General features: G+C 44.5%; 1 non-coding gene and 1 pseudogene across 1 annotated transcript; one reads left to right on the forward strand and one right to left on the reverse strand.

Annotated features, from left to right (window-relative positions):
- Positions 1 to 23271: 23271 nt before the first annotated feature.
- Positions 23272 to 48346, forward strand: LOC119923610 (annotated as a pseudogene).
- On the reverse strand, positions 25282 to 25419 carry LOC119923611. The gene has a single exon (XR_005448908.1). It is a non-coding gene; the product is annotated as a small nucleolar RNA SNORA7 (small nucleolar RNA).
- Positions 48347 to 72089: the final 23743 nt, after the last annotated feature.

A 72089-nucleotide genomic window follows, 5' to 3' on the forward strand; every position in this document is an offset into this window, starting at 1 on the left:
CAGATACGAGGAAGGAGAACGTTCCAGGTCAGAGGCAGGACGTGGGCAAGAGGTCGGCGGCGATAGAGACGAGATCGAGTCACGGTGAAAAGGGTAGCTCCGGAGGAGCGAAGAGTGTGGGCTGGGTTGTCATGGGAGTGTGGCAAGGTGAGTAGGAGACTAGCGAGGTAGAGGGGGAAACGTGTCTATCGACTCTGTTTTATTGTCAAGCACTTTGTACAGCGCTCTGCATGCATTAAGCACTCAATAAATACCATTGATTGATGGATCAATTGATGTTTTCAGAAGATGATCTGGGCACGAGAATGCAGGATGAGCTGAGACGATAAGAGGACAGGGGCCGGGAGACCGGCAGGGAGACTCATCCAAGAGTCCAGGTGGGAGGTGATGAGAGTCTGAAACCCTGGGCGTGGATAAAGGGTAGGGAGGAAAGGGGCAGATCCAAGAAACACCATGGAGGGAAAACCGGCCGCAGGATGGAGGGACGGATGCATAAAATAAGTCAGAGGCCACTGCGGTAGGATTGAAAGAGGCCAGCAGAGGTAGGTATGCCCCTCCCTGTCAGGAATCCCCTCCCTTTCCTGGAACAGTCTAGGAAGTTAAGAATTCCTACAAGAGCTCGTTGTCTCTAGACTGTAAGGTCATTGTGGGCAGGGAACATATCTGTTTATTGTTCTTTCTTACTCTCCCAAGCGTTTAGTACAGTACTCTGCACAAAGTAAACGTTCAATGAATACAATTGAATGAATGAATGAAAGAAAAAGATCCCTTTAACATAGCATGAAGTGATAAACAACAAAGGAGTAGTGGTGGATAAGGGGTCTTCCTACAGAAAGGAAGGGCCTGCTTCAGTGAACCAATTCAGAATTTTAATTTTTTTTTTTAGCATTTGTTAAGCACTTACTATGTGCCAGGCACTGTACTTGGCATTTGGGGTAGATACCCGCTAATCAGATTGGACACAGTCCCTGTCCCATCTAGGGCTCACGGTCTCAACCCCTATTTTACAGATGAGGGAACTGAGGCACAGAAAAGTGAAGTGACTTGCCCAAGGTCACACAGTAGGCAAGTGGCAGAGCTGGGATTAGAGCCCAGGTCCTTCTGACTTCCAGGCCCTGGCTCTATCCATTAGGCCATGCTGCTTCTGTAATACTACTTATATTGGCATTTTCCATATACTATAAAATGCCAGGGCTTGACCTCTGTGGTGTTTGATTCAATCTGTCCTTGTCCTAAAGGTTTCCCGGGTTATCGAAAGGCGTGGTCTCAGCTCTCACTTGTTATAACTGTCTTTGATCTGTAATTCTACTCAAGTGCCTAGTATCTGAGCCCCTTGGTGGGTCCAAGTAGATTTTTTAGTGGGAGATTCCTCCCACATTTAGGGGGTCTTTGAAATCTTCCAGCTTGTCCATTTCAAAAATAAGTATAACTGGAGTTTCAAACCTATAGATTTATTCTTGCCATATTTTCTGACAAGGTAACCATGAAGGTGATGATGATGATGATAATAATAACTGTAGTATCTCTTGACCATTTACAATGTGCCAAGCACTGTTCTAAACACTGGGGTAGATACAGGCTTATGGGGTAAGACAGAGACCGTGTCCCAAATAGGGCTCACAGCCCTAATGCCCATTTTACATATGAGGGAACTGAGTCACAGAGAAGTGAAGTGACTTGCTCAAGGTCTCACAGTAGACATGTGGCGGAGCCAGGATTGGAACCCATGACCTTTTGACTCCCAGGCCTGGGCTCTATCCACTATCCTATACTCTGGATGTCCAGCCCAAACAGCTCTAGGGGAACCAGTGCTCTCCTGCCACCTCCCCTCCCCCCTACCCCAAAACATGGCCCAGGACCCACGGGTGGCATGCTCCCTGTGGTCTGTGGGAAGCCTGTCGGGCTCTGAGACCATTTCATTCATTTAATCGTATTTATTGAGCGCTTACTGTGTGCAGAGCACTGCACTAAGCGCTTGGGAAGTACAAGTTGACAACATATAGAGATGGTCCCTACCTAACAACGGGCTCACAGTCTAGGAGGGGGAGACAGACAACAAAACAAAACATATTAACAAAATAAAATAAATAGAATAGTAAATATGTACAAGTAAATTAGAGGAATAAATCTGTACAAACATATATACAGGTGCTGTGGGGAGGGGAAGGAGGTAGGTGTCTCGAGGTGACCCTCGGGTACCGGCCATCTCAAGGTCAAAGGCTATCTCGTGACCACCTGAGCCAGCATGCGGAACTCAGAAGTGAGGGTGGGATACCGCCCCCACGACCATATCTGCTAGATTGACAGCCCAAGCTGGGAATACAGAAGGTGTCCCTCACCCCCGTGCCAATCAAATTAGGTATGGAGGAGGCAGGGAGGGCAGCGATTGGATAGACTGAGGCCAGAAGCTGGAATGGCCTAGGGGCACAGGCAATAAATACCTGTCGCCTCTGACCTTCCGGGTCAGAACACCAGGACACGCAGCAGCAGGAGCAGCTGCCGCTGCAGCAGCAGCACCCACGTGTCTCTGCCTGCCAAGAAGGCCAGACGCCCGCTCTACAACCAGAACCAACACACTGAGGCAAGGGCCACGGGATGGGTGAGTGTCTCGTGGGTGGGACCCAGGTATCCCGCTGCTGATGGGAATTATGAGTGGATTCCTCCCATGTAGGGAGCACATTGTGAGAGCTAGCCGCCCACCACGTGCGCGGGTAATGTAATGAATTCTTCCCATGTGGGAAAGTAAGTGTATTCTTCCCGAGTGGGAAGTGCACATGGGTGAGAGTTAACCAACTCACCCACGTGCGATTAACGGATGATTGTGTTCCTCCCGTGTAGGGAAGCTCTAATATTGCTAATTGATTATATTCCTCCCGAAAGGGAAGCTCAATCCATTGCGCCTAAACAATTACATAAATTCAATTCACCTCGCGGAATAAATTTTATATAAAATTTAGGCTTTCCGTCCCCGGCCTCTCTCTCTCTCGCCTCGCCGATCACTGAACGAACCCGTCCCCGGACGATGGGTGACAGTAGGGCGGGGGGATGGGGAGGGGGAGAGGAAGGAGGGGGCTCAGTCTGGGAAGGCCTCCTGGAGGAGGTGAGCTCTCAGTAGGGCTTTGAAGGGAGGAAGAGAGCTAGCTTGGCAGATGTGCGGAGGGAGGGCATTCCAGGCCAGGGGGAGGATGTGGGCCAGGGTTCGACAGCGGGACGGGTGAGAACGAGGCACAGTGAGGAGGTTAGCAGCAGAGGAGCGGAGGGTGCGGGCTGGGCTGGAGAAGGAGAGAAGGGAGGTGAGGTAGGAGGGGGCGAGGCGATGGAGAGCCTTGAAGCTGAGAGTGAGGAGTTTTTGCTTGATGCCTAGGTTGACTGATAGCCACTGGAGATTTTTGATTGGGGGAGTAACGTGCCTAGAGCGTTTCTGCACAGAGATGATCCAGGCAGCGGCGTGAAGTATAGACTGAAGTGGGGAGAGACAGGAGGATGGGAGATCAGAGAGGAGGCTGATGCAATAATCCAGTCGGGATAGGATGAGAGATTGAACCGGCAGGGTAGCGGTTTGGATGGAGAGGAAAGGGTGGGACTTGGTGGTGTTGCAGAGGTGAGACCAGCAGGTTTCGGTGACGGACTGGATGTGAGGGCTGAACGAGAGAGCGGAGTCGAGGATGTCGCCAAGTTTGAGGGCTGGTGAGATGGGAAGGATGGTAGTGCCATCTACAGTGATGGGAAAGTCAGGGAGAGGGCAGGGTTTGAGACCAGGGTTGGGCCAAGCAGCCCAGAACCGCTTGGCTTAAACAAAGAGGAATTTCCATTTCCTCTTGTCGGGCAATCATTGAGCACTTATTATGTGGAGAGCACTGTACTAAGGCCCCTCGCAGGGTCATGCCTGGAGAGTTTCCAGTACTCTACCCGTCTCGATTACCAGAGGGAGATCAAGCAGAGGCCTACCCATTCCATTCCTAGCTTGGGCCATGGCTAGCGAGTGGAAGGGAATCTGTTACAAGTCAAAACTCGCCTGTGCTGGGCACCAGCAGCAAGCGAGAAAGTTGAGGACGGAGACTCAAATTTACTGTGCTAAAGGTGGCAGTGGTAAACCACTTCCAGATTTTTACCAAGAAAACAATCTGTATACACTACCAGAACGATGGCAGATGCAAGTGGGACGTTCTGGGAGAGATGCGTCCATGGTGTCGCTATGGGTCAGAGAGGACTCGACAGCACAAGACAGCAACTGTACTAGGGGTTTGGGAGAGTACCTGGAGCCCTGCCCTGGTTCTTTCCCTCTGCTATGAGTGGGGCTGGGCCCCGCTGCCTCCCTGACTCACAACCCTGTGGAACACTCTCTCCGTCTATCTCTGGCTCTGTTTCCCTCTCTTCTCTCCATATCTCTGTCTTTCTCTCTTACTCTTCTTTCTGTCTCTCCATTCTCTCTGTGTCTATCTCTCTCCTCTCTCTCTTTCTCTCTCCCCTGGGGAGGGGGCCGCCTTTGGTGACATCTCCATTGGTCAGGGGCTCTAACTTGGGGGGATAACGGGACCTGCCTACCAATACAACTGCTCTCTTCACATTCCAGGCCAATGACTTGACTTCCTCCTCCTCCTCCTTCTCTCTTGGCTTTAACTGGCTCCCCTTTCCTGCCGGCTCTCTGGCCAAGCTCCAGGTGGGGTAAAGGTGGGTTCCTCATGAGCCAACCAGTTCGGGCACAGGCTGGGCAGCCCACCCTGACCCCTTCCTGCCCCCACCCCAGCCTCTGCCCTCCCCAGCTCCCCAAGGTCTTCCAGGGGTCCAGACAGACAGAGCCTGGGCCAGGGAATCAGAAGGACCTGGGTTCTAATGCCGATTCTGCCACGTATCTGCTGTGAGGCCTTGGGCAAGTCGCTTTACTTCTCTGGGCTTCAGTTCTCTCATCTGGAAAATGGAGATTAAGAGAGTGAGCCCAAGCTTCTTAACTTGTATCTACTGTGGCACTTTGAACAGTGCTTGGCACCTAGTGAGCGCTTAACAAATACCATTATTGTTATTAATAACAATAAGAATAACTATTAAGAATCATAATAGTAGTAGTAGTAATAGTAATGCTAACTTTGTTAAGTGCTTAGTACATGCTAAGCAGTGAGTGTAATAAACACTGGGGTACATACAACACCATCAGATCGGACACAGTCCCCATCCCACATGGGCCTCACAGTCCATGAGGGAGGGAGAAAAGGAATTTACTCCCCTTTTTGCCGATGAGGACATTGAGGCCCAGAAAAGTTAAGTGGCTTGTCCGAGGTCATGCAGCAGGCAAGGTTCGGTGGTCAACATTCTAAAGTTCCCCTGTCATTTTACATAATTCATTACATTAAACGTGACACAAAAACACCCTTGTTCAGTTGAAAATCACTTTGGCAACAAAGCCCAGGTAGGATTTAGTCCTACAAATTAGTCTATCTCCCGGCCTTACTACATGCACGACCTCTCCAAGAGGCCTTCCCTGACTAAACCCTCATTTCCTCTTCTCCCACTCCCTTCTGCATCACCCTCACACTTGGATTTGCTCCCTTTATTCACCTCTCAGCCCCGGATCAATTACTGTAATTTATTTCTGTCATGTTTGTCTCCCCCCTCTAGACTCTGAGCTCACTGTGGGCTGGGACTGTGTCTCCTGACTCTGTTGTATTGGGTTCTCCCAAGCGCTTAGTATGGTGCACTGCACACAAAAATATCACTGATTAATTGATAGACAATTGGCTTAAGGAAAAGTCATCAGAAGTCATCTCCTGTCTTGGCACCCTTGTGACAGGAAGAGAGTTTGGGAGAGTAAACTACTACAGAGTAGGCAGACACGACTCCTGCCCACAAGGATTTTAAAGATTAGAGGGAATAATGATAATAATAATAATAATGATGATGATAGTAGAAGCACCATGGCATAGTGTATAGAGCACAGTCCTGGAAGTCAGAAGGTCATGGGTTCTAATGCCAGCTCCACCACTTGTCACCTGTCTAGTGGCCTAGTAGCTAGAGTTTGGACCTGGGAGCCAGAAAGGATCTGGGTTCTAATCGCTACTCCACCATTTGTCTGCTGTATGACCTGAGGCAAGTCACTTGACTTCTCTGGGCCTCAGTTACCTTCTCTGTAAAATGGGGATTGAGACTGGGAACTCCATGTGGGGCAGGGTCTGTGTTCAACCTGATTTGTTTATATCTACCCCAGCGCTTAGTAGTGTGTGGAGCACACAGTGAGTGCTTAAATACCATTATTATTATCATTAATATAATTATTAATAATTGTACTATTTACTAAGCCCTTACTTTATATCATGCACTGTTCTAAGCGCTGGGGTGGATACAAGCAAATCAAGTTGGACACTGTCCATTTCCCACATGGGGTTCACATTCTAAGTAGAAGGGAGAACATGTACACTAACTTGGGTTATTAGACTCTAGACTGTAAGCTCGCTGTGGGCATGGAACGTTTCGGTTCTATTGTTAGTCTCTGCAAGCAGTACGCACTCAAGTGCGATCGACTGATCGGTATTTGTTAAAGAGAATAATAATGATAATAATTGTGTTATTTGTTAAGCACTTACTATGCCAGGCACTGGGGTAGATCCAAGCTAATCAGGTTGGACACAGTCCCTGTCCCACGTGGGTGGGGCTCATAGTCTTAATACCCATTTTCCAGATGAGGGACCTGAGGTCACACAGCAGACAAGTGGTGGAGTGGTGATTAGAACCCAGATCCTTCTGACTCCCAGGCCCAGACTCTCTCCACTAGGCCATACTGCTTCTCGACAAAAGCAGGTGGAGCTTCAGGCACCCCCGGGATTAGACTCTAGACTGTAAGCTCATTGTGGGCAGAGACTATGTCGGTTATATTGTTCTGTCATCCTCTCCCAAGCGCTTAGTGCAGTGCTCTGCATACAGTAAGCTCTCAATAGGTACTCTCGATCGACTGTAGAATCGATCGATTATACTAAGGCTTAAGAATTTGTTAAGCGCTTGGGGTAGGGGGCCCTTGCCCCACCCTTGAATTCTCCCCCTCTCAGATAGAACCCCCGTGGCCCTGAGACTCACAGAGACCTACACCCTTCCCAGCAGCCAGGGTTTCAGGCTCCAGGGAGACCCCGCCCCCGCCTCCCCAGCAGGCAGCAGGACCCCAGAAAACTGCTGTGGTCTGGGATGGGGAAGAGGAGGGGTGGAGGAAGCAAATGGAGGCCTCTAGTTTCCCTGACCATTTTTGCTGCTCAGGGAGGTGGTGGGTGGCAGGTTTCAGAATTTGGCTTGCTGGCAGGGCCCCTTTGAGTGCCCTATTTAATGATAATAATAATAATAATAATATTGTGGTATTTGTGAAGTGCTTACTAGATGCCAAGTACTGTAGTAAGCGCTGGGGTGGATACAAGCAAATTGAGATGGATGCTATCCCGGTCCCACGTGGAACTCACAGTCTCCATCCCCATTTTACAAATGGGATAACTAAGGCACAGAGAAGTGCAGTGATTCACCCAAGGTCACAGAGTATACACGTGGCGGAGCCGAGATTGGAACCCATGACCTTCGGACTCCCAGTCTGCTACTGACCCAAAGTCTCTCTTTGTCAGATGAAGCGGGTGTTTCCTTTTCTGGCACTCCTGAGAGGGATGGGGGTAGGTGCCTTGCCCGGTTGGCTGGGAGTGACCAGCTCAAGATGAGTTTCCCAGCCAAATGTGGACCTTGCTGAGCTGAAATTGGATGATCTCAAGGATGTGGGAAAGGATGGTTTCTGTGCAGGCCCCCGGGGATTCTCGGAGGAACAGGAGAAATTCCCAGACAGCAGAGTGCCCTTCCCTGAACTTCTCTCAAGATAATAATAATAATAATAACAATAATTACGGTACTTGTTAAGCACTTAACTATGTGCAGAGCACAGAGCAGAGCAGACAGGCGGTGGAGGCGGGATCAGAACCCACGTGCTCTGACTCCCAAGCCCATGCTCTTTCTACTAAGCCATGTTGCTTCTTTATTATTATTACTACACTTGAAATGCAAGTCTCTGTCAGGTACCTGCAACTCGCCGAGATGTCAGAACCTGGAGCTAGGACTGGAACTGGGAAACCCCGGTGCCCGGATTTCTGAGCTGTCGGGGAGACTGGTGCCCTCCGGGACTCCCTGCCGGTGAGTCCTGCACGGTACTGTGGGCCAGGCAGTGTACGAAGCATTTGGGAGAGCACAGTGCATTAATATGACAGACACATTCCCTGCCCACAACAAGTTTCCAGTCCAGAGGCTAGAACTGATTCCTGCCATCCTGAGGTGCTAGCCCCACCTAGGTCCAGCCTGTGTCCCCCTGGGAGAAAGAGGGAGCAGTGTGGCCTGGCCGCTAGCCACTAGGCGCTAGCCAGTGCCCCCGGCCTTGGTGGGCTCGGTTAACCTTACCCAGAACGGTGAGCAGCAGCCGCCACAGGCATTTGCCCCCAGCCTTTCAATTCTGCTGCTGGTCGAACATCATCACCTCCAGCTTCTTCCAGGCTAATTACAGCTCCAATGTCTTCTGCTGTTAGAAGACGTCTCGCCCGGACCCCTGCGGGGCTCCGGGGTGGTGTCAACAAGTTTGGCGACGATAGGTTCGGCTCACCTGCGATCCTGGAAAGTGAAATGCCTAAAGGGCATTTACAATCGAATCCGGTGATGAGCGAAGAGCCAACTGCACACTGCAGAGAGGCAGGCCTCACTCTCCGTGGCTGAGAAGCCAGAAGCTGGATGGTGCAGTTACTTTCACCGGTTCTCTGCCCTTTTCCTTTTTGTTTTTCGTTTTCACTGATATTTGTTAAGCACTTGCTCTGAGCCAGGCAATGTACTAGGCACTGAGGTAGATACAAAGTTGGTCATGTACTATTCCAGGCACTGTGGGATAGATCCAAGCCAATCAGGGTGGATACAGTTCCCATCCCACAGGGGGCTCACAGTCTTCATTCCCATTTTCCATGTGAGGAAACTGAGGCCCAGAGAAGTGAAGTGACTCACCCAAGGTCAGCTGGCCACAGACAAGTGGCAGTGCCGGGATTAGAACCCACGTCCTTCTGACTCCCGGGCCCGGGCTGTATCTGGGCATTTCCAAACCGGCATCACCCTGGCAAGGCGGACTGTTCGATTCCCAAAACCCCATCGGAGGAGGAGGGGTGGAGAGAGAAGCAGCATGGCTCAGTGGAAAGGCCACGGGCTTTGGAGTCAGAGGTCATGGGTTCAAATCCTGGCTCCGCCAATTGTCAGCTGTGTGACTTTGGGCAAGTCACTGCACCTCTCTGGGCCTCAGTTCCCTTATCTGTAAAATTGTGAGCCCCCTGTGGGACAACCTGATCACCTTGTAACCTCCCCAGCACTTAGAATAGTGCTTTGCACATAGTAAGCGCTTAACAAATGCCATCATTATTACTGTTATTTGCCATTCCCCGGTCTCTAACTCCTTGAGCCTTGACTCATCATTTGGAAGGGCCGTGTTGAAATTCAGGCAAAACGGCGATTCAAACATTCACGACCCAGTTTACAGTCTAGAGGACTTTATTCGTCCCCACCCTCAGTCCCACAGCATTTAAAAAAATTGAGTATTCTAAGTTGTTTCTATATATTGCTGTCTGTCTCCCCCTCTAGATTGTGGGCTCGTTTTGGGCAGGGAACGTGTCTGCTAATTCTGTTGTATGGTCCTCTCTGGAGGGCTTAGTGTGGTGTTAAGCACACGGTAAGTGCTCAGTGAATTCCATTGATGGACTGATTGGTTACGTGTATATCCGTAATATCTGTCTCCACCTCTATCAACTCGGTTACATTGTCCTCTCCTAAGAGCGTAGTGCAGTGTTCTGCACAGTAAATGCTCAATAAATACCATTGACTGACTGACTCCCTCTCTTGACTATAAGCTCAATGTGGGCCGGGAACGTGTTTACCAACTCTGTTGTATTGTACCTCTCGCAAGCACTTAGCACAGTGCTCTGCACACTGGAAGCGTTCAATGAACCGTGAGCCCGTTGTTGGGCAGGGACCGTCTCTATATGTTGCCAACTTGTACTTCCCAAGCGCTTAGTACAGTGCTCTGCACACAGTCAGCGCTCAATAAATACGATTGAATGAATGAATGAATACACCTGATTGATCGATCGATCGATCCATCGATCGATCGATCCTTGTTGGCTTCTGGAGGAACTGACCAAGACTGAGCCTTGCCGGCCCTTCCCAAGCCTCGGGCGCCACCTACCGGTAGGTCCTGGTTCTCCCGCGTGAATCTCAATCCGGCGCCCGGGGAAAAGAACTGTTCCCAGGGGCTTGGGCCAACCCAAACCCAACCCAAGCCAGAGGGGTCTCCTGGATAAGTTTATTCTATGCAGAATCCTCCCCTCCAAGGTCGTGGGGGAGGTATCTAGATCGTATTGTCAATCCATCAGTGGTAGTTATTAAGCACTTCCTATGTACAGAGCACTGTACTGAGCACTTGGGAAAGTACAATCCAACAGAATTAGCAGACAGGGTTTCCTGCTTATAACGAGCTCACAGTCTAGTGAATGAGTTTACAGTCTAGAATCAGAGCTGGCATTAATAATAACTAATATTATCCACCCAACTAACAATGGAGAAGCTGAATGGCCTAGTGGAAGAGCAGCTTGACTCAGTGGAAAGAGCATGGGCTTTGGAGTCAGAGGTAATGGGTTTGAATCCCTGCTCCGCCGCATGTCTGCTGTGTGACCTTGGGCAAGTTACTTAACTTCTCTGAGCCTCAGTTCCCTCATCTGTAAAATGGGGATTAAGACTGTGAGCCCCACGTGGGACAACCTGATCACCTTGTATCCACCCCCCAGCGCTTAGAACAGTGCTTTGCACATAGTAAGCACTTAACAAATGCCATCATCATTATTACTATTATTATTATTATTATGGAGCAGGGGCCTGGGAGTCAGAAGGATCTGGGTTCTAGTCATAGCTCTGCCACTGGTCTGCTGTGGGACCTTGGGAAAGTCACTTACCTTCTCTGTGCCTCAGTTACCTTATCTGTAATTAGGGAATTAAGACTGTGAGCCCCATGTGGGACATGTACTGTATCCAACCTGCTAGCTTGTATCTACCCCAGTGCCTAGTACAGGGCCAGGTCCTTCTGATTCCCACACCTGTGCTCTTAACCACTAGACTATGCTGCTTCTCTTCCCTCTAGGCCACGCTGCTACCATTGGAGAGATTTTACTGGTTCTCAGGAGCACAGCAGTGCACGGGGTGGGACTATAGAGATCTCATCTCCTGTGACCTTGGGGCATTTTTTTGCACATAGAGACGGGGCAAAAAAATCTCCTTCTTGACAAACCAATCTTCCCAAAGTCGCTGCCCAAATACAGTTATCCACTTTCTGATTGCTGCCTGCCAAGCTGACCTGTCTCCCAGCCATCCGATGCCCTACCCTCAAAAGTCTCCTTGTTGCTGTGGCCAATGAAGCCCCCGACTCTGTCATGGGCACCTCCTCCCTTCATCCTCACCCTGTCCCCTGCCCCCTCCTGCCTCCTCATCATCTCATGTCATCCCTATTTTATAGATGAGGGAACTGAGGCCCAGAGTAGTGAAATGACTTGCCCAAGGTCACACAGCAGACAAGTGGATAGCGCCTGGGCCTGGAAGTCAGAAGGACCTGGGTTCTAATCCCAGCTTCGCCACTTGTTGGCTGTGTGACCTTGGGCAAGTCCCTTCACTACCCTGAGCCTCAATTCCCTCATCTGTAAAATGGGGATTAAGAGTGGGAGCCCCACGTGGGACAGGTACCGTGTCCAACTCGATTTGTCTGTATCCACCCCAGCATTCAGTGCAGTACCTGGACCATGGTAAGCGCTTAACAGATAGCACAATTATTATTATTATTATTTGTTATCAGGATTAAGACCGTGAGCCCCATGTGGGATGGGGACCGTGTCCTACCGTCCGTCTACCCCAGTGCTTAGTACAGTAGCTGGCACATAGTAAGCACTTAACAAATACCACAGTTATCATTAGTATTCTCACCAAGACTTGGCACCTCCAGACGACACTGACTGCCCTGCTGCCCTCCCCCAAGGGGGCCTCATCTCTTTCCAGTGCTCTTGTCTCCCGGGAAAATTGAGAGGTCAGCGGGCTCCTCCCCTCCCAGTTCCTTCTCGTCTTTGAAATCCCACAATGTCCATCTCTCCTGCCATCCGACAGCCAACTGTCCCTGTTGTCTTCCGGCCTCCTGGTCTACCCTCGCTCTCCTTACCAGTAGTAGTAATAATATTGTTTGAGTCCTTACTGTGTGCCAGGTGCTGGGAGGCAGTGTGACCCAGTGGATAGAGCATGGGCCTGGGTTCTAATCCCTGCTCCATCGCTTGCCTGCTGTGTGATCTTGGACAAGTCACTGAGCCTCATTTTCCTCAACTGCAAAATAATAATAATAATAATAATCATAATAATTGTGGTATTTGTTAAGTGCTTACTCTGTGCCAGGCACTGTACTAAGCACTGGGGTAGATAGAAGGTTGGACACGGTCCCTGTTCCATGTGGGGCTCATAAATTTCAATTCCCATTTTACAGGTGAGGGAACTGAGGCCCAGAGAAGTGAAGTGACTTGCCCAAGGTCACCCGTTAGACAAGTGGAACCCAGGTCCTTCCGACTCCCGGGCCTGGGCTCTAGCCACTAGGCTTTGATGCTTCTCAGTAGTAGCAGTAGAACTGATTGAGCCCTTACTATGTGCCAAGAACTGTGAGGCTGTGTGACCCAATGGATAAAGCATGGGCCTGGGTTCTAATCCCAGTTCCACCGTTAGCCTGCTGTGTGACCTGGAGCAAGTAACTAAGTCTCAGTTTCCTCAACTGCAAAATAATAATAATGACCACAATAATTGTGGCATTTGTGAAGTGCTTACTACGTGTCAGGCCCTCTAAGCGCTGGAGCAGATGTCCCTGTATCTGTTCCAGGCAAATTGGGTTGGACATAGTCCCTATCCCATTTATGGGGCTCACAGTCTTAATCCCCATTTTACGGATGAGGGAACTAAGGCCAAGAGAAGTGAAGTGACTTGCTCGGGGTCACCCAACAGACAAGTGGCGGAGCTAGGATTCGAATCCAGTCAGAAATACACCCAGGCCTCCCAGGCCCATGCTCTGTCCCTTAGTCCAGGCTGCGAAATGGGGATTCAGTACTTGTTCTCCCTCCTACTTGCCTGTGAGCCCCATGTGGGACTGAGACAGTATCTGGACTGACTAACTTGTATCTCCCCCAGGGCCTAGAACGGTACTTAATACATAGAAAGCGCTTAATGAATAATGTCATAAAGGCACTGTGTCAAGCACTGATAATAAATAACTGAATGAGATGACAGTCCTTGATGCCCTGGGGGCGCCGGTGACAGACAGATGGGCGCCTATGAAAAATAAAAACCCAGGGACCAGAGAAGAGAGGGCAGTGATTACTGCAACCAGAATAACAGGGTGTGTGGCTTCAGGAGAAGCTTTTCAGGTTCCCCCCAGATCAGAGTCCACAGTCACTATGCCCACAGCAGCCACCCTGGCAGCCTCCACAACGGCTGGAGTAAATTCGTCCACGGGAGCAACTCCACTTGAAAGATTCCAAGCATTCTTCCCACACTTTCTTTCCTCGAAGAAAATGATCTGCTAGAGAATGTCCTGGGACCATCTTCCATCCTACTTGCTACTTATCTACCATCCTATCTCACCTCACTGCTCTCCTACTACAACTCAGCATGCACACTTGGCTCCTCTAATGCCAACCTTCTCACTGTACCTCGCTCTCGTCTACCTCACCGCTGACCACTCGCCCATGTCCCGCGTCTGGCCTGGAACACCCTCCCTCTTTCAGAAGCAGCATGGTTTAGTGGAAAAAGCACGGGCTTGGGAGTCAGAGGTCGTGGGTTTGAATCCCGGCTCTACCATTCATTCAGTGCGTTCAGTCATATTTATTGAGCGCTTATTGTGTGCAGACCACTTGTCAGCTGGTTGACTTTGGACAAGTTATGTAACTTCTCTGTGGCTCAGTTCCCTCATCTGTAAAATGGGGACTAAGACTGTGAGCCCCCCGTGGGACAACCTGATAATCTTGTATCTACCCCAGTGCTTGGCACATAGTAAGCGCTTACCACATACCATCATTATGATTGTTATTATCATTATATCATCTATCAGTATATCTGATAGATGATCACTCCCCTCTTCGGCAAAGCCTTACTGAAGACACATCTTGTCCAAGAAGCCTTCCCCAACTGAGCCCTTGTTTCCTCATTTCCACTCCCTTCTGGCCACCCTGATCGACTCCCTTTATTCACTCCTCCCTTGGCCCCAGGGCACTTGAGTCCATACCTGTAATTTATTCATTTATATTAGTGTCTGTCTCCCCCTCTAGACTGTAAGCTCCCTGTGGGCAGGAAACGTGTCTACCAACTCTGTTCTACTGTATTCGTTCATTCAATTGTATTTATCATGCGCTTACCGTGTGCAGAGCACTGTACCAAGTGCTTGGAAAGGTACACAGCAGTACAATAAAGAGTGACAATCCCGACCCACAGTGAGCTCACAGCTAACCCAGGTGCTCTGCCCACAGTAAGAGGCATGGCGTAATGGATAGAGCACAGTGCTGGGAGCCAGAAGGTCATGGGTTCTAATCCCGGCTCGGCCACTTGTCTGCCGGGTGCCCTTAGGCAAGTCACTTCATTTCTCTGTGCCTCAGTTACCTCATCTGTAAAATGGGGACCAAGACTGTGAGCCCTATGCGGGACAGGGACTGTCCAACCTGATTTGCTTATATCCATTCCAGCCCTTAGCACAGTGCCTGGCACATAGTAAGTGCTTAACAAATACCACAGGTATTATGATCATTACCACTATTAATAATAATAATAATAATAATAATAATAATAATGTGATTCATTGATAATGCAGGATTTTGTAGCCCTCCCTAGATCCCTTCCCTCACTCTATATTGTCACCCATCTAGCAGGTCTCGATCACTGCCATCACTGACGAAATAAGCCGCAGTCTTTGAGACTGTGCTTCTTCATTCATTCATTCATTTAATCATATTTATTGAGCGCTCGTCACTTGAAGCTGTTCTACTTTCCTTGCTCAGATCACAGATGAAATCATTCGAGTCAGAGGTGGTGTTGGGGCGAATCCAGGTCCCTCAGCCATGCTGAAGCTTGGGGCCCACAGTCCTCCTGAACTTCAGTTCCATCAGAAGTCTGAAGTCAGATTCTTTTTCTTGCTCTATGTGGGTTCGATTTCTACCTCTGGTTGTACTTGGATTTGCTCCCTTTTTTCACCCCACCCTCAGCCCCACAGCATGAATGGCCATATCCATCATTTATTGATTTGTATTCACGTCTGTCTCCCCCTTCTAGACTATGAGCCCGTTGTTGGGTAGGGACCGTCTCTATATGTGGCCGATTTGTACTTCCCAAGCGCTTAGTACAGTGCTCTGCACACAGTAAGCACTCAATACATACGATTGAATGAATGAATGAATAAATTCGTTGCGGGCGGTGAATGGATCTACTCATACTGTTGTACTATACTCTCCCAAATGCTTAGTACAGTGCTCTCCACACAGTGAGTGTTCCATAAATACAATTGATTGATTGATTACTCTATATTTATTGTTAGCCAAAGGTCTAGGAAGATAAACCTAGGTTCCCTTTAGGCATTTTGATAATATTAATGATGGTATTTGTTAAGTGCTTACTGTATGCCAAGCACTGTTCTAAGTGCCGATACTCACCCCACCCCAGCCATTATGGGCATATGCTTTACTCTGCCATTCCCCCCCACCCCCTGCCACCCCCCGCCTTTTTTTTATAGAATTTGTTAAGCTCTTAATGTGGGCCAGGCATCGTTCTAAGTGCTGGCGTGGGCACAAGCCAATCAGTTTGGACATAGACCTCGTCTCACATGGGGCCCCCGGACTTAATTGCCATTTTCCAGTTGAGTTAACTGAGGCAGAGAGAAGTGAAGTGGCTAGCCCAAGGTCCCCCAGCAGACAAATGGTGATTAGAACCCAGATCCTTCTGACTCCCAGGCCCGGGCTCTGTCCACTAGGCCACAGCTCTATCTGTGATTTATTTCAATGTGCGTCTCCCCCTATAAATTGCAAGCACATTGTAGGCCGGGATCGTTTCTACCAACTCTGCTACATTGTACTTTCTCAAGCGCTCAGAACAGTGCTCCGCACACAGTAGGCTCTCAATAAATATCATTCATCGATTGATGGTGATCACCCTCAGTTCCATATTGCAGATAAAAATCTTAGATTGTCTGCAGGGAGCCCTGGTTGCAGACAGAAATATTAACCCCCTAGAGCAAAGGTCACTCCAATCCTTTCTAATAAAAGAACGTACTCGCTCTTCAACTCCCAGCATGTGATGACTGGCCTGCTGCCCATATAGATCTGAAGATGAGAGGAAAAGATCACATCCTATTTGACGCCACACGGTGTCATTTTGGATTTAATTAGTCATGTGATAAATCGGGACATTTTCCTGTTTTATGAAAGACTTGTATAGGAAATTTACAAGAAAAAGTGCAGAGTACAAGCATCACGTATGCCATTTTATGATTTCTAATTAGGCTGTCAATTACACCAATTTTGTCAGGTCCTTGTAAGATGTAATATGTGAAAATGAACATTTTGGGGGTGGGTGAGGAAGGATGAATGGAGAAGTACGCACAGTTTCTCCAAATATGTGCTAACCTATTTAATGATATACTTACCTTCAGAAAAATAAGTTGGTAAATCAGACACGGTCGTTGGTATAATCCAGTAGTCTGATTTGATATTGTCAGAGAATCAAAAAATGTGGCCTTTTTTCCCAGTGGTATTTGTTAGTCAGTCAATCGTATTTATTGGGCACTTACTGTATGAAGAGCACTGTACTAAGCGCTTGGGAGAGTAAAATATAGAAAAAAATAGACACATTCCCTTCCCCCAGTGAGCTTGTAGTCTAGTTAAGGGCTTCCTATGTGTCAGGAACTGAACTCAGTGCTGGGGTAGATACAAGCTAGCCAGTTTGGACAAGGTTCGTACCACAGGGGGCTCACGGTCTTAATCCCCATTTTACAGAGGAGGGAACTGAGGGCCAGAGAAGTGAAGTGAAATTCTGACTGGATCGTAAACATGTTCATCATTTCCGGTGAAGCAAGTATGTGTTTGAGACTCATCAATATTAATCCTCATGACTACTGAATCTTGGTGTTAGAGTTCTATTGGGTACTCTAAAAAATATATTTGAAACTGTTATCATTCAAGGAAAATTCATTTAGGAAAGCATCATCACTAGTTTGATCAGAGACCTTGCTGGTAACGTTAAGCTAAAAAACTCTTTAATATAAACTCCCAATAAAGCTACAAAACAACCCAGTAGTTGTGATGAATCGAGGGAGATTACTTCTCAGGTGCTTAAAAGTAACAAATAGTAATCATTTGTTAATAATAATAATAATAATGATGATGATGATATTTATTAAGTCATTACTCAATGCCAGCAAGGTGCTAAGTGCTAGGTATATACAAGCTTATCAAAGCACACCTGATTTGGCTCCCCCATAGGGCTCACAAGCATTTTATCCCCATTTTATTGATGAGCAAACTGAGGCACAGAGAAATTAAGCAACGTGGCTAAAACCATACAGCAGACAAATGGCAGAGCCAGAGCTAAAATACAGATGTGATTACTAGTCTCATGCTTTTAACTCTAGCCCCTGCTGTTTAGTATTAAGATTGTGTAAAGGAGCCTCAGGAGCTAAGAAAAAGTCTTCAAATGCTCTTAGCATTTGGTTCATTTCAAAATGGCATTTGGAGGGCTTAATCTCTTTGATTTAGGTTTGCTACAGTTTGCTACGTTGACTCAGGATCGGGATGCAAGCGACGAGAGATTATTGTCTGAAGTAATTCTCTTCCCTGAAATTAGAAAAGATATCTTCAGCTGACTCAAAACCATCCAGTCATTGGAGAATTACTCCTTCCTCTGGTGCCACAATTATTTTTCTTTAGGCTGAGTCTGGCCCCACCCCTGGTCAGAAATCCTTTTCTCAGATCCAAGATGGAATCCAGTGGAACCTGGCTACGATAAAGCCAAATGGATGACCAGCCACCCAGTGTTGGTGAAGCTGGGGTCTGGCTTTTCCACTCTCCCAGCTCCTGGGTAGTCACTGGACCCAGTAACTACCCAGACTGAGCTGGGAGTCAGAGCAGTCAGAGATGTGGATCCAGATGGGGAAGAGAGAGTTATTTATTCACTAGTCCAGAGCAGCGTGGCCTAGTGGATAGAACATGGGCCTGGGAGTTCTGCCACTTGTCTGCTGTGTGACCTTGGGCAAGTCACTTAACTTCTCTGGGCCTCGGTTTTCTCACCTGTAAAATAGGGATTGTGACTGTGAGCCCCATGTGTGATAGCGACTGTATCCAGCCCGATGTGTTTGTTTCCACCCCAGTGCTCAGTTCAGTGCCTGGCAAATAGTAACAAATACCATAATTAATATTATTAGCATTCTTATTATGTGCGACCCTGGCGCTCTCATCTTCCCAAACCCCTCTTGGCCTAGACCCACATGTGGCTCCTAACCTAATCCTCCCATGCCCTGAGAAATACGTTCAGACACCTAGCCCCCTCCTGTTTCCTCCCTGTTTCATGCTTCTTGTTCCCCAAGAGCCATTTTTGAAGTTGAACTGGCAAGGTGTTATTCCCAGTGCTGAAAAAAAGCCAGAACCCACTGAAACTTGACTCGAGTTTAAGAAAAAGTGCAGGAATAGATGTTCAATGTAAGCTTGTTGTGGGCAGTGAATGTGTCTGTTTATTGTAATAATGTATTCTCCCATGCACTCAGGACTCTGCACACAGTAAGCGCCCAATAAATACAATCGAATGAATGAATGAATAATAACTGTGGCAGTTCCTATGTACCAAGCATTGTTTTAAGCACTGGGGGAGATACAAAGACAGTTAGGTCCCACATGGGGTTCACAGTCAAAGTAGGAGAGAGAACAGTTATTGAATCACCGTTTTACAGTTGAGGAAACTGAGGAACAGAGAAGTTAAGTGACTTGATCAAGGCCACACAGAGGGCAAGTGACAGAGCTGGAATTAGAACACAGCTATTTCCCCCAGGCCACAGGGTTACAGGATTATGAAGAGAAGGGGAGGGAAGGAGTGCACTGCCCTAACCCACAATAAGCAGATGTGAAAGGGGCTGGATTGCCCCCAGCCCAGCCCCAAGTCATTACTGTCTGCTGTCCTTCTCTTTGGTCACCAGAAGCTACCACCCCACCTCTCCCATTTTACTCCCCACCGTGGCTCTGGCTGCATGCCCAATGTTGTCTGGCTAGCTGGACCTCCTCCCTCCTCTCCTGGAAACCCAGTGAAGGTGGCAGTGGCCAGTGCCATTCCAGTTGGATAAGCACTTTGCACCCTGTAAGCACTCAGTGAATCCATTGAATGAATTATTTTTTTACACCTCAGCACTGGTTGAATGGGTACAAAAATACATTGAGTCCTATGGATCAGTGAGCGAGTGTTGTTATAGCCAAACTATTCTTTTAAGAGTCCATGTAACCAAATCCTGTTGCACCTCTGAGCACTGTGCTAAGTGCTTGGCAGAGTACAGTACGGTGTATTCCGTAGGCATGATCCCTCCCCACAAGTAGTTTACCATCTAGAGGGGGAGACAGATATTAAAATAAATTACACATAGGGGAAATCCCAGTGTATAAGGATATGCACCTTAAGTGCTGTGGGTCTGGGGTTGGGGTGATGAATGAGTACAGGCCCATGCGCATAGGCGAAGCAAAGGGGAAGAAGAATAATGTGAGAAAATTGGGGATTAGTCAGGGGGCTTTCCTATCTTGGAGGGGAGAGGAGATCTCAGACGGGCCTAAAAAGAGCCCAGAGTCCACAGAAAATAAAGCTTAGTCCTTTCCTAGAAGCCTTGCCCTTACGATCATAAGCTTTCTGATTCACATAACATGTCCCACTATTTATATTGTTTTCACCCCTAGCCAAATTCCAAAAACGTTTATTAGTCGTGGATTCATAAGGTCTTTTGCAGATGGGGGAGCTATGGTTGGCTCAAATTCATTCAGCCAGTCAGTAGGGAGGGGAGAATGAAATTAACTTTCCTCTGCCCAGTTGAGGCCAGAGAAAGGTGAGATGGCGGGCAGGGCCCAGGTACTTTGCCAAGAGGTCCATGAATAGGTTGGCTGAAAAGTCGGGGGACCCGAGTTTTAATTCTGCCTCTGCCTCTTGCCTGCTGCCTTGGGAAAGTCACAAATTCTCCATGCCTCAGTTTCCTCATGTGTACAGTGGAGATTAAATACCTATTCTCCCTCTGTCTTAGACTGAGCACTGTGTGGGACAGGGACCGTGTCCAACCTTATTATAATAATAATATCAATTCTGGTATTTGTTAAGTGCTTACTGTGTGCAAGGCAGTGTACTAAGTGCTGGATTATAATAATAATAATAATGGCATTTATTAGGCACTTACTATGTGCAAAGCACTGTTCTAAGCACTGGGGAGGTTACAAGTTGATCAGGTTGTCCCATGGGGGGCTCACAGTCTTCATCCCCATTTTACAGATAAGGGAACTGAGGCACAGAGAAGTTAAGTGACTTGCCCAAAGTCACACAGCTGACAGTTGGCGTAGCCGGGATTTGAACCCATGACCTCTGACTCCAAAGCCCGTGCTCTTTCCATTGAGCCACTCTGCTTCTCAATATCTTATATCTTATCTTATATCTACCCCATACTTAATGTTTGGCACATTATAAACTCTGAACAAATACTACAATTACTATGATTATTTTTTATTATTACTATCATTACCAACACTCTGTCATCACCCCTGCAATCTGCCACTTTGGACAGTAGCTTCTTCTAGAAGCCTGAGAAGCAGCAGTGGCCTAATGGATAGGGCCTGAGAGTCAGAAGGACCTGTGTTCTAATCCCCATTCTGCCACTTGTGTGACCTTTGTGGGCAAGTCACTTAACTTCTCTGTTCTGCAGTTCCCTCATCTGTAAAATGGGAATTATGATTGTGAGCCCTATTTGGGACAGGGATTGGGACCAACCTGATTAGCTTGTATATACCCAGACAGTCAGTAAGTGCTTGATAAATATCATAAAAAAGAAAGGTGACACTTGCCCGCAGCCAAATTGAGAAAACAGGCCACACGGGTCTAGGGAGGCAGCAGTAACAGCAATGTCCCCAGGTCTGGGACAGCGCAGCTTTGGGTGCCCGAGCAGTCTTGGGGGTACGGGAGGCCCACACTGTCATTTCCTTCTTGCTTGTCTGACTGTCCCTGTCCCATGGTTAACTGTGCCTTCTACTGAGGGAAGCAGCATGGCGTAGTATATAGAGCATGGGACTTGGCGTCAGAAGGACCTGGGTTCTAATCCCAGTTCTGCCACTTGTTTGCCGTATGGCCTTGGGCAAGTCACTTAACTTCTCTGCGCCTCAGTTCCCTCATCTGTAAAATGGGGATTAAGAGTGTGAGCCCCATGTGGGACAGGGACTGTGTCCAACCTGATTAGCTTGTACCTATCCAATGCTTAGAACAGTGCTTGACACATAATAAGTGCTTAACAGATACCATTTTCATTATTATTATTGTTATTATTGCTATCATTATTATTATTATTATTACTGTCCCCATTTCAAAGCCTTATTAAAAGCACATCTCCAAGGGGCCTTCCCAGACTAAGCTTCCTTTTCCTCTTCTCCCACTCCCATCCTCATCACCCTAACTTGCTCCCTTTGTTCCTCACCCCCTCCCAGCTCCACAGCACTTATGCACATATCTGTAATTTATGTATTTGTATTAATAATAATGGTATTTGTTAAACACTTACTATGTGCCAAGCACTGTTCTACTGATATCTGTCTCCCCTCCTCTAGACTGTAAACTTGTTGTGGGCAGGGAATGTGTTTGTTTATTGTTGTACTGTACTCTTCCAAGAGCTTAGTACAGTGCTCTGCATACAGTAGGCGCTCTGTAATTACAAATGAATGAATGAAAGAGAAAGAGATAGAGAGAAAGAGAGAGAGAGAGAGAGGAAGAAAGAAGAAAGAAAGAAAGACTCCTTTGCTAGAGTGTTCTACAAAAGCAGTGACAGGGGAGAACTGGGGCTGGGCTTACCTCACCATCCCCTCTGGAGTGAGAAGCAGTATGACACAGTGGATAGACCACTGGCCTGAGAGTCAGGAAGTCATGGGTTCTAATCCTGGCTTTGCCACTTGGCTGCTTTGTCACCTTGGGCAAGTTACTTCACTTCTCTGGGCCTCAGTTCCCTCATCTGTAAAATAGGATTGAGACTGTGAGCTCTGTGTGGAACAGGAATTGTGTCCAACCTGATGGGCTTGTGTCTACCTCAGCACTTAGTACAGTGCCTGACACATAAGTGCTTAACAGATACCACAATTATCATTATTATTATTATTACATACAATATCACAACTTTAGGACATTGCTGCCCTGAGTCCCAAGAAGCCCCAGATATCCCTGCTTCTGGTCCGTCTTCAGCATTTGATTTGCAGCTTTAGAAAATCCTTAAGAGGAGTTAGTAAGTGGCTAAAGTGTCAGTTGATGCGGAGAATTGCATAAGAAAAATAACACCAAGGTGTTTTGTTTTCTTCAGTTGAGCTACCTGTATTTGCCATCACCTTCCATTGCTGTCTCCTTGCTGATGTTTATAGTAAACACTCTTTTTCAAAACTTTTTATTATTTCCTAGTCCTTATAGTCCACTTTGTTCTCTATGGTATAATTCACTGAATTCTGTAGGGGAATTTATAGACTATGGATCGTGCCATGAGTTCTACACTCCTGAAGACTACTGAAACGTGTGGTCTTAGAGTCCACTTTTGTAATGACTGAAAGTCAATTCCGCATGATGGCTGTTTTGTGATCTGGCTGGAATCTTTTTTTTTTAATTAAAAAAAGAAAGCATGCTTATAGAGTTGATTTTGTTCTTACCAATGTAAACAGACTAGGCCTGAATCCAAAATCCTCCTTGGCTTCCCAGGCTCAATCCTCAAAACAGGGTATCATGAGGGGGCTCTGATCACCGTAATTCTTTGTTGCTGGGCCTGAGAATGAACCTAGTCCTGCAGGCTTTTTGTTTCTTCATCTGGAATGTTTCACTGCCATTGAAGTTGTTCTCAAAGTAAATAAAAGAATGTCTGTTTTTCAGCACTTGATTTATACATCAGTACCACCAGGATTTTTTTTTTTTCACAGAAACATGTTCTTTCTATCATAGGTAATGAATATTCGAAAAGTTCTGAACCAGTTGGATAAACCGCAAGGTCTTTACTCTAACTATTTGAATCCCAGTAGTGGACAGTGGGGTCAGCATAAGTGCATTACTATATACATGACTTATTAAAAAGTGTATGCTTATTTCCAGAAAAGAATCCTAGAACTGTATTGCCAAAAAAAGATTTGGATCTGAGAAGAATGTAGTTTTTAGATTGTAGGAAATCCTAAATTTTCTATCCTTAAGTATCATCTGTGTTCAACTGAAGCTTATGTTGGACTGGTTAACTATCTCTTCCTTCACACTATTATAAGCATACATTTGTTTTTTTCCAGAAATTAAAGGTAAACTAAGAATATCTGTTCTGAGAGTGTTTGAATTAAAAACAGATTTACTGGGAGAAATCCACAAAAAAATTAGCGCAACACAGCTAAAAGCATGACAGAAATGGAACTGGAATAGTAGCAAGTGTGCTGGAGGAAGACTTGATGATAGATCCAGGAATAACAGACCACAAGGGAAACTGTCAGAAAAGCTGGGAAACGGGATCTGGGAGATGTGACTGTGACTGTGAGCCCGCTGTTGGGTAGGGACCATTTCTATATGTTGCCAATTTGTACTTCCCAAGCGCTTAGTACAGTGCTCTGCACACAGTAAGCGCTCAATAAATACGATTGAATGAATGAATGAAAGAATGAATGTTGACTCTTGAACAAGCATCATTCCAAGCCCACGTTTATCTGTCATGAGAGGGAACAGGTTACACTGCCGAAGATAGCGTGGCTGTGAATGGAGTCTTTGTGTTGGCTGATAAGTGAATCCCACATTCATTTAATCGATCGTATTTATTGAGCACTTACCATGTGCAGAGCACTGTACTGAGCAGTTGGGATAGTACAACATTAAACAGATACATTCCGTGTCCACAACAAGCATACCATCCCCCAGGGCCGGGTGAGGGATAATAAAGGCAGCATAACACGCCAGCATAGGTGCCAATTTTTCATTCTGATTCCAGGAATGGAAAGGAGACAGAGATTTTAGTAGGGAAATGATTCTTGGGAGGGGACTGGTTTCATTGCTAGGTCAGGAAATCACCATTTGGGGTCTTTTCAGCCCTGACGGAAAACTCTCAGGTCTTGTCAAAGTCTAGGAGTCTAGCTGAAAAAAGTAATCCATTATTTATTTATTTACTCATTTATTTGTTTATATTAATATCTGTCTCCCCCTCTGGACTGTAAGCTCATTGTGGGCAGGGAATGTGTCTTTTATATTGTACTCTCTCAAGCACTTAGTATAGTTCTCTACACACAGTAAGTACTCAATAAATACCCTTCTAGATTGTGAGCCGGCTGTTGGGTAGGGACCATCTCTATATGTTGCCAACTTGTACTTCCCAAGTACAAGTACAGTGCTCTGCACACAGTAAGTGCTCAATAAATACAATTGAATGAATAAATATTGACTGATTCCCCCCCAAGGAGTGGACACATGCATTGGGTGGGCTCTTGCTGAGATGTGCCTGGTGAGAGCATTTTTGTTTAGAAATAGAGGTTCCCAAAGAGAAATGCTAGGGCGTGACACCCTCTCTCTTCTATTTTCTCTCCCCTCCCCATCATCTGCCTCTCTGCCCCAGTGAAGACCCAGGAATGAGGAACTATATTCCCTGGGCTGCATCCAGTTGGAAAAAGGACATTATCTCTGATCACTTTCCCCATGCCCAGCCTCCAAACCCCCAAACTGTCCCCTTCAAATCCCATATTTTTCTCTTCTTCTCAACCCCAATCTTGTCTTGTCTTATGCCGTCAAGTCATTTCCGACTCATAGTGACACCACGGACACATCTTTCCCAGAACACCCCGCTCTCCATCTGCCATCATCCTGGTAGTGTGTCCATAGAGTTTTCTTGGTAAAAATACGGAAGTGGTTTACCATTGCTACCTTCCATGCAGTAAACTTGAGTCTCCATCCTGGATTCTCTCCCATGCCGCTGCTTCCCAGCATGGGTGAGTTTTGACTTGTAGCAGATTGCCTTCCACTTGCTAGCCACTGGCAAAGCTAGGAATGGAATGGGTAGGCCTCTGCCTGTCTCTCCCTCTCGTACCCGAGACTGGTAGAGTACTGGAAACTCTCCAGGTGCGACCCTGAGAGGGGTCAGCCCCTATAGGGACTTTTTTTTTCTTGCCCTTCCAATCTTATCACTGAGTTTCCCCATTGTATCCTAGACATTCTTCTTGGCAGTGAAACAAAGCATTACCGGGCTGTAGTTTGACATCAAGGCAGCCCTGCTGGTGGGTTTATTGGGGGAATTTTTGTCCATTCACTTGTATGTGTCACTTCTCTCCCCACCTAGACTGTAAATTCATTGTGGGCAGGGGATGTGTCTACCAACCCTGTTATATTGAACTCTCCCAATCACTTAGCACATTGCTGTGCACACAGGAAGTGCTCAAAAAATATGATTGATTTCAGTTCAGTCCAGCTGTCACCTAAGTATCGACAGAACTGCTGGGGACATAGGTTCCTTAGTCGTGACGCACTTGATTCCTATACAGCCCTACAGGATTCTTGTGAGTGAGGTCAGGTGCAATTGACACCTTGGAAAATTTGCTGATGGTTGTTGTTTTGTTTTCCTTCCTTGAATTGCTGCCTTCTTTGAGGAGTTGAAAACATGAGAGATAAATGAAAAGAACATAGCTATTTTCTTTTTCTATAACTCTTACATAAAACTACTGAAACATGCCATGTAAATTATAGCTTTCTTTCTTTTTCCATAACTCTTAGACCAAACCACCCAGTGTTTTTAAAGAATTTATGAGAACGGAATGCTTATGCCATTGGTAACCAGATAGAGAGTGCTGAATATTCATATCGGCCTCTACCCCTCAAACTAGAATCACACACTCAGGCTCAGGTCTTTCTTCTGCCTAAAGTGAAATTGCCAGCCAAATTTTAAGAATTGTGAGTCAATTGTAATAATAATTAATAATTGTGGTACTTGTTAAAGGGTTTTTGTGTGCTTAGCACTGTTCTAAGTGCTGCGGTAGATACTAGGTTGGACACCTTCCCTGTCCCACATACATGGGGCTTAGTCCCCATTTTACAGTTGAGGTAACTGAGGCCCAGAGAAGTGAAGTGACTTACCCAAGGTCACACAGGAGACAAGTTAGAATTAGAACTCAGGTCCTTCTGACTCCCCAGCCCATGCTTTATCCACTAGGCCATGCTTCTCAATGAAGAATTTGTGGTGACTTCTGTTTTAGAAACACTGCGGGAGCCATCTATTACTGATATTTAGAGAAAGTCCAAAATGCAGACTAAACAAAAAAAGGATATGAGCAGAAGCTCATAAATCATCAAAGAGAAAAATTTGTGTTTTCATGAATTATGATTAATCCGAGCTCTACAACTTGCCTGAGGCCTGACTCTGGGCAAATCAGTTAACTTACCAATGCCTCACAGGACCTGGGTTCTAATTCTGGCTCTGCCATGCACCTGCTCTGCGGCCTTGGGCAAGTCACTTAACTTTTCTGTGCTTCAGTTACCTCATGTGTCAAATGGGAATAAGACTGTGACGAGCCTTAAGTGGGACTAATAATAATAATAATCATGATGGTATTTGTTAAGCCCTTACTATGTGTGAAGCACTGTTCTAAGCACTGGGGGGATACAGGGTGATCAGGCTGTCCCATGTGGGGCTCACAGTCTTATTCCCCATTTTACAGATGAGGTAACTGAGGCACAGAGAAGTTGTGACTTGCCCATGGTCACAGAGCGGACAAGTGGCGGAGCCGGGACTAGGACTACATTCAATTTATCTTGTATCTACTCCAGTGCTTAGTACAATATCTGTCATATAGTAAGCACTTAGCAAACACCATGAAAAAATGCAGCAAGATCCTTTTTTTTTTTTTTTTTTTTTTTTTAGCATTTGTTAAGCGCTTACTATGTGCAAAGCACTGTTCTAAGCGCTGGGGGGATACAAGGTGATCAGGTTGTCCCACGTGGGGCTCACAGTCATCATCCCCATTTTACAGATGAGGTAACTGAGGCTCCGAGAAGTTAAATGACTTGCCCAAGGTCACACAGCAGACACGGGGCGGAGCCGGGATTCGAACCCACGACCTCTGACTCTGACTCTGACCAAAGCCCGCGCTCTTTCCACTGAGCCACGCTGATCCTTTCATGAAGGAAGAGTTTTCTGCCTACTTTTTATCAACCTTTTCTTCCCTATTTCTAGTGTGGAAAGGCGTTCCTTAACTTCAAATACTAAAAATACTAATTCCAAGTATTTGGGGTAATTTTGTTGGCTCTAATCATATCAGTGAGAAAGGACTAAATTGCTCTTTTAGGGGAGCTCATTGACGTTTGGGTTCATAAGGGCTGAGAAAATAGGCCAACAGTACCCTTGTAGTTTGAAAATTAATGTAGGTCCCAGAAATAGGCTGTCTCTTCTCACTTTAAGCATCGGAAACATTGCTTCCCAGGTCCACTAATGTTTTCCCAGGATTGAATTACCCACCGAAACAGTCACTCGGGATGTTACAATTGATGTATCAGAGAAACACTGAATAATCAAAGAAAAGTCTCTTACCCCTGCTGTTTGTTAAATTTAAGTTCAATTTCTATACTTGAAAAGATTTTCACTGTTGGAGTCTGGGGGTTAATCACAATTGAAAAAAATAATTGAAGTATTTATTTTATTCCTTCTTATTAATTTCTGCAAAAAAGAAAAATGAAAGCCCCTACATAGGGATTTTCAACCAAAAAGCACTATCCAGGGGATTTTTAAGAGGTATGAAAAAGTGACATACAACCTAGAGTTGAAAGACTTGGTATAGTATATTCCATCTCTATTATTCCCGATTTTTTCTTAAATCCTTAATATACAAACCATATTTTTACCAGCATATAAGAAATAATTGGTTGTTACATGCCAAGAATGTTAAAAAGTAACTCATTTTTCTGGAGCTTTTCTAGAGAATAATATCAATCAGTAGCCTTACTGACCATCTTGTGTATGCAGAGCACTATACTAAGCAGAGTACAATAGAAATAATAGACATGATACTTTCCCTTAAGGGGTTTGCAGTCTTGTGGGAGAGGCAGACATTATTTGTGCAGTTCACCAACCCTCCTTTTGTAAAGGCAAGCAGAAATTTAGTAGGTTTGATAGCTCTCTGAAGAGACTTGTTAAGGTCATTTCGTTCCGGCTTCACAGTAGAAGATTGGGCTAGATTGGTGCTCCCCAACCTCTTTGTTCCAAGACAGTCTGAAGGGCTGAGTAGAGCCTGTTGGCACAAACACCTCAGCCTCCCTGCTTCTGCTTCCTCCCCACCCACATTAGGAGCTCGTGGAAATGGGGTGATAGATGGCTAGAGAGTTGAGGACCACTCTTTTTATATCCAGTGGATCTTGGAATGGAAGCTCCTAAGATCATGCCTATGGAAACTGGATAAAGATCACCTCCGTGGTAGTACTTGTGAGATTGCCAGGTCACATTGTTAATGAATCCGTCAATGGGATTAATTGAGCACTTACTGTGTACAGAGCACTTTATTAAGGGCTTGGGAAAATACAATGCCACAAAGGTGGTAGGTGCGATTCCTGCCCTTAAGGAGCTTACAGTCTACTCAGGTTTAAGAAAAACCCAGTCAGATTTCCACAAGGTCTTTCTTTGACCTTATTTCCATGACTGAATCAAACATCCGATTCATTGCACTTTGTTGACTAGCTTTCCTGCTCCTGAGCCAAGTTTCTCCTGTTGAAATCCTCTCCTGTGGAATGGATGTGTGTCCCATAGAAGTCAGTGAGCAATGAGCATTGTAGCCTAGTGGATAGAGCTCGGGCCTGGGAGTCAGAAGGACATGGGTTCTAATCATGGCTCCGCCACTTGTCTGCTGCATGACCTTGGGCAAATCATTTAACTTCTCCCTGCCTCAGTTACCTCAGCTATTAAAAAGAAAAATGGACAAAGATCCTCAATCTGCCAACTCTATTGTATTGTACTCTCCCAGGCACTTAGTACAGTACTGTGTACACAGTAAGAGTTTAATAAATATGATTAATTGATAATTAAGATTTTATCAATAAGAAATTAATTTGTTAGGTGAGGGGCAAGGATTGATCTGCTCTTTCACCACCTCCAATCATTTCCTATCTGGATCAAGAAGGGAAAGAAGCGATTTCTTTTCCCCTGTGACCACCAGTCATACCTCTGTCTGTGGCTTAATCCTCACCTGGCCTGTTCCTCAAAGCATGCAAGTCCCAAGAAGTTTGAGTCTCCATCCCACCTTCGACCCCCACCCACCCTTTTAAAAAAAATAATGGTGTTTTCTAACTCTTATTATGTGTTAGGCACTGTACTAAATGCTGGGGTAGATACAAGTTAATCAGGTTGGGTACAGTCCCTGTCCTACATTCATTCATTCATTCAATTGTATTTATTGAGCACTTACTGTCTGCAGAGCACTGTACTAAGCGCTTGGGAAGTACAGGTCGGTAACATATAGTGATGGTCCCTATCCAACAACAGGCTCACAGCCCCACATGGGGTTTACAGTCTTAATCCCTATTTTACTGATGAGGTAACTGAAGCCCAGAGAAATTAAGTGGCCTTCCCAAGGTCACCCAAGAGCCTGGATTAGAATCCAGGTCCTTCTGGCTCCCAGCCCCACGCTGTATCCACTAGGCCATGCTGCTTCCTAGAGACAACGTTCAGCGAGGTCTCCCATTTTCTGGCAATTATCCCAGGAGCATGAAATGGTAGTTTCTGAGTAGTAAGTGGTTTTAGTTTTATTGGTATTTTTTTCCTATTTTTGAGTTAATCACCTCACTCTGATATTCCTTGAATGGCATCTGACAGCTTTGAGCTATGCTTTCAGGGAGAGTTTCATTCCAAATTGTTAGATTCGTACCCCACGGCTTTGAATTTGTCGCCTTTAGAGAAAGCATTGACAGGAAAAACCATTAAGAACAAATTACTCAGATTTTTCTCAACAGTGAAAAGAGCAGTGTCTTTTGGATGTGTTTGTGTCTCTTACAGGAAGTGAAACTTTAAATTAAACTTCTGTTTTGAGGAGCAACAGTTGCATTGTGACACAGTTGCTTTCAATCTGATGGCACTTACAGAGAACAATGATCTTTTTTAAGTGATAGATCATCATATGTTTCCTCCTTCCTACTTAGCCACAGCGAGACCTCTGCCAGCACATTTCTGAACATCCAATTAATAGTTGACTACACAGAAGAGAGAAGGTGAGTTGGCCATGGGATTATGGGGCTTTTTCCATCCCTTTATTTCTAGACGAAAATGGTCAAACTCAGTTGTGCATAAAACTCAAATGGAGTAGGTGGCGTGTTATGAGCTATTGCAATTCTTTGTGCTATATTTTTTTTAGCAAGGTGAATATTTAATGTTGATAGGTGTGAGAGTTTCATTCGATATAAATATTTTTTGTCAATACCACTAAAATTCTGTGGCAGTGTTTTAATGGGATTTTAATGGAATGCCTTCATTTTAATATAATCGGAGCTCCCCTTAGGGCCAGAAATATGGGGCTTAGCCCAATAGCAACTTCCACTCTGACCTGAGCACTTTCTCTTTTTATGGTATTCTCTAAGTATTTACTATGTGCCAGGCACTGTACTAAGTGCTGGGTAGATACAAGGTAATCACGGGTCCCTGTCCCCTGGCCATGAAGCTGTGTGGCCTAGTATCAAGAGCACGGGTTTGGGAGTCAGAGGACATGGGTTCTAATCCCAGCTCCTCCACTTATCTGCTGTGTGACCTTGGGCAAGTCACTTCACTTCTCTGTGCCTCAGTTACCTCATCTCCTCATCTGTAAAATGGAGATTAAGACTGTGGGTCCCATGTGGGACATGGACTGTGTCCAACCTGATTAGTTTTTATCTATCCCAGCACTTAGTGGAATGCCTGGGACATAATAAGTGCTTAGCAAATACCATAAAAAAGGAAAGAAAGAGAACATTCATCCTAGCAAGCCCTTTGGGTTATTTTTAATGGGATCTAAAAAGTCATGCAGCATAATTAGACCTTTGTCATCATAGATTTCTCCTGAATACATTTATCATAAAATATATCCTACAAGAAAGATTATGTTCTAGAATATCATTGATCCATATGACATTTGGAAAATCATCCATGGTGCTTAACACAATAAGTGCTCAATAAATTGATTGATTGATTGATATGGAAATCAAAGTAGTCTGTAGCAACCATTCTGATCATCATGATCCTAAAATTCAGATTGTTTTCCTGTAGCTAGCTAAGCCCTAAAGGACAGTTTAACTTTTTGACAAATAAAGGTGACTATAAAAAACTGTAAAATTTCCATTTTTCCTTAGCTTGGAAACCATTCTTGAATGCTTGGATGAAACAAACTATCCCCTAATGGAGGAATGAAACAAAATAGAATAAAGTGTCCTTAAACATCTTTGTTTCTGACCGGTTCCACCAAGTGAGAAATGTCCTCAAACATATTTGTTTCTGACCAATTCCTCCAGGCGAGAGCCCTAGTGACCCCTTTTGCTGCCTGCTTGGAAACTCGGGCATTAAAGAGACTGTTATATATACAGACATCTAGTCTAGGTAATGCTCTTTTAAATTGCCACTGACTCCTTGAATGGATGTATACAGACCACCCAGAGCCCAGCAGATTGGCAACCTTTTATTAGGTCAGTGCCTCTTTTGCAATACCAGTTGGACAAGCAGGCAATTTATTAAGTTCCTAATGTGGGCTGAACATTGTGCTAAGTGGTTGGGAGAGTACAACATTAATAGGGACAATAACTGCCTTGAGCTCATTATCTAGAGGAGGAGACTGACGCTAAAATACAGATAGGAAGAAGAAAAGTGAATATTTAGGTGAGTAGAAAGGGTATGTACAAAGTGCTACTGGTGGTTTTGAGTACATAAGTGCATGGATGGCACAAAGTACTGGGGTGAGTCATAATTGGGCAGATCAAACCTGAAGAGAGGAGAACTTAATCAGAGTTGAGTTCTTGGAGATGTGATTTTAGAAGGTCTTTGAAGACAAGGGGAGCAGTGATCTGGTGGAAATGAAGGGAAAAGGAGTCCAGGCAGATGGAAGGGTGTGAGCCAGGGGTGCAAGACAGGAGATACGTAAGCAGGACAACAGAAGGGACACCCTGGGGTTTCTGCCCTTAAAGACTTTTATGTTTAAACTCCCCCGGTGAAGCGGTACCTCAGCTGGAGAAGACGTGGTGAAAAAATGCTCTAACCTTGTTTTAGTAGTCTTTGCTTTTTGTCTACAATCTGAACTCCTTCCCTATGAGATATTTAGGGAGCACAAAGGGTATAAGCTTATGATTCCAGGCGGTAGCCCGGGGTGATAATAGAATGAGTGCTCAGAAATGTTTCCAAATTTGCATTTTAACATTGTGGGTGAACTGGAATCGGTGCACTGATAACTGATCTACAAAAGGAAAGCTGATACGGGCATTGACCCACAGTGGTATACTTGCTTTGTACTTTTAGCATCTCTTCAACCCAAGGCAATGACACACTTAGAGTGCCATTGCTCTGCACAGCCAGCCCATGAACAAACGACTTGATGAACTGTTCATCATTTAAAATGTGAATGTCATCTGGATGAGTGATGATCTTTGTTTATTCAATCAGTTATATTTTTGAGTGCTTACTGTGTGCAGAGCACTCTTCTAAGCACTTGGGAGAGTACAGTATAATAGACTTGATAAATGAGTTCCCTGCCCACAGTGACCTTACCATCTAGAGGACTGTATTCATTCTTTGCACATCCTTAGTTATTGAAAGAGTTTTTAAAACACGATCATATAATGATCATCTTGAAATCAATCCCAGTATCCTCATCAGTTCTGAATTTGGACCGAGTTACTAATTTAACCCTTTTCCCTTCTTTTATAAACTTTATCACCACAAGACTGTGGACTTCTTCAAGGCTTTAATCCGGTACGAAGAATAGTTTACTTTGGGACCCAGTAATCTGATAAGAATGATTCCAGAAATAACATGGATTTTATTTATTCAGGACACCAAACAGTATAATGTTTCTAATACATTCTCAAGAGCCATTACTCTTGCTTTGTAGAAAGCTTTTACTCATCACCTGCAAAATTATTCTATCTGCTTGAAGGGCTTTATTGCAGTTTGTGCTAGGAGGAATGTAAATAGCTACTATGTGATACTTTTCTATCAAACAAGCGTGGAATATTTATGCAACAACTAGGTTCTCGAGAAAATTATTCCAACTACAGTTCATTATCATAAATGTGAGGTTCATTCCATCAGCTGCACTACTGATTTCAGATATTGGTTATTTTTTGAAGAAGAAGAGTTGGCAGAGAAGGCAGTGTTTGTGTATCTTTAGGTCTGCATATCTCTCTTCCTGCACCTTGTAGCCTCATTTCAGTTTTGTTTCTGTTTTTTAATGATATTTGTTAAGTGCTTACTATATGGCATTCACTGTGCTAAGTCCTGGTGTAGATAACAAGCTAATCAGGTTGGACATAATCCATGTCCCAGAGTCTTGATCCCCATTTTACAGCTGAAGTAACTGAGGCACAGATCATCAATCATCATCATCAATTGTATTTATTGAGCGCTTACTGTGTGCAGAGCACTGTACTAAGCGCTTGGGAAGTACAAGTTGGCAACATATAGAGACAGTCCCTACCCAACAGTGGGCTCACAGTCTAAAAGATAAGTTGAGTGACTTGCCCAAGGTCACACAACAGGCAAGCGATGGAGCCAGAATTAGCAGCTTCTTCAACAGCTTACAGGAAGCATCTGTTTCCACTGCTGATGCTTCCGGGATATTTTATATACCAGCCATTTTGACCCCAAATCCCTTCCATTGTAACCTCATGTCCAACTGTCTTGTCAACAAGCATAAACTTTTCTCTTCATTGAAATGCTTCCATGGAGTTCCAGTGGACAAAAAGAGAATTAGGAATTTCAGCATGTTATCCTCCCAAAGGATATTAGAGCAGACTCAGCAGAGATTGTTTTAATGATCTTTACGGCTGTGGTAGTCCTGGAGCCAAACTTTTGATTTTCATAATTGAATATTGTCCATTTCCCATGGACTTTCGGGCCAAATTAATAAGAATAATATCCCTTTCCTGTTAATTTAGATAGTCTTTGTGAGAAACGTGTAGCTCAAACATGCTGCACGGTGATAATTTACCAGTTTGTTTCTTTCCCCACTGCTAGAGAAGAGTAAAACAAAACAGCCTTGCAAGTATAGCCAAATTAAAATGTTTAATCATTAGAAAGTAGCATTAGTAGAATCACAATGAGCAACATTTATGTAATTTAAAAAAAAATCTGTGTCAAGAGGTTATTTTGGAGCTTTAAAATATTGAAAATAATTCTGACTTACAGGCTATTGAGACCTACCTCATCCGGAAATCCAGTAGTGGTCTGACTTACATTGCTGAGTGGAAAGGTGGCCTCCTGGAACACAAAATGGGTCATCTGACTTGCTTTTCAGGAAGCATGTTTGCCCCCGGCGCAGATAGCGCGCCTAATGACAAAACTGGACGTCACATTGAACTTGGGGCCGAAATTGCTCGCACATGTCATGAGTCTTATGACCGCACAAGTAAGTGCCCTATTAAGAATTCCTTAATGCTTGTTTGAAATGGTTGTATTTAGTTCTGTGAAGAAAATGAAACTACTAATGTAACTGAATTCCTGAAATTGATCAGCAATAATACTGCCGTAAAAAATGCTTAAATTTACTACAGGGTTTCAAGGGTAAAGAGAGTGATAGGTGAGCAATTGCCATTTACCTCCCGTTTTAAAGAGGCTTTGCAACATTCTAGAGAAATACAGTTTTGTTCTTGTCCTTGTCATATATGTATCCCAGAGCTGAGTATAGTACTTGGCACATAGTAGGCACATAACAAATGCCACCTTGATAACTGAGTACACTGCCGTCCTGATAGAGTAGTTTGTCCTGCCTCAGTTAGAATAGATTGGAATTTATACTTGGTCTCTGTATTTCCTGGTTATTGCTTCAATCCCTGTGCCCCAGTACCATGATGGGAAAAGAAAACATGGAGCACCACTCTCAAAAGTTGAAATTTGAAGTTTTGGAGTGATTACTGTGTGCAGAGCACTGTACTAAGTGCTTGGGAAAGTACAGTATAACTGAGTTGGTAGACACATCCCCTGCCCATATCGAGCTTACAGTCTAGAGGAGGCTAGCCCAAATTTCAGTTGAATCAACGAGAAGGGGTCCCCCCAGCCCATCACCTGAGCAGCTTAGGGGTTTCATTTTGGTGATTGGCAACTCAGAGGTGAAAGTAGGGTTATTTGAAGAGTAAGTGTGCACTCTTAACATGCTAAACCCCATTCCTCAATCCATTTCCCACAGATGTGAAACTGGGACCTGAAGCATTCAGATTTGATGGAGGTGTGGAAGCTATTGCAACCAGACAAAACGAGAAGTATTACATCCTGAGGCCTGAAGTTCTGGAGACCTACATGTACATGTGGAGATTGACTCATGACCCCAAATACAGAAAGTGGGGCTGGGAAGCTGTAGAGGTATCATCTGCATTTCGATTGGCTACTTTTAATTAAAATTGGGGCATGCTGGGAAAATGCCTATAGTCTGGCAGAGACCTTGGGCAGGGTGTGTGTTAGTTGTAGTCCTAACTGTGATCGCTCCTTCTCTGGGGCATTTATTTTTCCCAGTCAAAACAGTTTAATTCCTATTCTCCTATCTGTCTCTGCTATCAGAGATGAAGTACTAGGAGCACAGTCATTTTCCTAAGAGGATGGCTGGATATAAAATTGTTCTTCTACACTGTTGTTGCTCATGTAATTGAATTTGATGAGGGGATGGGAAATTCATTTTGACTGAAATGCATTGTTAGAATTTACCACCCCACATTTTCCCCATAAGAGTTAGATTGTGGTCCTAATTGAAAAGTATCCTATGGGTTATTTTTTGGCTGTAATAAATTATTTTTTAAGAGAAACTGAAACAGATCTGTACAGAATATGAACAGATAGTAAACTTCCAGTATATCAGGCCCAAGAAATGGCCTATGTTCTTTTATTCTGAAAATTCTCAAAACTGAGTGATCCAATTCAAAAAAGGCGAGTCGATCCAACAACAATTATGCTTTAATATTAGCCAAAATAAAATACCAAAACATGAAAAATACACTTTATATCCCATCGCATAACTAGTGGTAAGATAAAAAGTGAGTGTAAAATAAAAGACCTCTTCTCCTTCCCTGCTGGTACTGGCCTGTAGCTCCAAAGCCCTGGGAATAGAAAGTAGATTGCTAAACTTGATGAGGAGCGGGGATTGGAGATTTATATTTGAAAATTCCCCTGAAAGTTTGAAGCCTCGGAACTCTTAAGGAAATCTCCTTAGGTGTTCTCAGCCTTATTCACCTCAACTAGAAACCAAACATGAGTTCTAGTCTGGGTTTCTGCTTCCAGCACCAATTTTCTGGGCTTCCTCTGAGGCAGGTTACTTCACCTCTTCCCTTAGATCACTTCGATCTGAAAACTTTAGGGAATTTGTATAGTGTGAAAATTTGAAGGTACCTTATAATAATAATGATATTTGTTAAGCACTTACTTTGTGCTAGGCACTGTACTAAGCACTGGAGTGGATACAAACAAATCAAGTTGAACACAGTCCCTGTCCCTTGTGGAGCTCACCATCTCAAACCCCATTTTATAGATGAGGCAACTGAGGTACAGAGAAGTGAAGTGACTCGCCCAAGGTCACACAGCAGACAAATGGCAGAGCCAGGATTAGAACCTATGACCTTCTGACTCCCAGACACATGCTCTATCCATCGTGCCATGCTGCTTTTTCATCTTCTCTACATTGTCCTAGATACCTAAAGCTATCACCCAGCTCCTTTCCTTCCCCTGACAGGATCTCTCCTCCACCTGTAGATGATAAACTCGTCGTGGCCAGGATAATGTCTAACAACTCTACTGTACTCTCCCAAACACAGTTTTCTGCACATAGTAAGCACTCAGTAAATACCCCTGAATGAATCGATTAATGAACATTAGGACCACTCCAGGCCAGACTTGCTGCCTAGTCTCCACTGAAGCGGTTAATGTTTGTTCAACACCTTCCTCTACTCGTGATTGTTTTTTTCAAGGGACTCTTTCACTGTCAGGAAGAAAAAGGAAAAGCAGCTGAAAATGAATGTGAATAGTGCTACAGCACCATTTTCTCTCCTCTTGCTAGAGGATTGTGGGCAGGGAACGTGTTCACCAACTGTTTTATTGTACTCTTCCAATTACTTAGTACAGTGCTCTGCACACAGTAACTGCTCAATAAATACCGTGGATTGATTGAGGGTCCCTGAGAGCGGAATTTAGGGGTGGTGGACTTTTCTGGAGCCATTTTAGGGACTTTAATCAAAACGTGATCTCTTCTTAACTGTGTCATTTTGAACTTTAACGTTGCCTAGCTGAGCTTACTGAGGAAATCTGATATTTCAGTCACTTCTGTGATGGTCTTTAAATCAGTTCTCTAAGTGCTTTTCTCAGTTCCGCAAGATCTCAGCTAAAAAGCCATTTATGCCCTTTCCTTTAAAGTGAAATCGATATTCATCCATGAGGGTTGATTTTGGTGATTTGAGTGACTTACTAGGACTCTTCTGTGGTCTCATCCAACTCAGTAACTCTGTGATCACTGTTCTTGACATTTTAGTAAGCTCCTATTCACTTGAATCTCTACGCCTTAAGCACTTCGATTTTCACCCCACTCCATAGCACTTCTGTACATACTCATCTAAGATTTATTTTAATGTCTGTCTCCCCCTTTAGTCTTGTAAACTCCTTATGGCCAGGGATCGTCTCTACCACCTCTATTGTATTGAGCTTTCCCAAGCGCTTAGTTCAGTGCTCTGCACATAGTAAGTGTTCAAGCAGTGAGAAGTGTTCAAATGTGAGAAGCAGTGTGGTCTAGTGAGTGGATAGAGCATGAGCCTGGGAGTCTAAAGGACCCGGTTCTAATCCCAGCTCCATCACCTATCTGCTCTGTGACCTTGGGCAATTCACTTAACTTCTTTGTGCTCGTTGCCTCATCTGTAAAATGGGGATTAATACTGTGAGCTCAGTTTGGGACTAGGAAGGTATCTAATCTAATTATCTTGTATCTGCCCCAGTGCTTAGAACAGTGCTTGACACATAGCAAGCACTTAACAAATACCATTAAAAATATAATAAATACCATCGATTGATTAATTCTCCATGTTCTGGAAACTGAACTGTCTGGAGTCCATCAGAGGCAGGTCTCTGGTCTTGGGGATTTTATTTCTCAAAAGCACAGGAGGAATTATTTGAGGCTATACCAGAAAGCCAGGTTTTCTTTAGTAATGCTACCTCCTTGTGCTTTTCAGAGTTTTCTTGTAAAAAAAAAAATCCATTAGGCATGACCTTTTGCTGGAAGAATGAGATGAAAAGACTGCGTTTTAATGAAGTCAATTAGTATCTCAGTAAATCATTGATGAATCCAGTTAATACCTCCCCATTCAGATGGTATCTCTCATCAGTAATCCTACATCATTTGGTATAATAGAAATGTCTTTAAAGTTACAAATTTTAATAAGAGTTTCTTCTTCAACTCCAGCTTTATTTCAGTTCTTATTGACCACAGTGGTGCTGGTATAGAACATCACTCCTATAGAAGAAGTTCTTGATCCTATGATCTCTTGTGGGAATTTTTCTGGATTATTGTTTTAATATGGCAAGCAGCTAAAAAGCCTTTCACCCACTCACTGTGAGTTTTCTTTAATGGCAAGTCTGCATTTTACTCTTGGCTGGTTACAATTTTTTGATCTCGTTTGCCCTTTTGGTCTAAACCACAATGCAGTTTATTTCCCTGCTAAATTGCTCAGAAGAAAATCCAGGATAGATTTGTGACTCTTCCATTATGGTAGCATTCACCTTGACTTCTAAAGAAAAACCTGGCTGAGTGGCCCTCTCTGTGCCTCACTAGGTTCATGGAAAAACTTCTTGTGTTGTTGTCTATTTCCTCCAATGCTTGGTTCACCATTTATCATTTCATTGAAAGGATCTCGTTGTCCTTGACACATCTCTCTTATGCAACCCACATATTCAATCTATCACCAAATTCTTTCAGCTCTACCTTCATGACAGTGCTAAATCTGCCCTTTCCTCTCCATCTAAACTGCTATTATGCTGATCCAAACCCTAATCCTATCCCACCTTGACCACTGCATCTGCCTCCTGTCTCTCTCCACTCCAGTCCAAACTTCACTCCACTGCATAGATTATTTTTCTTAAAAAGGGTTCCATCCGTGTCTCCCTACTCCTCAAGATCCTCCAGTGGTGGCCCATCCACCTGCACATCAAACAGAAATTCCTTACCATCAGGTTTAAAACACTCAATCAGCTTGCCCCATCCTGCCTTACCTCACATATCTCCTACTATAGCCCAGCCCACACACTTCAATCCCCTAGCGCCAGGTTACTCACTGTTCCCAAATCTCACTGCCAATCCCTTTCCCACGTCCTCCCCCTGGCCTGGAACTCTCTCCCCCTCCATATATGGCAGACCACCACTCTCCCCACCTTCAAGGCCTTATTAAGGTCAAATCTCCTCCAGGAGGCCTTCTCTTATTAAGCCCTCTTTTTCCCGAGTCCTTCTCCCTTCTGCATTATCTGTGAACTTGGATCTGTGACCTTTGGGCATTTTATATTCACCCCACCTTCAACCCCAAAGTACTTATATGCCCATCACTAAATAATATACTGTAAATTATTTACATTAATGTCTGTCTCCCCCTCTAGACTGTATGCTCACTATGGGCAGGGAATGTGTTTACCAACTCTCTTGTATTGTACTCTCCCAAGAGCTTAGTACAGTAAGTGCTCAATAAATGCCACTGATGATGATCTCTGATATCTAGCTTTGCTCATGCCACAAACAACCCTCCCCAAGGATCAAGGACTTGGATAATAAGAACATTCCTTTCTGCAACTTCTGCCACCATGATACTAAGCCTTGCTAACTCTGCTATTTAATCATGTTCTTGGCTGCTTCCATGTTCTTATTTTCCACTAAGTTGATTGTGCAAACTTTTCCCCAAGAGCTTTGAAATATGAGGACCTCATACTTGAGGCAACTGTTCCTCAGTGCTTGCTCAGCTTTAGACAGATAGTTCTTTCATTTGCAAAATCCCTTTAACTAAAGTGGCAATTAAAGTCTCTCTACTTCAGCTCTAATGCCACTCATATTATCCCTCCCAGCACTGGGTTTGAAAGAAAGCAGCATCGTCAGTGTCTGCCTCATTTCAAGATGTGTGTTTCATTGCCAGTAAGATATTTGAATAGTAGCAGGAAATAATTTTTCCACCACCCGCCATCTTGCATGTTGTAAGCGGGCACAGATGGTCATTGGCCAGCCTGCCTTTCTCTGGCAGTTTTCTTCAAAGAAATCATCTTCAAATCCAGAAGGGTTTTCTGGAGTGCAGCATGCTAGTTCCTATTTGCTTTGTAGTTTGCAAACATGAAAACATGTTAGGGATCGCTTTCAGAGCAGAAAAGAGAGAGTGGACTCTCGTTGTTTAAGGGAGACAGATGGACAGAACAAAGAATGCAACCTAAAAGAGAATATAAAAGCAAAATGCCATGTAGATTTTCTCCCTTCCTTGCCATCCTTGCTGATATTTGGATTTCAGCATAAAGTTCAAAGGCCCACTCCAGTCGAAGTGAGAAGGAGGATGATGTCCTGAGCGTAGAGCAAACATCATATGCTTTTAGACTGTGAGCCCACTGTTGGGTAGGTACTATCTCTATATGTTGCCAATTTATACTTCCCAAGCTCTTAGTACAGTGCTCTGCACATAGTAAGCGCTCAATAAATACGATTGATGATGATGATGATGATATGCTTAGACGTGAATGTATGTTGGATGGTTGGCTAACGTCACCTAGAAAATTTCCAAGCACAGCCACATTCTTCTATAATGTGGGAATTTCATGGACAAAAAACATGTCAACTCAGAGTTTCTTCTCTCAAGTGCTTAAGCACAGTGCTCTGCACACAGTAAACTCTCAATTCATATGATTGATTGACTTATTTTGTCCCTGATGGATCTTGGGTGAAGAAGACATCGTGCTGTGCTATTCCTTGCAGGTCACTGGGCTCAGGTGTCCAATCGTTTCTCCCATTGTCATACCACGTTCACTGGTGATAGAAGTGAGAACGCACTTTACAGGAGAACTGACTGTATTGTAATACAAAGAATAGGAGTTTGGAGGTTCTGGGTAGAAAAGCGGAGACAAACTCACATTGTGATAGCTCGAAATCATGTTTTAGTGGTGTAAAGATTTCTCCCTGGTCCCTTTTGCTGGAACTACACTGGCAGAGTGGAGAACATATCTGATGTAAGTCAGGATAGTTTCTAGACTGTGAGCCCACTGTTGGGTAGGGACCATCTCTATATGTTGCCAACTTGTACTTCCCAAGCGCTTAGTACAGTGCTCTGCACACAGTAAGCGCTCAATAAATACGATTGATTGATTGATAAATACGATTGAATGAATGATGGTTTCCATTGTAAATATTGCAAATTGACCATTTAGTCTTCCAGCAAAAATAAAGTCAGAGCGAACCAAGACTACTGTTGTGGGCCGCACTGTTTCCTGCTGCTGGATAATTCAGTCTGCTATTTTACTCCAAGGATGGGTTTGCTTTCTTTCTGCTTAGATGTATATGTAATTTCGGTCCTGCTGATGGACCAGTGGAAAGAGCACTGCGCTGGAAAGTGGGAGATCTGGATTGAGACCTGACTCTGCTAGAAGTGAAGTGCCTACTGGCACGCTGCCATCAGGAGGAGTGTTGCCTAATGGTTAGAGCATGGGCCTGGGAGTCGGAAGGTCATGGGTTCTAATCCTGGCTCTGCCACTTGTCTGCTTTGTGACCTTGGACAAGTCACTTCATTTCTATGGGCCTCAGTTGCCTCATCTGTAAAGTGGGGATTGAGACTGTGAGCCCCACGGGGGACAGGGACTGTGTCCAACCTGATTTGCTTGTATCCACTCCAGTGTTTAGCACAGTGTCTGGCACATAGTAAGTGCTTAATAAATGTCATCAAATAAATAAATAAATGAGAGGAAGTTTCTCACTGAAGAACCACCTATAGCGTTTGGTGAGGCAGATAGAAGCAGCAGGAATCCTGAGAAAAGGGTTGACTTATGTGGGTTGCAAAGACTGCAGTGGCTATCAATCAATCAGTCGTATATTGAGCGCTTACCGTGTGTAAAGCACTGTACTATGCGCTTGGGAGTGTACAGTATAACAACCAGACACATTCCCTGCCCACAACGAGCTTACAAGGCAAACACCTACTAGTTTGTGGTGCTGAGACACAGCATTGACACTATGCTCTCAGTCACATGGGCCCCATATATTAAAAAAAACCCTAATATTCACTTTGCAATGGTCCACACCCCTTCCTTCCTCCTCATTCATTGCTCACCATTCCCCGGTGGGGACATGACTGGCAGGAAAAAGAGTGTGAACACTGCTGCATCAATCAATCCATGGTATTTACTGAGTGCTTACTATGTGCAGAACACTGTACTAAGCACTGGGAAGAGCACAATACAACAGAATTAGTAGACAAGTTCCCTACCCATAATCAGAAGCACCAGAAGCAATTTCTGCACACAGGTTTATTGTTATTTTGTATTCTCCCAAGCGCCCAGTACAGTGCTTTGCATACAGTAAGCACTCAATAAATAAATGCAATTGGTGGATTGATAATGGAAACCTTTGCAGATGAAAAAATGTGGAGTCCCTGCTTCTCCTCTGCCACAATTCCCACAATTCTCTTTACTCTTTTCTTCATACCGAGGGTCTTTTTTCCCCCTCCTAAAGCCTGTACATTTAAACCATAAAATAGATATGGCAGGCAGTTCCTTGGTCCCAACTGATCCTAAGAGTTTAAAATTTGAAGGAGGAAGAAAAATATGGTTCTAATAGTTTCTGAGAGTTTACGAAGGAAGTGTTGTAGTCCATTTTTCAACACTCATGCCCCCTGAACCCATCCAACAAAAACGTATCTGGTTTTTAACCTGAAAATTACAGCACAGAGAAGGCTGACCTTTGTCACATACTGTGATATACAGTGCCACACAAGAATCAATCAATCAATCAATCAATAGAATATGTCGAGCATTTCTTGCAGAGTATTGTACTAAGTGCTTGGGGGAGAGCATAATACACTTGGTAGACATGAGCTTAGAATTTACAGTCTGAGGGAGAATAATCAATGGTATTTATTGAGTGCTTACCATGTGCAAATCATTCATTCATTGATTCGGTTGTATTTATTGAGCACTTACTGTGTGCAGAGCACTGTACTTAAGTGCTTGGGAGAGTACAGTATGACAATAAATTACTTCATGCTGCTGCCCGGATTGTCTTTGTCCAGAAATGCTCTGGGCATGTTACTCTCCTCAAAAATCTCCAGTGGCTACCAATCAGTCTGTGCATCAGGCAGAAACTCCTCACCCTGGGCTTCAAGGCTCTCCATCACCTCGCCCCCTCCTACCTCATCTCCCTTCTCTCCTTTTACAGCCCACCCCGCGCCCTCCACTCCTCTGCCGCTAATCTCCTCACCGTGCCTCGTTCTCGCCTGTCCCGCCATCGACCCCCGGCCCACGTCCTCCCCCGGGCCTGGAATGCCCTCCCTCTGCCCATCCGCCAAGCTAGCTCTCTTCCTCCCTTCAAGGCCCTACTGAGAGCTCACCTCCTCCAGGAGGCCTTCCCAGACTGAGCCCCTTCCTTCCTCTCCCCCTCGTCCCCCCATCTTACCTCCTTCCCTTCCCCACAGCACCTGTATATATGTATATATGTTTGTATATATTTATTACTCTATTTATTTTACTTGTACATATCTATTCTATTTATTTTATTTTGTTAATATGTTTGGTTTTGTTATCTGTCTCCCCCTTTTAGACTGTGAGCCCACTGTTGGGTAGGGACTGTCTCTATATGTTGCCAACTTGTACTTCCCAAGCGCTTAGTACAGTGCTCTGCACACAGTAAGCACTCAATAAATATGATTGATTGATTGATTGATTGACAATAAATTACAGATAAGGGAATCAACGGAATAGAAGTTTGTGTATCCAAGTGTTGTGGGATGGGGAGGTTACCTAAGAGGATAGAGGGTGGGACTAAATGCGAGGGAGAAGTAGTAAGGAGGGAAAATAGGGTGGTTACATGAGAGTTTAGTCAAGGAAGGCTTCCTGGAGGAAAAAAGATTTTAGTGAAGAAAACTTGTAAGATTGCTTTTTTATCTGGAGTTGTACTTCCAAATGCTCACTCCAAGCTTCATGAAAAAGACTTCATTGATTTTACCATGTACTTTGGACTTGGATTAGTCAGAGTAACAACAAAAATCAGGATGCTTTCTAAGTTTAAACCCAAGGGTTTTTTCTCTTTCAAACACAGGCACTGGAAAAACTGCTGAATAGGTGGTGGGTATTCCGGCCTTTGAGATGTTTATAGCAACCATCTGAGTCATGATGATGTGCAACAGAGCTTCTTCCTTGCAGAGACACTCAAGTAAGTAAAAAATCCCCCCGATTGCAAGTGTTTCATTAACATGAGAACTTCAAATCTTCTTCCCAGATCCGTTCTTACCATCAGCACCCCTTGACATTCAGATAATGCAGGAGCCTGATGGGAATTGGCACAATTCCTGTCATGTTTCATGGCAAGGATTCAGATTTCACTTTTCATAATAAACAGCATTTAAAAGACTTTGAGAAATCTCTTAATCTCACTTCAGAGGATGAGCAGGAATTACTAAATGGTGCAGCAATAGAACAGTTTCCTTTCTCAGTAATAACAAAAGTAATGACAGTGGTATTTGTTAAGCACTTAGTAGTGCCTGGCACATAGTGGGTGCTTAACAAATACCACAATTATGATTATTATGATTATTATTATTATATGCAAGGCACTGTACTAAGCATTGGGGTATATTTAAGATAATTGGTTGGGCACAGTCCCTGTCCCACCTGTGGCTCACAGTCTTAATTCCCATTTTACAGATGAGTTGAGGCACAGAGAATTTAAGTGACTTGCCCAAGGTCACACAGCAGACAAGTGGAGGAGCTGGGTTAGAACCCAGGTCATCTGACTCCCAAGACTATGCTCTTTCTACTAAGCCTTGCTGCTTCTCATGCTGCTTCTAAACTGAAATTTTGATTTTTCCAGTACGATGGATAAGCCTCACTTCTGGGGAGTGTTTTCTTCTACAGTCTTAGAACAGGAAATGAAAGCCATTAACCTTCATGATAATCCCTTGCGGCCTTAAGAATGCATTCAGACTCAATCTGAAAAATGGTTTTCCAACCTTTTAGAGAAAAAAAAAGGATTTTGTCTTGGAAATCTTTTTCTTCTAATCCTGTACTGTTGCTACCCACCATTTTTCGTGAAACATGAAGAGGATCCCGCAGGTTCTACAGAAAGTGAATTTAATCTAATGGCTGTTTAGTGTTGTTTCTGAGGGTGTGTTTCTCAGAAGAAGTCATTCAACGCAGAATTGCCTATCAGCATTCTGCCATCAGCCTTGTAGGAAACCTGAAGATTTGGGGGCTATCAGAGAATTGCCTTTTTAGACATTATTCACCTGTTTAGCTTTGGATTTGTATTAACCCTTGAGTTAGGTAGCAATACTCTTCTCCACTGCTAGTAGAAAACGAAGGCTAATTTTTACTTTGTGTTCTACATGCCACTATGAGCCGCATTATGGGTTTATCTGTTCATTTTCCCTTCCCCAAGAAGTCAGAGAAAATTCGGCAGATGAGATTTTATTTTCAGAGCTGCTTCTATTCTCCAATCCTGCCAATTCGTGTATATCACCCCCGACCCCTTGTCCTCTTCCTTGAGAAGCAGCGTGGCATAGTGGATAGAGTATAGGCCTAGGAGTCAGAAGGTCATGGGTTCTAATACCAGCTCCGCTACATGTCTGCTGTGCGACCTTGGGCAAGTCACTTCATTTCTCTGGGCCTCAGTTACTCATCTGTAAAATGGGGATTGAGACTGTGAGCCCCACATGGGACAGGGACTGTGTCCAACCCAATTTGCTTGTATCCATCCCAGCATTTAGTACAGTGCCTGGCACATAGTAAGCACTTAACAAATACCATAATTATTAAAATTATTATAATTCCTACTTCTAGCCTGGAACTACCTCCCCTCCATATCTGACAGACCACCACTCTCCCATCTTCAAAGCCTTATTAAAATCATATCTCCTCCAAGAGGCCTTCCCTGATTAAGCCCTCTTTCCCCCTACTCCCTCTCCCTTCTGCATTGCTTATACATTTGGATCTGTAATAATGATAATAATTGTAGTATTTGTTTACCACTGTACTGTGCACTGGCTGCCCAAAGTCACATGGCTGACAAGTGGTGGAACCGGGATTAGAACCCATGACCTCTGACTCCAAAGCCCATGGGTTCTAATCCCAGCTCCGCCACTTGTCAGCCGTGTGACTTTGGGCACGTCACTTCACTTCTCTGTGCCTCAGTTCCCTCATCTGTAAAATGGGGATTAAGATTGTGAGCCCCACGTAGGACAACCTCTTTACTTTGCATCTACCCCTGAGAACAGTGCTTGGCACATAGTAAACACTTAACAAATACCATTATTATTTAAGCGCTTAGTACAGTGCCCTGCACACAGTAAGCATTCAATAAATGTGATTGAATGAACTAAGCAAATTGGGTTGGACACAGTCCTTTGCCCACATGGGACATAGAACACAAGGTAAAAATTAGCCGTCTTTTCCTACTGGCAGTAGAGAAGAATATTGTTATCTAACTTGTTATCTAACTTGTCTAACTTGGGTTAAGACAAGTCCAAAGCTAAAAAGGTGAATAATGTCCAAAAAAGTAATTCTTTGATAACCCCCAAATCCTCTGGTTTCCTGTGGGGCTGATGGCAGAATGCTAAGAAGCAATTCTGTGTTGAATGACATTTTCTGTGAGGCTCACAGTCTCAATCCCCATTTTTACAGATGAGGGAACTGAAGCACAGAGAAGCCAGGTGACTTGGCCGAGGCCACACAACAGACAAGTGGCAGAGCTGGGATTAGAATCCATGTCCTTCTGACTCCTGAGCTCATGCTCTAACCACTATGCTTGCTGCCCATTGAATATTTGATATTCACCCCACTGTCAGCCCCACCTCACTGATGTACCTATCCATAGTTTATTTATCTTAATGTCTGTCTCCCCCTCAAGACCAGAAGCTTCTTGAGGGCAGGGTCTTGTACACCAACTTTGTTGTATCATACTCTCAAATGCTCTGTACAGTGCTCTGCGTGCAGTAAACGCCTAATAAGTACCATTGATTGAGTGATTCCATTTCCCTGCCTTGTCCTAATTCAGTCCATTTTCTCTGGCCAGGTATCTGTACTTGTTATTTTCTGATGATGACCTTCTGCCCCTGGAACACTGGATCTTTAACACTGAAGCTCACCTGCTCCCTATACTCCGCAGGGATGCTGAGAAGGAAGACAAACACACATAAAACCCAGCTCCCATTTCATGTTGCTGCATTCCCCTCATTTTGCTGCACACCTGAAGAGTTCCTTTCTTGTATTCAGGCCCGTGGTGTAATTTTATTAAGATTGGGAGTGATTATGCTACATTTTAAACCAATTATTTTGCAGTCTATTATGTTTGCTAGTAAATATTTATAAATGAACCTAAATTATTTAGACTGTAACCTATAATTTCCTTGACATTTGTCTAGCCAATAGAGCCTAATTATTTTAAGGAAACTAACATCCTTAAAGTTTCTCAAACTGCAGTGTTGTTTTCACCAAATACAAGGGTCTGCATGTTATCTGTTATAATACTTTTGATTTGACTGCAAAGGTTTTCCTCCTCTATGAGGAGATGATGTCTGCTTGAAGCTGTAATATTTTGCCATGTTGCAAAAAGCCATAATGAATTAAGTATAGATTTTTTTTTTCTTTTCAATTTCACGTTAGTCTGGTTTGACTGTCCATCCGACGACTCTTGTAACTGTGATAGCCTCCTCTTATGCGGGTCTATCATTATTTGGTAAAAAGTTTTCTTCAGCATTTCATTTACATTGGAATCCAAATCAGAAAATCCACATAGGAGAATCGCCACCTCATTTTGACTCATTCGTTTTAGAACTGGTTTGAAGGAAACCTAACCAGGTTCTGCACGTCAACTGCATTTTGTGTGGGTTTTTTTTGGGACGTTTATTAATTTGTGAAACTCGCCTCAAATTTTGTTTAGAATGTACTGTATTACTGCAAACTGAATAGCTTCTTCCTTAGCCCACCCTTGGGACTGAGAGTTCTCAGCAAAGAGTTTGCTGTGGAAGCAAACAGAGTTCTGGACAAACCTGCTCCCTTTGAATTACTGACAGAGGGACCGGTGTAACTATAATACTGGGAGCTCTTTTTTTCTCACTAGAAAGTAAAAATCTTTCTAAAGATAGGCTGAGAATTCTGATGGCTTTTGTTTTTTGTCTTTTTGAAAATCTGTTGGTCATTGTCTTTGATTCAAGTCTTGGAAAACATTCCATTTGGTCTAGCTTGTGATCTAAGTCACTGTCAAATGGAGTGAATGATTTCAGTCAAAAAGGTCTTGCCTCAGTAATAGCAACTCTGTCTGAGAAAATCTCATTCTAATATTTGTTACTAACTGAAAACACTGACTGACTCTGCTCCAAGGCAACCCAAGTTATAGAAACATCATATTTTTAAAAAAAATCTCAACACAAAAAGCCCAGTATGACCTCAAGATGTCCATGTACCAAAATCCCGGGCTAAATTTTCTCCTTAGTTAATCCTATAGACTATTCTCCAGGAAGAGATTTTTAGCTGTTAAAATGTTATTTGGTTCACCAAAGGAGGAGGGAAAAAAGGTAGAATTTTTGGATTTCCAAGCAGAGGTATTTATACGAGCAGCAGCGTGGCTCAGTGGAAAGAGCACGGGCTTGGGAGTCAGAGGTCATGGGTTCAAATCCCGCCTCTGCCACTTGTCAGCTGTGTGACTCTGGGCAAGTCTCTGTGCCTCAGTTACCTCATCTGTAAAAATGGGGTTTAAGATTGTGAGTCCCACGTGGGACAACCTGATCACCTTGTATCCTCCCCAGCGCTTAGAACAGTGCTTTGCACATAGTAAGCGCTTAACAAATACCAAAATTATTAAATTATTATTATTAAAAAGTATAAATTTATATTATGGGAAATGGAACCGATCTTCATATTCTGGAGTTTGAATGAAATTCCCTCACTTGCAACAGCAGAAACACATCAAAATGCTAGATTTCAGTATTCGGTAGTAAATGCAAGTGGAGTGGATCAAATGCTTCAGATATTATGGTTATGCACAAAGAAGTTCAAGACAATATAGAATGCCATGATCAGACATATATGCCTTCAGTGAAGAGGGTGGCTCTCTGTCTATCTTTTACACCAGCCTTTTCCCCTATCCCAGAGGCCCCTCTGCCTCTCCTGGATCCAGCCCTGATTTGACTGAACTGATGTCTGTACAGTTGTTGTTTTCTCATAGGCAGAATTGTTACCACAGATTGTATTTTCTCCAGACCAGAGCCAATGGGTGTTTGGTTTCGGATTTGTTTCATCAATCAGTGGTATTTATTGAGTGCTTACTGTGTGCAGAGCACAGAACTAATCTCTTGGGAGAGTACAGTACAACAGTTGGTAGGCACATTCCTTGCCCACCAGGAGCTTACAGTCTAGAGGGATCTTCCTTTTGATTCATTTACAGTACGCCAATGAAAGAGCTGATGATGCATGAAGGCTCAATAGAAAGGATCTTTTTTGAAAGAAGGTTGAATTTAAGCTCTGCCGTTCCAACACACTAATCCACCATGTGCTTTTAAAGAAAATGGTCTTCCTTGGCTTCAACTTCCTAGCTAGTGTCAAATGCTATATGTAGAATATGTGATTTTTTCCCTCTACCCTCTTGCATAAGCCTGCCATTCTCCTTTACGTTTGATTATAATATTTTAGGTCCCAAAAATCAGGAAATAATAGTGATTCAGAAAAATATGGGCTGATATGTTTCCTTGACCTGGTGTAACCTCCAACTGTATCTTTCAAGTCGTCTCAATACACGCAATTTAATATGGACAATTAAGTGTACACTTTCCTTACCAGACTATTGCCAAAACTGGACTTTATGCATTTAGATTCTAGTTTTCACTTTACCTTCCATGGGATGAGGAAAAAAACAAAAACTTACTTTCTTGATTTCTCTAACCTATGATTTGAAAGAGCACAAAGTTGATATCTATTTCTGCAACAGGTAGGGAATTCAATTCAGGTTGTATGTACAAACTGCACTATAATGTACCTTTTGTATCCTGGTGTAAGTAGACAGGAAGATTGTATTACGTAGAGCTCTGCCGATGGCAAGAATAACCTTTTGTAAATTCTAGAGCTTTGTTTTTAAGAAGAATCCCAAAACACCAAAAAGTTAAACATTACAAGGGATAGATGAGTTGTGAAAATTCAGTAGAATAATTTTGAGTTTTGAAGATTTTAAAGAGATCTTAATGGAGAAACCACCTTTCATTCCTCTTCAGCATTACAACAGAGTCAAGTTTACATCTGGTAATATATTGAAAGGTGAATAATGTAAACAGCACTCAAGTTTGTTTTCATGAAAATTTGCTTTGATACAGATTGTGAAATACTGCATATATGTATGTTAAATGACAAATTTACGATATCTAATCATGTTTGTGGTGACCTCAACCTGTTACCCATTTCTACGCATAAAGATGGGTTCTGATATGTATATAATCCATTTCACATTTTTCACCTTTCTATAAATCTCTAATGTTAGCGGGGACGTATTAGATCAAGACACATACTTTTTAAGAACTATATTTGTAAAATTTCTCTATTATGAATAAAGTCTTTTAATATATCTCTTCATTGGTTCGTCCCACTCCCCGTTTTTAATTAGAGGTTTGAGGAAGCGGTTAGATCCAAAGGGATGATCTTATTACTATTATTACAGTTCTTGTTAAGCACTTACTATGTACCCAGCACTGTTCTAATCACTGGAGTAGTTACAAATTAATCTGGTTGAACACAGTCCCCGTCCCACAAAGGGCTCACACTCTTAATCCCCATTTTATAGATGAGTTAACTGAAGCACAGAGAAGTAAAGTGATTTTCCCAAGGTCACACAGCAGACGTAGCAGAGCCGAGATTAGAACCCAGGTCCTTCTCGCTCCCAGGCCCGTGCTCTAGCCACTGAGCCACGCTGGTCATTCATTCAATCGTATTTATTGAGCGCTTACTGTTTGCAGAGCACTGTACTAAGCACTTGGGAAGTACAAATGGGCAAAAATATAGACGGTCCCTACCCAACAATGGGCTCCCAGTCTAGAAGGGGGAGACAGACAAAAAAAACCAACGAAACAAAACAAGTAGACAGGTGTTAATACCAACAGAATAAATAGAATTATAGCTATGTACACATCATTAATAAAATGAATAGAGTAATAAATATGTACAAATATACACAAATGTTGTGGGAAGGGGGAAGGGCAGAGGGAGGGAGGGGGGCGATGGGGAGGGGAGGAAAAAGGGGGGGCTCAGTCTGGGAAGGCCTCCTGGAGGAGGTGAGCTCTCAGTAGGGCTTTGAAGGGAAGAAGAGAGCTAGTTTGGTGGATGTTTGGAGGGAGGGCATTCCAGGCCAGAGGTAGAACGTGGGCCAGGGTTTGACGGCGGGACAGGAGAGAATGAGGCCCAGTAAGGAGGTTAGCAGCAGCAGAGGAGCAGAGTGTGCAGGCTGAGCTGGAGAAGGAGAGAGGGGAGGGGAGGTAGGAGGGGGCGAGGTGATGGTCCTCCATTTCCAGTAGTCGTGTGGAACAGGGGTGGTCAGCTGGGAATCCAAAAGGCAGAGCCCGCCCCCGACTGATCCATTCTATTCATGAATGAGACTCCCGCCACATGTTGGCCCCTGCCCATGCAGGGGAGCATCCCTAGAGAATACCTCCCACCTACCCAATTGCTCCGTGTGAGTATCAGCAAGATTTCACCTCTCCATGCTCTCTAAAAAGGATCTGTCTGGATCAATCAGACAATCAGTGGTATTTATTGAGCATGTAAAAATAATAACAATAATTGTAGTATGGGTTAAGGGCTTACTATGTGCCAAACACTGTACTAAATGCTGGAGTAGATACAAGATCATCAGGTCCCACATGGGGCTCACAGTCTAAGTATGAGGGAGAACAGTTGTTGAGAACAGTCATTTTGCTGATGAGGGAACTGAGGCACAGAGAAGTTAAGTGACTTGTCCAAGGTCACACAATATATAAGTGGAAGAGCTAGGATTAGAAATCAGGTCCTCTGACTCCCAGGACCGTGCTCTTTCCATTAGGCCATGTTGCTTCTCAGTGTTCAGAGCACTCTAATAAGCACTTGGGAAGATAGACATGTTCCCTGCCCACAAAAGACTTAGAGTTTAGAGGGTGAGGCAGACATCAATATATTAATATTAATAAATTATATTGAATAAGCACTAAGTTAATATTAATGGATGGCTCAGACCTATTGCCAAATTCCTTGGAAAAAAAGCAGGCCTATTTTTTTTTAATGATTTGTTCAGCACTTACTATGTGTCAAGCACTGCTCTAAACTCTGGGGTAGATCAGGCTGAACACAGCCCCTATCCCAAATGGAGCTCACCATCTAAGTAGGAGGAAGAACAGGAATTGAATCCCCATTTTGCAGTTGAGGTGATTGTTAGGCTCTGGATCTTGGTTTAGGGTGCACAGCAGGGGAGTTGTCGGCTGTCATAGCGCTTAAACACCAGAATAGACTCCCGAAGAAGGATGAGGAGTCTCCACTACTGAAGATTTTTGAGGGAAGTACAAGAAGTTTGGATAACCAAAAAGGGAGGTAGCAGAAGGAAGGTTATTATTTTGAGCTACATGGGCACCTGTGAGTTCTCAGCTTGGCAAGGACTGGTGAGGAAAACTGTTCAGATGGAGAAATGGCACACATCTCTGATGAAGTAGGATGTGGTGTCTGTGGGGGGTGGGATCAGAGGGAGTACATGAGAAAGGGATTGGCGATGAGATAGAAGAGATGGAGGCACAATGAGCAAGATGGTGCTTAGAGGAGTGAATTCTACAGGTTGGGTTGTAGTAGTAAATCTGCCAGGTTAGATAGGAGGGGACAAGGTGCTGGGGTAATTTAAAGCCAGTGGTAAGGAGTTTCTATTTGATGTGAAAGTGGATGGGCAACCACTGGAGGCTCTTGAGGAGTGGGGAGACATGACTGATTTTTTAAAATAAAAATGTTACGGAAAGCTGAGTGAAGTATGGGAGAGTGGGGAGAGCCAGGAGTCGGAGGTAGGCTTGAGGGGGAGATAGAAATTAATATAAATTAATAATCTACAGATACATGCATATATGTATATATTATATATATCAACTTATACTACTGTTTAAGCCCTAACCCATATGTGTGTGTGTGTGCATATATATATATATATGTTTACATACACACACACATAATTATATATATACATATGCACATGTGTATGGGTTATGGTTTAAATAGTGTGTATATACAAGCGCTTAGTACAGTGCTCTGCACACAGTGCTCAATAAATACGATTGAATGAATGAAATATGCATATATTATAGTATATACTATATAATACTGGTAATACTAGTATATATATATCTTTATATATATTCATTCAATCGTATTTATTGAGCACTTACTGGGTGCAGAGCACTGTACTAAGCGCTGGGGAAGTACAAGTTGGCAACATATAGAGGCGGTCCCTACCCAACAACAGGCTCACAGTCTAGAAGGGGGAGACAGACAACAAAACAAAACATGTAGACAGGTGTCAAAATCGTCAGAACAAATAGAAATAAAGCTATATGCACATCATTAACAAAATAAATAGAATAATAAATATGTACAAGTAAAATAGAGTACAAAATCTGTACAAATATATACAAGTGCTGTGGGGATGGGAAGGAGGTAGGACGGGGGGATGGGGAGGAGAAGAGGAAAAAGGGGGATACACATATAATAATAATGATGGCATTTATTAAGCACTTACTATGTGCAAAGCACTGTTCTAAGCACTGGGGAGGTTACAAGGTGATCAGTTTGTCCCACAGGGGTCTCACAGTCTTAGTCCCCATTTTACAGATAAGGTAACTGAGGCACAGAGAAGTTAAGTGACTTGCCCAAAGTCACACAGCTGACAATTGGCAGAGCCAGGATTTGAACCCACAACCTCTGACTCCAAAGCCTGTGCTCTTTCCACTGAGCCACGCTGCTTCTCTGCTTATCCAGGCCTCCTCCTATCTGTAAATTATTTCAATGTTTGCCCACCTTCTTGAGGGCGGGGAATCACAACTATTAAGTCTATTGTTCTTTTCTAAGTTCTTAGTTCAATGATCTGCATAGAGTAGTTGCTTAATAAACTGTATTGATTCTCTTCCTGCTGAGCTACTCTAGGATAAATCTTTAGGCAAACTGGACATTTGGGACTGTTCTTAATATTGAAGTCCATCACCATACTATTTCAATTAGGAGTGTAAATAAATCTTAATAATAACAAATAGCTGCAGCATTTGCTGAGTACTTTCTAATGTGCCAAGCACTATACTAAGCACTGGGGCAATCACAAATTAATCTGGTCAAGCGTGGTCCCTTTTCCTCATGGAGTTCACAGTCTACGGGAGAGTGAAAGCAGGTAAAATCCATTAAAATCCCCATTTTAAAGATGAGAAAACTGATTCCAGAGAAGTTAAGTGACTTGCCTGAGGTGACTCAGTGAGCAAGCGGCAGAGCCGGATTTAGAACACAGGTCCTCCTGACTCCCAAGCCAATGTTCTTTAGGCCATGCTACAGGAACTAGAGTGATTTGTATTTAAATTCAAGATAATTTCCTTTTAAGTATTCTTCATTGTTGAACCTTTTTGACACCTCTGAAGTCTTCTGACTCCAACCTCCTCTATCTTTTAGCAGATAAGAACTTGGAACAGATAAACACTCAATAAATACAATTGAATGAATGAATGAGAGAACTTGGAGGCCATTGCTATAATATTGCTTCATTATTCCTTATCTTATAGTTGCTGCTTTTTTCTAGTCATTCTAGATTCAGGTCCTGCCAAAATATTGTTAATGGCTAGAAGCCCTTGAATATAGAATCTGTTCCTAGATGTGCTCTCTCCAGCCCCATAGGACTGTGAACCACAAATCCAAAATCCTCATCCAAGGCAAGAAGTTGGCTGTTTGTCCCAGAGGCCTACAGATATTCTTGGAAACATCCTTTGGAATGGGATTCTTTCTGACAAACCTTCCTTATTCCATTCTGGTTTCTTTCCCTACCTTGCTCTGCTAATATCCCAGCAGCTGACCATGACTCACCCCGATTTTGAAAGAGCCCTCACACAAAGCAACCTCAGCCCTGCAGGAGAATATGAAAAATAGCCACTGGAGCTTCTAGAGGTGGAGGACAGAGATATTTCTGAGTTCAGACACATTCCAAGAGCACAAATGGACTCTATCAATTGGTTTTAATAATGATAATGATAGCATTTAATAAGCGCTTACTGTGTGCAAAGCACTGTTCTAAGCCCTGGGGAGGTTACAAGGTGATCAGGTTGTCCCACAGGGGGCTCACAGTCTTCATCCCTATTTTACAGATGAGGGAACTGAGGCCCAGAGAAGTGAAGTGATTTGCCCAAAGTCACACAACTGGCAATTGGCAGAGCCACCCATGACCTTGGACTCTAAAGCCCGTGCTCTTTCCACTGACCCACGCTGCTTCTCTGCCACGCTGCTTCTCTCCCTTTTTTTTAAGTGGTATTTGTTAAGCACTCCCTATGGGCTGGGCACTGTACTAAGCTCTGGGGTAGATACAAGTGTGGTGTAGTGGATAGAGCCTGGACCTGGTAGTGAGAAGGTCAGGGGTTCTAATCCTGGGTCCATCACTCGTCTGCTGTGTGGCCTTGAGCAGGTCACTTCACTTCTCTGGGCCTCAGTTACCTCATCTGTAAAATGGGGATTAAGATTGTGAGCGCCATGTGGGACAGGGACCGTGCCCAAGCCGATTTGCTTGTATTCACCCCAGCACTTAGTACAGTGCTTGGCACATAGAAAGCACTTAACAAATACCACAATTATTATTATTATTATACAATCTAATCAGGTTGGATGCAGCAGACTCTGTACCACATAGGGTTCACAATCTCAATCCCCATTTTATAGATGAGGTAACTGAGGCACAGAGTAGTTAAGTGATGATGATGATGATGATGATGATGATAGCATTTGTTTAGCGCTTACTATGCGCCAAGCACTGTTCTAAGTGCTGGGGAGGATACAAGGTAATTAAGTTGTCCCACATGGGGCTCACAGTCTTAATCCCCATTTTACAGATGAGGTAACTGAGGCACAGAGAAGTTAAGTGACTTACCCAAAGTCACACAGCTAACAAGTGGCAGAGCCAGGATTAGAACCCATGACCTCTGACTCCCAAGCCCATGCCCTTTCCACTGAGCCATGCTACTTCATTGACTAACCTAAGGTCACACAGCAGACAGGTGGTAGAGCTGGCATTGGAACCCAGGTCCATCTTCGTAGTGTCTGCTCTCTTCTGATACACCCCAGCTCAAACAATTTGCTTCTCTCAAGCAGACCTTCTAACTGTCCTGCTTTCTCAACTCTCCCATCCCCGACCTATTTAAGACATAAAGAAGGCACAAGAAAGACCTAAAAACATGAGAGGAAGCATGACATAGTGGATAGGGCATGACCCTGGGAGTCAGAAAGTTATGGGTTCTAATCCTGGCTCAGCCACATGTCCACTGTGTGACTTTGGGCAAGTCATTTCACTTATCTGGGCCACAGTTACCTCATCTGTAAAATGGGGATTGAGACTGTGAGCCCCACGTGGGACAGGGACTGTGTCTGACCCAATTTGATTGTATCTACCTGCGCTTAGAACAGTGTCTGGCACATAGTAAGCACTTAACAAATACCATTATTATTATTATTATTATTATTAAAAAAAGTAAAACCAGTCTTTTCGATGGACTGTTCTTCCTCCCCATACAACACCCGCTGGGTCATATCCCACATGAAATAGGTGACCTCTGTGTAATATAGTTAGTTTCAACAGGGGCACATACAGTGTAACAACTTGAGAAGCAGCATGGCCCAGTGGATAGAGCAGGAGCCTACGAGTCAGAAGGATCAGGGTTCTAATCCCTGCTCCACCACTTGTCTACTACAGAAATTTTCCTTAATGCAACAGTCTTGTGTTAACTGACTGTATATCACGTTTACCCTCACACTCTCTTAACACTGGAAATTTCTTAATTCAGGTCTAATAGTCTCACCCACTCGAGTAAACGCCTTAAAGAAATCACATCTTGTACTTCCTCAGCCAGGGGTTGGCCACCTCTTTGTGCCAAACAGCCGGATGAAAGGAAATTTTTGAGCAGTTGGTGGGCAAAGAGCCAACCATACAATGGAAGTGGAAGAGGAGGAGAGAAAGTGGGCAGGGGAAATAAAGACAGACCAGAGGACAGATGAACTTATTCCCAGTTCTTTTCATTTGGGAAGCGGGGAGGATGGGTGCCAGAGTGGCAAAGCTTCCCTACCTGCCACCTCTTCCGCCCCACCAGCTCTCCCCTCACCAGCACCGCTGCCATGACGCATAGTTATTCAATCAATCAATCGCATTTATTGAGCGTTTACTGTGTGCAGAGCACTGTACTAAGCGCTTGGGAAGTACAAGTTGGCAACATATAGAGACAGTCCCCACCCAACAGTGGGCTCACAGTCTAGAAGGGGGAGACAGAACAAAACCAAACATATTAACAAAATAAAATAAATAGAATAGATATGTACAAGTAAAATAAATAGAGTAATAATTATGTACAAACATGTATACATATACACATAGTTATTCCTGGCCCGGTGTAAGAAAGAGGTAAATCATTTTCTCCAGCATGTGTGGAGACCCCAGGAAGGCCGTGCGACCAATCAATCAATCAATCAATCACATTTATTGAGCGCTTACTGTGTGCAAAGCACTGTACTAAGCGCTTGGGAAGTACAAGTTGGCAACACATAGAGACAGTCCCTACCCAACAGTGGGCTCACAGTCTAAAAGGGGGAGACAGAGAACAAAACCAAACATACTAACAAAATAAAATGAATGGAATAGATATGAACAAGTAAAATAAATAGAGTAATAAATATGTACAAACATATATACAGGTGCTGTGGGGAAGGGAAGGAGGTAAGATGGGGGGGGGATGGAGAGGGGGACCATGGGGAGAGGAAGGAAGGGGCTCAGTCTGGGAAGGCCTCCTGGAGGAGGTGAGCTCTCAGTAGGGCCTTAAAGGGAGGAAGAGAGCTAGCTTGGCGGATGGGCAGAGGGAAGGCATTCCAGGCCAGGGTGATGACGTGGGCCGGGGGTCGATGGCGGGACAGGCGAGAACGAGGTACGGTGAGGAGATTAGCGGCAGAGGAGTGGAGGGTGGGGGGTGGGCTGTAGAAGGAGAGAAGGGAGGTGAGGTAGGAGGGGGTGAGGTGATGGACAGCCTTGAAGTCCAGGGTGAGGAGTTTCTGCCTGATGCGTAGATTGATTGGTAGCCACTGGAGATTTTTGAGGAGGGGAGTAATATGCCCAGAACGTTTCTGGACAAAGACAATCCGGGCAGCAGCATGAAGTATGGATTGAAGTGGGGAGAGACACGAGGATGGGAGATCAGAGAGAAGGCTGATGCAGTAGTCCAGACGGGACAGGATGAGAGCTTGAACGAGCAGGGTAGCGGTATGGATGGAGAGGAAAGGGCAGATCTTGGCAATGTTGCGGAGCTAAGACTGGCAGGTTTTGGTGACGGCTTGGATGTGAGGGGTGAATGAGAGAGCGGAGTCGAGGATGACACCAAGGTTGCAGGCTTGCGAGACGGGAAGGATGGTAGTGCCGTCAACATGGATGGGAAAGTCAGGGAGAGGGCACGGTTTGGGAGGGAAGACAAGGAGTTCAGTCTTGGACATGCTGAGTTGGACCACCGGCTTGAGGGCCACTCTTGCCCCCTTCCCGGTGTGCAACTTACCTGATGTACTGTACAGCATGTCCTAGTGGATAGAGCACAGGCCTGGGAGTCAGATGGACCTGGGTTCTAATCCCGGCTCTGCCGCATGTCTGCTGTGTGACCTTGGGGAAGTCACTTCACTTCTCTGGGCCTCAGTTACCTCATCTGTAAAATGGGGATTAGGAATGTGAGTCCCTCGTGGGACAGGGACTGCATCCAACCCGATTAACTTGTATCTACCCCAGAGCTTAGAAGAGTGCTTGATACATGGTAAGTGTTTAACAAATACCATCATTTTTATGTGGGACAGGGACTGTGTCCAACCCGATTAACTGGTATCTACCCCAGGGCTTAGAACAGTGCTTGGCACACAGTAAGCACTTAACAAGTACCATCATTATTATTATTATTATTGTACTTGGTGCTCCTAGGGGCTGTGTGGTCCTTATCTCTGCCCAGCTTGTCTGATTCCCTCAGTGTGACTGCACAGGCCGGGAGATGGTAAGAACGGCTCCAAATTACCCATCCATTTGGTAAGGATGTTTGGGACCCGCAGGCCCCAGCTCTTGGGAGGAGGGCTGGGTTTGTCCACCGGAAGGCAGCATGGCCTAGTGGATGTAGCATGGGCCTGGGAGCCAGAAGGACCTGGGTTCTAATCCCAGCTCTGCCACATGTCTGCTCTGTGACCTTGGGCAAGTCACTCAATAATAATAATAACAATAATAATAATAATAATAATGGCATTTGTTAAGCACTTACTATGTGCAAAGCACTGTTCTAAGCACTGGGGAGGTTACAAGGTGATCAGGTTGTCCCACATGGGGCTCACAGTCTTCATCCCCATTTTCCAGATGAGGTCACTGAGGCACAGAGAAGTGAAGTGACTTGCCCAAAGTCACACAGCTGACAATTGGCAGAGCCGGAATTTGAACCCATGACCTCTGACTCTGAAGCCTGGGCTCTTTCCATTGAGCCATGCTGCTCCTTGTATCCACGCCGGTGCTTAGTACACTACCTGACCCATGGTAAGTGCTTAACAAATACTACAATTGTTATTATCATCACTATTATTAGCCAGATGCTTCTGAGCAACCCTTGAAGAGGATTATTGGAGCGGCAGTGAGGGGAACAGATGCCTTTCTGATGCCAAGGAGGCCTGCCCTTCCCAACTATGGAACCGGGGCAACTGGGCCGGGCGCCAATCCCTTCACCCGGGCTCCCGCCTCCCTCCCCGGGGCCGTCGGCAGTCCAGACCAGCGTGCGGGCTTACTAGTGGCATTTGTTAAGTGCTTACTATGCGCAAAGCACTGTTCTAAGCGCTGGGGAGGATAAAAGGTGATCAGGTTGTCCCACGTGGGGCTCACAGTCTGAATCCCCATTTTACAGATGAGGTCACTGAGGCACAGAGAAGTTAAGTGACTTGCCCAAAGTCACAAAGCTGACAATCAGCGGAGTCAGGATTTGAACCCATGACCTCTGACCCCCAAGCCCGGGTTCTTCCAACTGAGCCACGCTGCCTCTCTAATAATAATGGACTCAACATGTCCAAGACTGAACTCCCTGTCTTCCCTCCCAAACCCTGCCCTCTCCCTGACTTTCCCATCACTGTTGACGGCACTACCATCCTTCCCGTCTCACAAGCCCGCAAACTTGGTGTCATCCTCTACTCCGCTCTCTCATTCACCGCTCACATCCAAGCCGTCACCAAAACCTGCCGGTCTCACCCCCGCAGCAGTGTCAAGATCCGCCCTTTCCTCTCCATCCAAACTGCTACACTGCTCGTTCAAGCTCTCATCCTATCACGTTCTGGATTACTGTATCAGCCTCCTCTCCGATCTCCCATCCTCCTGTCTCTCTCCACTTCAATCCATACTTCACGCCGCTGCCTGGATTGTCTTTGTCCAGAAACGCTCTGGGCATGTTACTCCCCTCCTCAAAAATCTCCAGTGGCTACCAATCAACCTACGCATCAGGCAGAACTCCTCACACTCGGCTTCAAGGCTGTCCATCACCTCGCCCCCCTCCTACCTCACCTCCCTTCTTTCCTTCTACAGCCCAGCCCGCACCCTCCACTCCTCTGCTGCTATTCTCCTCACTGTGCCTCATTCTCGCCTGTCCCGCCATCGACCCCTGGCCCACGTCATGCCCCTGGCCTGGAATGCCCTCCCTCCCCACGTCCGCCAAGCTAGCTCTCTTCCCCCTTCAAGGCCCTACTGAGAGCTCACCTCCTCTAGGAGGCCTTCCGAGACTGAGCCCCCTCCTTCCTCTGCCCCTCCTCCCCCTCTCCATCACCCCGCCTTACCTCCTTCCCTTCCCCACAGCACCTGTATATATGTATATACGTTTGTACATATTTATTACTCTATTTATTTATTTATTTCACTTGTACATATTTATTCTACTTATTTTATTTTGTTACTATGTTTTCTTTTGTTCTCTGTCTCCCCCTTCTAGACTGTGAGCCCACTGCTGGGTAGGGACCGTCTCTATATGTTGCCAACTTGTACTTCCCAAGTGCTTAGTACAGTGCTCTGCACACAGTAAGTGCTCAATAAATACGATTGAATGAATAATAATAATAATAATAATAATAATAATAATAAATACCATATAAAGATAAGGAGTAGAACTGCCACCTTGGACCCTTTTGGCCCCTTCCTGGCTTGACAGGATGAGGAGAGCAAACTACTTCTGTCCAGAAAGCTGCTAGGGCAAAGCTAATGGAATCACCCTCATAGTACTGAGTCCAGGAGGACCTAGATGTGAGCGCTAAATCTGTTTTCAAGAAGAGCCAGATATAATATGAATGGTTATTATTAGTAGTAATAATAATAATTAATATTATTCCCTTAGTTCCCTCTAGTCTGTAAGCTCACTGTGGGCAGAGAATGTGCCTGTTATAGTATTATATTATATTCTCCCAAGCACTTAGTATACTGCTCTGCACACAGCTCAATAAATGATTGACTGACTGAATTAATAATAATAATTGTGATATTTGTTGAGTACTTTGTGTCAAGCACTGTACTGAGTGCTGAGATACATACAAGATAATCAGGTCCCTCAGGGGGCTCACAGTTTAAGTAGAAGGGAGAACAGGTATTGCTTCCCCATTTTGCAGATGAAGGAACAGAGGCCCAGAGAAGTTAAGTGACTCACCCAAGGTTACACAGCAAACAAGTGGTGATGCCAAAATTATAACTCAAGTCCTCTGACTCCCAGGACCATGCTCTTTCTACTAGGCCATGATGCTTCTCAGCTATGGCTTCGAGCCATGGGTAGCTGAGCCATATCAAGTAAGATCTTGGTAAACCATGCTGAAGGAAAACCCCTAGGTTTCTGTCCCTACAAACAGAAACTATATCTCATGGAGCTGGTGTAACTGAAAAGGGTGAAGCATGATTGGCAGTTTCTTCTGACCCAATCACAATTCTAGATTCTTCTCACCTAAAAAGGACAATGTAATAGAATCAAAGAATAATACTAATAATGGTATTTGTTAAGTGCTTACTGTATGCCAGCCACTGTACTAAGTGCTGGGGTGGAGACAAGTGAGGCAGGTTGGACACAGTCCCTGTCCCACAGGGAGCTCACAGTCTCAATCCCCATTTTACAGATGAGGTCACTGAGGGCACAGATAAGTGAAATGACTTGCCCAAGGTCATGCAGCAGATAAGTGGTGGAGCCGGGATTAGAACCAATGACCTTCTAACTTCCAAGACCCATGCTCTATCCACTTCAGATGGGAGGTCGGTCAGTCAACTGAATTTATTGAGCACTTACTGAGCACAGAGCACTGTACCAAGTGCTTGGGAGAGTACAATGTAACAGAGGTGGTAGACAAGTTCCCTGCCCACATCAGTTATATTCGTTCATTCATTCATTCAATCATATTTATTGAGCGCTTACTGTGTGCAGAGCACTGTACTAAGCATTTGGGAAGTACAAGTTGGCAACGTATAGAGACGGTCCCTACCCAACAGTGGGCTCACAGTCTAGAAGGGGGAGACAGAGAACAAAACAAAACATATTAACAGAATAAAATAAATATAATAAATATGTACAAGTAAAATAAATCAATAGAGTAATAGTTATATGTTATATTGTACTCTCCCAAACAGTACAGTGCATTGCACACAGTAAGAACTCAACCATTTTAGAATCAAGAAGACACCTGAGACTACACTTCCCAGAAAGACTTAGGACATCTGAGGACTCCCCCGGCAGCATCTTTCCATGCTTTGAGCATTGGGAGTTGGGACTAGGGTTGGCAGGATGCGGTCACTAAGTCTGAAAATCTTCCAATTGAGTGGGAGGAAATGTTTAAACCTGGAGGAACGGAGTTTGTGGGTGAGGGTCCAAAAGAGGCTATGAAGAGTGAAAACTTCCAGATGGGACCCTCCCATTCCACCCCAAAGAGGGGAGAATTGGGGCTGGAGTGGTAGTGGGTCAGTCACAGAGGTGGAGATATGTCAGGGGGAGAAGGGACACCCCACTCTCCCACCAACCCAGCAGGGAGGTCCTTAGTCTTGCTGGTTGGAAAATTTCTCAAGTGTTTCAGTGTGGAAAGTTCTGGGCCTCTGGCTTTCATTTCAAGTTTCCTCCTCACGCCCCTCAGGTTCTGCTGCCCTTGGCAGGCCTCCATTTGCTTGGCTGTGGTAACTCAACTCATTTTCTGTTATTTTGTTTTTGTTTCCATGTCCCATTCATCTTTTTGGACGGTTTCCTCCAGCCTTGCCACTTTAAACACGAGATATTACTCATTTCCTCAAGTCAATGCTCAGCAATTTCTTTTTGCTGGCTCAAAATTCTGGGAATAGCCATTCTCCTCCTCTCAGATCATGGGAAACTTGGGTTAGGGTTCTCCTCTGGAAAAGCAGAAGCATCCTTGTTGCTTTTGGCTTTGCATGTGGCTCTATCGAATTGTGTGTTAGATTTCAGGATTCCCCCATTTCTGGAGTATGGTTAAGGATATTAGAATCAGAAGTGTGTTTGCTAAAGGAGCAGAGTGTCACTGAGCCAGAAGACACCTCAAGAAGTCAGCTAATCCAACCCCCTACCTCCAGGCAGGGCTATAGTGTATGGGATCCTCAGAAGGCATCTGCTTAAGATATTAGTCTGGTCTGCCCCAGCTAAGTTTATGAGGTCAGACTCATTCAGGCCAGCAAAGTTCTTCCTCCAGGTGATCGGAGTGGGGCTGGAGGATTGGTGTCCCATCCCCTTGCTACAAGCTCCGGCTGCCAGGGTGCACAGCAGGTTGGCATTCCATCCCCTTGGCAAAGTCTCAATCTCCCTATTTCCCTTTCACTCTTCCCTTCACTGTGGGGAGCAGAAGTACCTAAAGTGTAACCCAGTGGAATGAGCATATACTGCCCTTTCTGAATTTTCATCCCAGCTCTGCCACTGGCCTTCTACATGACCTTAGAAAAGTCACTTAACCTCTCCCTCTCTGTGTCTCAGTTTCCTCATCAGTAAAATAATAATAAGACCCACTACCATCCAGTCCACAATCGGAAGAGTCATTGAGGGCAAGGATCCATAGCATTGTACTCTCCCAAGCACTTAGTACAGTGAAGCTTAGAGAAGCAGCAAGGCCTTGTGGAAAGAGCACAGGCCTGGGATTCAGAGGTTTTGGGTTTTAATCCCAGCTCTACCACTTTTTTTCTGTGTGACCTTGGGCAAGTCAACTTCTCTGGACCTGTTTCCTCATCTGTAAAGCAGCATCTGAGAAGCAGCATGGCGTAGTGGATAGAGCACAGTCCTGGGAGACAGAAGGTCATGGGCTCTAATCCTAGATCTGCCAGATGCCTGCTGTGTGAACTTGGGCAAGTCACTTCACTTCTCTGGGCCTGTTACCTCATCTGTAAAATGGGTATTGAGACCGTGAGCCCCACATGGGACAGGAACTGTGTCCAACCAGATTTGCTTTTACCTACCTCAGCACTTGGTACAGTTCTTGGCATACAGTAAGCACTTAACAGATTGTATTATTATTATAAAAAAGTGGGGGTTCAATACCTGTTCTCACTCCTTCTTAAACTGTGAAGCCCATTTGGGACAGGGCCTGTGTCCAATCTGCATATACTGCATCTACCCCAGCACTTAGTACAGCACTTAGCACATAGTAAGTGTTTAACTAATACCACAATTTATTATTATTGTAATTGTTATAATCATTGTTATTATAAGCACTCCATAAGTACCTTTCATTTATTTATTGAATACTCTTGCTTTCATTTCCTTCAGCATGTCTCTCAGAAGCCCTTGCTCCAAGGCAAGAGGGGAGTTGAACTCCTTGGAAGAATGTTGTAATAATGGCAGCCACCCAGGGAACACTAAATTAATCCCACTCTGTTGGAGAGGGTGGAGGTTTTGCTGACCAAGGGCCCGTCTTAACCATCTGCTTTCAGCCTGAATGAAGAACATGAGCTGTGTCTATCCTGGGTCAACCACACAGTCCATCCAGGCCAGGATTTGAGGAGGAACAGTGGCATCCAAACTCCATGACAATTAACTTTCTCCTTAGACCAGGGTTAGTTCCCCCAGCTGTCTTTCCAGCTCTCTCCCATCCGGCAAGACAAACCACTTGGGGTGGAGAACTCTGGATCCTCCCAAATTTAGACCACCAGTCATTATTCATCTAAAGGGAAAGTCATCCTGACCTGCTGCTGAAATGCTTGACATTTGGGTTTATCAGTAATCGATCAATAAGTGATATTTATTGAGCCCTTACTGAATCCAGAGCACTGTATTAAGTGCTTGGAAAAGTACAGTGCAACAGAGTTGGTCACGTTCTGTTTCCACAACGAATTAACCGGGGGGGTGGGTAGGCGTTAATATAAATAATTTATAATATATAATTTATAGATATGTACATAAGCACTGTGAGGCTGAGGGTAGGGTGAATAGCAGAGAAGCAGCGTGGTATAGTGGATAGAACACGGACCTGGGAATCAGGAAGATCTGGGTTCTAATCCTGGCTCCAACATTTGTCTGCTGGGTGACCACGGGCAAGTCGCTTAATCTCCCTGTGCCTCAGTTACCTCATCTTTAAAATTGGGATTAAGACTGTGGGCCCCATGTGGCACATGGACTGTGTCCAACCAGCTTAGCTTGTATCTATCCCAGCGCTTAGGACAGTGTCTGACACATAAAAAATTTACCAAGTGGCCAAATGTGGAATGAATCATGAGGAATCAGCTCGGTCCCACAGAGGTGCATCTCTGAGTTTGGGTGGGGACCAAGGACCTCACAACTGCCCTGCCAAATGTATGACAAATTGGATGGCATTTTCCTGATCTTGGTCCCTCTGGACTGTAATCTCTCTCTAGACTTCAAATTCAGTTTGGGCAGGGAATGTGTCTGTTATCTTGTACTCTCCAAGTGCTTAGTACAGAGCTCTGCCAACACTAAATGCTCAATAAATACGATTGATTGATAAATATGATTGATTGATTGACTAAGGTGCCTGGAGAAGTAGCTGTCTCTGGGAGAGTGTGATGGGAGAGGTGAACTGTTCTGTAAGGAAAAGAAAATGGATTCTAAACCATAAAGGCAATCGGGATAGAAGCAGATGTGTGGGGTGTTGAAACACCTTGTGGGTTGTAACCCCCTTAGCCTTCCCAGACTTTAATTCAGTGCCCGCTGAGCCTGATTTATACAGAACCGGGAAACTGGATTAATGAAGAAATCAAATACTCCAACAGGTTCATTTCTGGGAGGGTTTTTTTGGTTGATATTGTTGTTGTTGTTGCCCAGAGTGTGTGTCAAGATGAAGATAAAGAACCAACAGTTCAACTGCATGGGAAAGGGACTCTCAGTCCACCTTGGGTTTCTGTTTTCTTTTTCTGCCAAGAAAGTTTCTGACTTGTTACAATGTTGAAATTACATGCAGTCTACACTCCCAAGCGAGCCTTCCAACAGCTCCTTCCTCCTGAGTCTCCACCTCTTGCTCAGCCTACTCACTCCCCTCAGCAAAGCCACATCCCTCCTGCCCTTCTAAGCCTGTCATCATCGTCATCATCATCATTATCATAGTGGTAGCCCTTAAGTGCTTACTAAGTGCCAAGCAGTGAGGTAGATACAAGATGGGAGTCAGAAGGTCATGGGTTCTAATTCCAGCTCCACCATTTGTCTGCTGTGTGACATTGGATGTCACAACTTCTCTGTGCCTCAATTACCTTATTTGGGTCAAGGGACTGTGTCCAACCTGATTTGCTTGTATCCACCCCAGCACTTAGTACAGTTCCTGGCACATATTAAGAAATTAAAAAATACTGTAATTATTATAATCAGATCAGGCACAGTCCATACTCCACAAGGGGCTCACAGTCTTACAGGGAGGGAGAATAATAATATTAACTGTGGAATTTGTTAAGTGCTTACTATGTTCCAGGAACTGTTCTAAGCACTGGGGTAGATACAAGATAATTGGGTTGGATACAGTCCCTGTCCCATGTAGGGCTCACAGTCTTAATCCCCATTTTACAGATGAGGGAATTGAGGCATGGAAAAGTGAAGTGGCTTGCCCAAGGTCACTCATCAGGTAAGTGGCAGAACTGGGATTAGAACCCAAGTCCTTCTGACTCCCAGGCCCATGCGCTATCCACTAGGCCATGCTGCTTCCCACCCCATTTTTCATATGAGGAAGTTAGGTGACTTGCCCAAGGTCACAGAGCAGACAAATAGCAGAGCCAGGATTAGAACCCAGATCCTTCTGACTCCCAGGGTCGTGATTTCCCACCAGGCCATAATGCCTCTCCTCCAGGAAGCCTTCCCTGACTGATGTTCTGCCTTCTAGGCCATGCCACCTTATCAGCCTCCTTAGCTGGCTATCTGTTATTTGCCTATCCCCTCACCTTCCCTTAACCGTTCAATATTCATCAATCCATAGCCAGAATACATGATCATTTGCATTTACGTCTGACAGTTGTTCAACATTTACTTGTGTTCCGGGGCTGTACTAAGTGCTACAAAAAGGCTCAAGGACACTGAGTCCAACTGGGTCACTGCCCTAAAGGGGCTCCCAGTCCAGAAGTTTGGAGGACAGACACACAAGCAAAGAAATAACGGGATTGCTACAGCAAAACCCAAAATTCAACAGCAAAACTGCAAGCAGCAGTTCATCACTACTGGGAAGGAATCATCTTGGGGCTCCTGCCCACCTACTCCCCATTTCAAACCATCATTCCCTTCCTGACTAAGCCTACCTTTCCTCTTCTCACACCCCCTTTTTCATCATCCAGACTTGCTCCCTTTATTCACCTCCTCCACCTCCAGTCCCCATTCCCACAGTACTTGTCATGTCTTATGCTGTTGAGTCGTCTCCGACCCATGGAGATGCATGGACGCATCTCTCCCAGAACACCTCACCTCCACCTGCAATTGTTCTGGTAGTGGATCCATAGAGTTTTCTTGGTAAAAATATGAAAGTGGTTTACCATTGCCTCCTTCCACACAAGAAATCTGAGTATCTGCCCTCGACTCTCTCCCATGCCACTGCTGCCCAGGATGGGTCAGTTTTGACTTGCAGCAGATTGCCTTAAACTTGCTAGCCACTTCCCAAGCTAGGAATTCATTCATGCATTCAATTGCATTTATTGAGCACTTACTGTGTGCAGGGCACTGTACTAAGCATTTGGGATGTACAATTGTCCAGTAATTAGATATGTCTCTGCTGGACTCTCCCTCCTGTAGTTGAGACTGGTAGGGTACTGGAAACTCTCCAGGTGCAACCCTGAGAGAGGCTCATATACACTCACATACACAAATATACAAACTTTATTTATTTATATTAATGTCTGTCTCCCCCTTTAGACTGTAAGCTTGTGTCAGGCAGGGAATGTCAGTTTATTGTTACAGTGTACTCTCCCAAGTGCTTAGTATGGTGCTCTGCACACAGTAAGCACTCAATAAATACGATTGACTGACTGTCTGACTGCCAGCCTTCTAACAGTTACAGAGCACTCCATCCCCGCCCCCAAATCCCAGGAACTAGAATCTCTCAGGCATGAGTGGGCGAGGATAGGGAGGGGAAGCTCCCCAGTCTTCACATTAAAAACTCTCCTTGTGGGCTGGGAACATGTTTACCAACTCTGTAGTACTCTTGGGCTAGGGAGTCAGAGGACCTGGGTCCTAATCCCAGCTCCGCCACTTGTCTGCTGTGTGACCTTGGACATGTCACTTAACCTCTCTGTGCCTCAGTTACCTCATCTGTAAAATGGGGATTGAGTGTGAGCCCCATATGGGACAGGGTCTGTGTCTAACCAGATTACCTTGTACCTACCCAAGAACTTAGAACAGTACTTGGCACATAAGACATGTAAGCACTTAACTGGAGAAGCAACGTGGCTTAGTGAAAAGAGCACAGGCTTGGGAGTCAGAGGACATGGGTTCTAATCCCGGCTCCGATACTTGTCTGCTGTGTGACCTTGGACAAGCTGCTTAACTTCTCTGTGCCTCAGTTACCTCATCTGTAAAATGGGAATTAAGACTGTGAGCCCCACGTAGGACAACCTGATTACCTTGTACCAAGCGCTTAGTACAGTGCTCTGCACACAGTAAGTGCTCAATAAATATGATTGAATGAATGAATACCCCAGCTCTTAGAGCAGTGCCTGGCACACAGTAAACGCTTAACAAATACCATAATAATAATAATAATAGCAAATACCATAATTATCATTACTCTCCCAAGTGCGTCGTACAGAGTCTGCAGACAATAAGCACTCAATAAAAAACCATTGGTGGATTGATCCAGGCACTTCATTCATTCATTCAGTTACACACTAAGCGCTTGGAAGAGTACAGTACGACAATAGACACATTCCCTGCCCACAGCGAACTGACACTCTAGAGGGTGACTTCCCCGTGGATCCAGGAGCCGGGATGGATGACAGAGAGTAGCAGACCACCCAGCCTCCACCCTAGTGGCCCTGCTGCAGGAGGGGTCTTCTCTCTGGCCGGGCTGGATTCTGTGAAAGCACAAACGTTCCCGTCGTTCCTCTGCTCTCTGCCATGTTATATCTGGCACAGTCTATGGACTGGCGAGAGTTAATTGTCACCTACATCACCTACCCAGAGGAGGAATTGTTGAGAAGCTGATGGATTTGACAGGGAGCAGCCTAGCTTGTTTGGGCATGGCTCCACCTAGCGTCCTATCAGCCACAGTAGCAATAATAATAATAATAATAATTATAATAATAATAGCCTTTATTAAGTGCTTACTGTGTGCAAAGCACTGTTCTAAGCGCTGGGGAGGTTACAAGGTGTTCAGGTTGTCCCACGGGGTGTTCACAGTCTTTATCCCCGTTTTACAGATGAGGAAACTGAGGCACAGAGAAGTTAAGTGGCTTGCCCAAAGTCACACAGCTGACAATTGACGGAGCCGGGATTTGAACACATGACCTCTGACTCCAAAGCCTGGGCTCTTTGCACTGAGCCACGCTGCTTCTCCAATAGTAACATTTGGTGAGTGCCCAGTTAGGGCAATTTATTATTATTATTATTATTACTGTTATTATTATTAGTTATGATGATGATAGGAATAATAATTGTGATATTTGTTAAGTGCTTACTATGTGCCAGGCACTATACTGAGCGCTGAGGTAGATACAAGCAAATCGGGATGGACACAGTCCCTGTCCCGCATGGGGCTCACAGTCTTAATCCCCATTTTACAGATGTGAGGACTGAGGCACAGAGGAGTGAAGTGACTTGCCCAAGACCACATAGCAGACAAGTGGCAGAGCCAGGTTTAGAACCCATGACCTTCTGACTCCCAGGCCTGTGTTCTATCCTGTATACCGCACTGTGCACTAAGTGCTTGGGAATTGGTGTATTAATTATTAATAAAATTTATTGAACACCTACTGTGGGCAGAGCACTAAACTAAGAGTTCCTCCCTCCTCCTCAAGCTGTGAACACCATGGGAAACCAGGACTATATCCCACCTGATTAACTTGTATCTACCCCAGTGCTTAGAAAAGTGTTTGACACATAGTAAGCACTTAACAAATACCATGATTATTTGCATTATCATTATAATTATCATTATTGTGATTGTCATATTATTATTACCATTGTTGTGGTTGTTATTATGATAGTACAATGCCATAGAGTTGATAGATTTGATCTCAGCCCTCGAGGAGTTTTCAAGCAAGTGAAAAGTACGGAATATGGAAATGGCACACTCCCTGCCAACAGGGAGCTTACACTCTCTCGAGAGACATATAAAATTATTTACAAATAGAGTCATCAAGATAAGCAATAGAATGTACAACTGAATAATTGCATATAAAAGGGATGAGGATGGAATAATTTCATAAGTGCCAGGGATGACTGAAGGGTTTGTACTTAGGGTGCTGGAAATAATCCATAAAGGTGATCTATCCTCTAGGCCACACTGCTCCTCAGTGCTCCGCATCTTCCCGAAGCACCGGTAAGCCCACATCTCCCCTCTCCTCCAAACTCTGCACTGGCTCCCAGTGTCTCTCTGCATCAAACAGAAACTCCTCTCAGTCAGTTGGAGGAGGTGGGAGTTGAGGGGGTCTTCGAAAGTGTGGAGAACCACAGTTCCCCACAGGCCGCTGGACTTGGGGAGGGAGGGGACTTGGGGAGGGAGAATCAAGAGG

This window comes from Tachyglossus aculeatus, unplaced genomic scaffold (genome assembly GCF_015852505.1).
Source record: "Tachyglossus aculeatus isolate mTacAcu1 unplaced genomic scaffold, mTacAcu1.pri scaffold_205_arrow_ctg1, whole genome shotgun sequence".
Lineage (NCBI taxonomy): Eukaryota > Metazoa > Chordata > Mammalia > Monotremata > Tachyglossidae > Tachyglossus > Tachyglossus aculeatus.